Source organism: Natrix helvetica (genome assembly GCF_964273705.1).
Source record: "Natrix helvetica genome assembly, chromosome: Z".
NCBI lineage: Eukaryota > Metazoa > Chordata > Lepidosauria > Squamata > Natricidae > Natrix > Natrix helvetica.
The window spans coordinates 28,531,192-28,603,280 of NC_138554.1; the positions used below are offsets into that span (position 1 = coordinate 28,531,192).

The window sequence follows — 72,089 nt, forward strand, 5'->3', positions numbered from 1 at the left end:
CTTCGTTTGTTTGTTTATGTGCCCCAATTGCTAATCTACATCAATTGGTAATTTATTCATAACTTGCTAATATCACTGCAGACTATTGGATAGTAAGGGGGAAAGCATAAAGCATATAAAGTAATTCATAGTATGGAAAATGTGGATAGAGGGAAGTTTTGATCCTTTTCCCATAGAAAGTCATCCATTGAACTTGAATACAAGTAGTCCTCAACTTACAACAGTTCACTTAATGACTAAAGTTACATCAGAACTGAAAAAAGTGACTTACGGCTGTTCTTCACACTTATGATCATTGCAGCATCCCCATGGCCACATGATCAAAATTTGGATCTTTGGCAACTGCCTCATATTCTTGATGGTTGCAGTGTCCTGGGGTCACCTTTTGCAACCTTCTGCCAAGCAAAGTCAGTAGGAAAGTCAGATTGATTTAACAACCAGGTTACTGATTTAACTGCAGTGATTCACTTAACTGTATGTAGCAAGAAAGGTTGTAAAATGGGGCAAAACTCACTTAACAAATGTCTCACTTAACAATAGGAACTTTGGGCTCAATTAGGGTCGTAGATTGAGGACTACCTGTCTAGGGAGATTTCTTTACTTAATGTATATTTACATGGTAGAATTGAGTTTCAAATAACACTGATTTCGTTGTCGGGTGACATCTATGAAAAAAATTCAGATGCTCAGGCATGAAAATGTGCTGCTCAAACACTATACTTTTCCGCTCACACTGAAAAAAAATTAGAGGGAACATTGGCTGTTAGAGAACTGAAAAGCAGATATTTATTTGCATTTTAGATAATCTTTTCTCATTGCATTGCAATTAAAGAGAAGATGGAATCAAGGATATGAATTAAAATAATTTTTATATAAAACCTTTATATACCCACCCATCTTATAACCAACTCTGGGCAGCTCCCAAAGGAAAGTTAAATCAGAATATAAAGCAATATTAAAACTGTAAAAAAGATTACAATCTTTTAAAAGAACAAAAACTTGGCACCATGTCAAACTTCTGTTCTATAGTTATCTAAATGTATTGCAAAGTTCTCTCCCCCCCCCTCAGAATAGCCTGGTCTTCTAACTTTTACACAAGGGTAGAGGCACTGTATTCCTAAGGAAGCAGAATGTTCCATAGGTCAGAGGCTGCCATGGAAAAAATACATTTTCTCAAAAGCATAAGATGCCAATATTTAGGAGAAGGTATTAGGAGTGTTTCCACGATATGTGATTCTATGTGAATTGCTTAATGGCTCCCTAACTTTTCCCCAATATATCACTTAATATAAAAATCCAAATTAGACTGATTCTGATTTCCACAGTCAGACAGTCATAAAGATATAGAAAATATATCCAGGGAAAAGAAGAAACCGAATACTACCAGTTATGGGATAAATGGTATAGGTGGATGGAGGAAAGAAACAATGAAGGAAGACAACAAAGCCCAACAATAGTAGTTAAGGAAAATTAACACATATATATGTATCCAAGTGGTTTAAACTTACTAGAGGTAATCAGCCAATATAACAGACAGAGGAGTAAGATAAGAGGGTTAAGAATGGTGAAATACAAATGAAATTTAATAGAAGGGGAAACAATATAAGGTGAGCGATATCGTTAGCAATTGCTATTAGAAAGAACAGGAAGCTCCTGATTGTATTGTGTAAATGTGGTGTATGTCTAAGTTTTGCCATCTTCAAAAAAGGGAAAAAATTAGATCCAGGAAACTACAGACCTATCAGCCTAACCTCAATACCAGGAAAGATTCTGGAAAAAATAATCAAGCAACGAATTTGCGAACACCTAGAAGCAAACAAAGTAATAGCCAAAAGCCAACATGGATTTGTCAAAAACAGATCATGCCAGACTAATCTTATTGCATTCTTTGATAATGTGACAAAATTAGTGGACCAGAGGAATGCCGTTGATATAGTTTACTTGGACTTCAGTAAGGCTTTTGATAAGGTAGACCATAACCTACTACTAGATAAAGTAGAAGAATGTGGGTTAGACAGCATCACCACCAGATGGATTGGTAACTGGCTGACCAACCGCACTCAACGTGTAGTTCTCAATGGAACTGCATCTACATGGAGGGAAGTATGCAGTGGAGTACCCCAAGGCTCTGTTTTAGGCCCAGTACTCTTCAACATCTTCATCAATGATTTGGATGAGGGAATAAATGGGGAACTCATCAAATTTGCAGATGATACCAAGCTGGCAGGAATAGCCAACACTCCAGAAGATAGGCTTAAGATACAGAAGGATCTTGACAAACTTGAACATTGGGCACTATCTAATAAAATGAAATTCAATTGTGAAAAGAGTAAGGTTCTACATTTAGGCAACAAAAACGGAATGCACAGGTACAGTATAGGTGATACCTTACTCAGTAGTAGTAACTGTGAAAGGGATCTTGGAGTCCTAGTGGACAACCATTTAAATATGAGCCAGCAGTGTGCAGCAGCTGCCAAAAAAGCCAACACAGTTCTAGGCTGCATCAACAGAGGGATAGAATCAAGATCACGTGAAGTGTTAATACCACTTTATAATGCCTTGGTAAGGCCACACTTGGAATACTGCATTCAGTTCTGGTCGCCACGATGTAAAAAAGATGTGGAGACTCTAGAAAGAGTGCAGAGAAGAGCAACAAAGATGATTAGGGGACTGGAGACTAAAACATATGAAGAACGGTTGCAGGAACTGGGTATGTTTAGCTTAAGAGAAAGAAGGACTAGGGGAGACATGATAGCATTATTCCAATATCTCAGAGGTTGCCACAAAGAAGAGGGAGTCAAACTATTCTCCAAAGCACCTGAGGGTAGAACAAGAAGCAATGGGTGGAAACTAATCAAGGAGAGAAGCAAATTAGAACTGAGGAGAAATTTCCTGACAGTGAGAACAATTAATCAGTGGAACAGCTTGCCTCCAGAAGTTGTGAATGCCCCAACACTGGAAGTCTTTAAGAAGATGTTGGATAGCTATTTGTCTGAAACGGTATAGGGTTTCCTGCCTAGGCAGGGGGTTGGACTAGAAGACCTCCAAGGTCCCTTCCAACTCTACTATTGTATTGTATTGTATTGTATTGTGTATGTATATTTTACATGTTTGTAAATAAAATTTTAAAAAAATAAAAAAGATATAGAAAAATATTTATTTCCATGTGAGGAAAATAAACATTCTAATGTTATAAGTTAACTAACATAGGAAGAAACCCAACAAACATCAATGGCAAACCATGATGTAGCAATCAATAATTTTGACAGAGAAAATGAATAACTTAAAAAGTACAGCATTCTAATGGAAGTGTGATTTTTCCTCCCAATTCTATGACATGGGAAATCAGAATACAGGTCCAGGATTCCTATCACATAACACTCATAGTAATGAGGATATTACCTGCCAGAAATCATCATTAGGAATCTTCCTTGCTAGTCTACCCACCGCTAATCTCTCAGTATTTCCAGAGGAGGACAAAGCATGTAAAGCATGAGCTATGACAGAGATAGCATTATAGATGCTGTAACTGTAACTAGTCATGTCCATTTCAAAAATAGTCCCAGGAAGACTTTTCAGAACCTCTGTACCATTACAAGCATTCTCAGGCACATCACCCATAACAACATTTGGGAATACACAGTCAAAGGCTTCTTGCAAGAACTGTCTGATAAATCCATCTCCCTTTGCAGTAAAGGGGTTTTGTTTCCTAGCAAACGACCTGAACTCTGGTAGAGCACTGGAGTGCATCATGAAGGAAAGGGCACCATCAATTATTTTGATATCCCAAGCACGCTGAAAGGGATTAAACTGAATTCCATCTTTGCTGTCATTATCCAAATAACACCTTTTGGTTTACTCCTCACCTCTTCTATATTTTGAATATACTGCAGCCACAACAAATAGCTCATGGCATAGGAACACCATTGCATTAATTTTACCATGACATGATCATAGATTTTTGCTGCCCGCTGAAGCATCAAGTTTTGTAAAATCAGTAAATTTGGGGAGTTGTTGAATGAAAGAAACACAAATCCCATTTTTGGAAAAAAGTGGAGTCACTCCTACAAATTTTTCTCCCTGGTCATTGTCCATGATAAGTATCCCAATACATATCCAGTTAAAATGCAAGAACATAATAATACTAATAATACTAATAATGATACTAATAATACTAACAATAACAATAATAACAACAATTTTATCTTAAAACAGCTTGTAGATAATATTTTCAGGTGTTCAAAATAGTCATGTTTGACTGTTGAATTAATGATTCTTACACCAATCCTTCAAAACTGCCTCATCAAGATGGGAATTCCAGAAAATAATTTGTTGCCTGGTTGAAATAGGCATTCTATTCAGGTGATAGTTGTGGAAGGTTCGTTGAATGACATTTTAATGATAACACTGGCAATGGCAGTTTGACTTATTTACTACTTCATAGTGCCTTATAGCCCTCTCTAATTAGTTTGCAGAGTCAGCATATTTCCCCCAACAGTCTGGATTCTCATTTTACTAACTTCAGAAGGATGGAAGGCTGAGTCAACCTTGAGTCAGTCAGGATCAAAATTCTGGAATACTACTGATATGAATTTATCTAAAACCAATCAATAGACTTGTAGGTGATGCATAATTGCTGTTTCAGATTTTCAAATTATTGAAGGAGGATATATAATCCTTGTTTGACCACATGCATGATGTACCTTATAATTCCCATTTCATGCCCTGATAGACACAATGATTTGTATGTTGATGTAAAACTTCCAAAAGTTGTGTCCACAGTTGAAGATGAAGCAAAGTAATTACTTCAGGGATAGTTACAGACTGCTTGTATTTACAGACTTCACTGAAATCCATTTTCTTGCAAAATTTTGTGCTATGTAAACACATTGCTATGATAAAGAAAAGTTTAGTCACACAACTAATAACAGTCATCATAACCCACAGCCATTTATCAAAAACATTTCAAAAACAACCAATAGCTTACTACAATCTATTGCCATCTGTATAGTGCATGTGGCAACAAAATATATTCAAAGCATCAGAAACACACTCCAAAATCCTTTAGTTAGAGAAGACAAACATTCATTTATAAACATATATTTTAAGTATTGTCTATAAAATTAAATTAAAATTTAAGTATGGTCTATAAAGTATAAAATTTTGATTCAATTAAATTAAGTAGGACAAAGAAGTATAAGATTTATAGAACATACCCATGGATGTCAACTGGCAGTCAAAGGACACAATGAAATTTCCTTAATTTCACAACAGAGATGGTTTCAACCAGGAAATGGTGCACATTTTACATTATGACAGGTTTAAGAATGTAAGATAATTTCTAGAAAACTGGTACTGACTAATTAACCATCAGTAAACATGTAGAAATAAATTAAATGGTTTGTGAAATATGATGCATCCAGTTTAATGAATCATCTATTTATGGCATTGTTCATGCCATAAGAACATGACTGAGTTTTGAAGAAATGACTAAACCAGAAAATTTGCATACCATTTTTGTCTAATTGTTTAGCTGCCCAGTTGGAATCCACTTCATGAAGTTATTCTTAAGCAGCCTGCAATTTACAAATATTAAAACAAAACCAAATCAAGACCCAGAGACATTAAATCTAGCTTCTTATAATAATTTGCAGGAAATTAAATCGGGCAATATGAGCACAATGCTCAGCACATATAAAATTATATCTATTAACTCAAAAAAGTCAAATTTCAGGGGAATTATTTTTTAAAACCAAAACTATTTACTTGAATATGCTTTACAACTCAAAACAAAAATTGTATTCTAAAAGTATAATACTATAGGAAGCATCACATTTACATGCAAGGCTGTCCAACCTACCTGTGGAATCTTATACATATCCAAGAGAGTTGCCACATGGAGGGAGATTTCAGCATCCAGTCCTCCTATAACAGCTATGACTTTATTCTGATTGTTACATAAATAGTTGGGGACCAGTCTCTCAGTTGCTGATAGAAGCAGCATGGTGGCCTGATAGGTCCTTTGAGCATTGTCTTAGCTGTCATAAATGTAGAAGCCCAAGGTAAAAGTAAGTACGATTTGTGGGTTTTCATTGATTTCCTTTACTGTAAATGATAAAGCCAGAATGTGCTGATAATTCTTAGGAACGCCACTACAATGAGAGGTGCACTGCAGATCAGAAGGATATTCTAGCAATTCTTACATTCTAAGCAGTAGTTATAATATAAAATGTATGTATGTATGTATGTATGTATGTATGTATGTATGTATGTACTGTATGTACTGTATGTATGTATGTATGTATGTATGTATGTATGTATGTATGTCCGTATATGCTGGTCTTGTTGTATTCAGGTCTTTCCCGTGTAAGATGTGGAAACTAATCAAGGAGAGAAGCAACTTAGAACTGAGGAGAAATTTCCTGACAGTTAGAACAATTAATCAGTGGAACAGCTTGCCTCCAGAAGTTGTGAATGCCCCAACACTGGAATTCTTTAAGAAGATGTTGGATAACCATCTGTCTGAAATGGTATAGGATTTCCTGCCTAGGCAGGGGGTTGGACTAGAAGACCTCCAAGGTCCTTTCCAACTCTACTATTGTATTGTATTGTGAGATTGAGATTGTCTTGGCAACGTTTCGGCGAGTCTCACTCACCATCTTCAGGCTGGTGTTTTCGGCTTCGTGTTTGTGTGAGTAAAGAGTGGTTGGAGCTGCCGTCTTTCTATAAATCTTGGTGGGGGTGTGTGGAGTGCTGGCTTTGTTTCAGTAAGTGGATTGATTGGCTGTGTGGTTGTATCATGATTAGTAGATTGGTGCTGATTGGTGCTGGCTGTGTGTCCATTGTTGTTTTGTGTTGTAACAGCCTGGGTGGTGGGTGACTAGGGCTGGTTTCCGGATGTCTGGTAGGCGGGAGGTATCATCACGTTTATTCATGTTGTGGTGGTGTTTCTCTATTTCGATAGCTTCCATAATTATTCTCTTGTTGAAGTATTCAGTTTTGAAGATTAATTTGGTTCCTTCAAAATTAATGTCATATCCTGTAGTTTTAAGATGCTGGAAAAGGGAGGAAGTTTTTTCTTTTTTTCTTACTGCGTTCTTGTGTTCTGCAATGCGTGCATTTATTCTCCTGTTCGTTTGCCCTATGTTTGTTGCAGGGCATATTTTGCATGGTATTTCATAGGCTCCTTGGTTTTCAGTGTTGAAAGCTGTCTTGATATTTTGTTTGTGGAGAATTTTGCTGATTTTATCTGTGGTGCCTTTGATGTAAGGGAGGAGGACAATGCCGTTGTCCTGTTCTGTGTCTCAGTTCTTGGAGTTCTTAAAGAAACAAAACCTACAACCCAGCACCTACTCGTCAGCTTCGATGTCATATCCCTCTTCACCCAAGTACCTATAAAAGAAGCCTTGACAGCTATCTAGAACAAACACAACCCCCCTAAAGACATCCTGGACCTGACCAACCATTGCCTAACCAAGACATACTTCATCCATAATGGACAAAGTATAAACAGATAGAAGGAGCACCCATGGGATGACCCGTCTCACCCGTCATCGCAAATTTATACTTGGGACATTTTGAAACCAATGCCTTAGATAAATCTGAACACAAACACAAACTCTGGCTTAGATATGTTGATGACACTTTCATGATTTGGCCACACAGGAAAGAAAAACTGGACAACTTCCTCACACATCTCAACAGCCTACACCCCAAAATACAATTCACTATGGAAATAGAAGCAAACAACCAATTTCTCTTTCTGGACTTCCTAATCTACAAAAAACCCAATGGCTCCCTAGGACACCCCATCTACTGGAAAAAAAACCACATACCAACCGCTATTTAAATGTACAATCCCATCACTACCCTGCACTACTCTGTAGCCAAGACCCTCATCTCCAGAACCAAACGCCTAACTGACAAAGACCACCTGAAAACTGTATTACACACTCTCACAAACGTATTAATCTCCAACGGATTCCAAAGAAAAACAATTACTAACCTAATCCAAGGGGAGACCCCTCCCCCAAGAATGAGACACAGAACAGGACAACAGCATCACCCTCCTCCCTTACACTCGCCATCTTCTGGCTGGGTTTTGCACTTTAAGCCCAAAACCCAGCCTGAAGATGGTGAGTGAGACCTCGCCGAAACGTTGCCAGGGCAATCTCAATCTTACATGGGAAAAGACCTGAATACAACAAGACCAGCATACTTACACCCGTGAAAATCTACGAAATATATATTTGTTACTGCTGGGATGGCAGCTCCAATCATGCTTTAAGCCCAAAACACCAGCCTGAAGATGGTGAGTGAGACTTCGCTGAAACGTTGCCAAAACAATCTCAATCTTACACTGGAAAAGACCTGAATACAACAAGACCAGCACACACACACACACACACACACACATCTTTCTGACATGGTGAATTAATATGTATATATGGATAAATAATTCAATATTCACTGAATATTGAATCTCTGTCAGAACACAGAGTTTATGCAGAAAAAAGTGTAAATAATGTCAAACATAGAACACAAGGAGTGTCTGGAATCCACATATATAATGTGGCTTTCAAAAAGATAGACTGCCTTCTGGCATAGAGCCAGGCTGGCAGACACTCCTGTGTTCTTAGTTGGAGTAGAAGATCTTGCAGTGTGTTTGAAGGAGGACATTGTTTTATTAAATACAAGGAAACTCTTATTTAGGAGAATTATGTAGAAAAATGCAGAAGAACTCTAAATCAACTATTTCCCCACAGTATCACTCAAGCAACATAGTAAAGGTTGAGAATAATAGGTGAGCAAGTCCAGCTCTTTGGAGATATTCAGTTTTAGGAAATTTGCTTTAAACATTTTATTCTATTCCACACTACATGTTGCCTGATTGAGAAAATAATGCTGTTCTTAGCATCTCTTGAATTTCACCGCAATCAATCTGCTATTATTTTCTGATGGAAATTCTATAATTAATTATTTTGGCAATCATAAATGCAGGAAAATATAGACAAAACATAATTATTTTCTTACGCAATCTGTCCTGGCAATACTGGTGGGGGATGAATTTGAAAGGTGACTTTTTCAAAGACTGGACCAACTTGAGATGAAATTCCACCAACTGTTAGATCTCCTTGATGATGGTACTTGTGATATGGAGGATATGGATGAAAGATGCGGCACCTATGGGTTATGCACACCACATGGGGACTCAGCATTAGCATTAAGACCAGTAAAATTGTCCTCCCCATTACAAGGACAAATTTCAAAGAACCTGTCTTATTCCTTAGGATAAAGCCATATGTACTTCTACAATTAACAGATCCTGACTCTTTTAAGTCTAAATTTTGGAGTATCCAGGATCTGACCTGGGGTTCCTTACCCATCCATAAGCCTTTTTCTCTCCTGATCTAAATAGTATTAATATTTCAAAAGAAACAGAGGGAAGAAATTTCCCACATTTGTCTTTTTAGCTAATACTAAATAGGCAGTAAATGCCCGTCAATTTTGCAAAACAGTAGATTTAATAATAGTGATTTAGATGCACAAGCAAGAAGGTTGTTGTTGTTGTTGTTGTTGTTATTATTATTATTATTATTATTATTATTATTATTATTATTATTATTAGCAGATTTTTATTTTTTTCCCTTCTACAACACCTTACAGTCATTATATCAACATTATTATGTTATCATACCTGTATATGTATATAATATTTCGCTTCTATATTTATACACCTTTGTACAAAGTTCTATATATATTTATATATATTGTTTTTTTTGGCTTTATTAATTTTATTCTTGTTTTGCAGCCATTTGTACCAATTGTTCCAAATTTCGTAATATTCTGACTCTTCTTTATCTTTTAATTTCAGTGCTCATTTGTCCATCTCTGCACAATCCAAAGTTTTTTTTTTGTATCACTAATTCGTCCGAGGGGGTATTATTTTGTTTCCAGCATTGGGCAAATGCTATTCTAGCTGTGGTTAGCAGATGTGTTAATATGTACTTTAAAAAAGGTGATTATTAAATCAGAATTCATTTCTTTAGGAAAGTCCTGAAGAAAGTATCTTTTTCAGACTTGAACTATCATTTTCCCTACTATTCTGATAGGAACTAGGATATTTGGCAAGGAACCCTAATGGAGAATATTTCAGCAATTGAAAGACAGTCATATTTTGGGAAAAGACATTGGGCACAGTGATCAAGCCAAGAGATGTGCTTGAGATTTTAATCAGTTTGTAGCAGTATTCTGAAGCTAGTTTGCTAATGATGACTCTACCTTGGAATAGCAAGACTCCAACTTTAAATAAATGGGGGACCACCATACAATTTACTAAAGGATAAATAGGAAGCATTTCTGTTAAAACTAATAAAAGGTACAAAGTCATTGTAGGAAGTTATCACCCAGCCCTCTCCCAGAAAAATGAAATATCCTAGGAAATATTGAAAAGGCAGAATATTATATTTCCCTGGATGTGAAAAGGAAGAAACATGTTTTAAATTGAGAATAGCTCCCTGTAGCTTCCTGCCTCCACCCACTTTGTCAATGGGCCATTAAGAAGGCCAAGCCAGTCCCTTTACATAATAAAGAGTTCTCCCCTTCAGATCCAGGGGGTTGGGAATGAAGGCATGGTAATATAAGCCTTTACTCAACCACATGGCATCTGAGAACTCCGAGAATTCAACCAAACCTGGACTCAGCCTAGAGAGTTGCCCCTGCATGGGCCCATGTGAGTCTGACAACCAATCAGAATACATTTCTTACACAGGAACAGGAAACAGAGAGGTGGGACTGAACAAGTTATAAAAAGCCTATAAAGCCCCTCCATCGGCCCTTCTCTTCTTCTACACCAACATTGAAGCATGTGATCACCTTTTCTGTTCAGGACTCAAGCCATGTGGTCCTGTCCACCATTAAAACCATCTTTCCAAGCAGCCTCCATGTCTCCAGTGTCTTTTTCCCCCAGTTGGAGCCGAACCCAGAAGGACATTTCTTTCATCAATTGGCGACCCAGATGGGACTCCAATCTAGCCTAACCAATGGATATGGCCAGTAAGCCTCCCATGCCGGCACAGACCCCATTGAGTTGTGGGTGGATTTTATCTTGGCCTTAGCCATTTGGATCTAGGTTTTAAAGGGGTTTTGAGTTTGACCTCTTGGCAGGTTAGGTCCCATGGTAGGGGTTGTCCTGGACGAGGTTTTGTTCTGGGCTCCCTGTCTTCAGGAGGTCTGTCAGGGGGTTGGCAATCTTCGCAAAGGAGGGGATGAATTGCCTGTAGACATTTGCAAACCCCAGGAAGCTTTGTAGCTGTCTGCGGGTGCGAGGGGGATGCCATCTTAGGATGGCTTGCACTTTCGCTGGGTCCATCTCTATTCCCTCATTTGACACTCAGTAACCCAGGTAGTCTAACCGTGCATGGTGGAATTCACATTTTGATACCTTGATGTACAGGTTGGCTGCCAGAGGTTTCTCCAGTACTTGCCGGACCAGGGGTACCTGGTCATCCATGGTCTCCGTGTAGATAAGGATGTCATCTAGGTAGATGAGGACCCCCTTGTAGAGGTACTTGTGCAACACCTCATTTATTAACTGCGTGAATACCGCTGGGGCCCCTTGTAGTCCAAAAGGCATCACTTTGAATTTAAAGCTCCCTAGGGAGCAGTTGAATGCTGTTTTCCACTCATCTCCCTCTCTGATTCGTACTCGGTAGTATGCTTCTCTGAGGCCTACTTTAGTGAAGACTTTTCCCTTGGCCAGATGAGATAGCATATCTTTCATGAGGGGGAGGGAGTATAGGTTGTGTATGCATACCCCATTTATCCCTCGAAAGTCCACACACAGCCTCACAGTGCCATCTTTTTTTCTTTAAAGAGGACTGGTGCCATGACCCGTGGCTTGGCTGGCTCAATGAACCCCCTTGCTAGGTTTTTGTCTATGTATTTGCACATCTCTTGCATTTCCCGGGCATCATGGCATACAGTTTGGGCTTGGGAAGTTTTGCCCCGGAGATGATTTCAATGGCACAGTCTGTCTCCCGTTGGGGAGACAGAACATCGCACTTGGCCTCGCTGAATACTTCTGTGAGGTCCTGATATTCTATCGGAATCAGTTCTAGGGTTTTGTTGGATGTGGTTGCCAGTTGTTCTCATGGGCTTTCTTGGGGGGTTTCCTGCGTGGGTGGTGTTTCTGCTTGCTGGTGTGGGAGGGGTTGGGGGCCCCTTGATATCCTAAGTCTTTGGGTACTCCCTTGCCATCAGATGGTCAGTCCCCACTTGTCTAGCCAGGAAAGTCCCAGTATGACTGCAACTGTCATTTTGGGGGCTATTATGAATCAAATTACTTTCCAGTGATCCGCTAGTTCTAGCCTCACTGGTTAAGTTAGGTGGGTGGCATAGGCTCCTCCCATTAGGGACTCATCGTCCTGCTCGAACCGGATCCGGTGGGCCAGTCCTTTTGCTCTGATCCCCAGTTTCAGGACTGTGGTTAGGTTGATCAAGCACCTTGTGCAGCCTGAGCCTATTAGGGCTTGAAAATCCCCCCTGCTTTCCTGTTTTTGGGGCTGTGAGGCGTATTAGAAAAAGGAAAGGGTGATTTGATTCATTCACCATTGGGTCATTTTCTCCCTTGTCCTCGCTGTCATATGATTTGGATGACTGGTTGGTGCTGCCTGGGGTTCCATCACTTTTGCCTGAGGGGAAAGAGCCCTTTGCAGCCTGGAGGGCTTTCCCGGATGTGTTAGTCGGTTTGGACCCTCGTTCTGGTCGTGCCCTGGGCGGTGGGTCTGGCCTTGGTTCTGGGGTTGGGGTTGGGCATGCAGCTGCCATGTGGCCCATCCCCCCACATCTGTAGCATTTCAGCAGACTTCAAGGGTGGGCTGGTCTCAGAGCCTGCTGTGGTACTGTGGTTCCCTGCCGGCTGGTTGGTTTCAGGTCGGGTTGACCTCTCTTTTGTGTATCCGGTTGCTTTGTCATGTTGTTGGTGCGCAGCCCAATGTCGACTTTTGTTCCTATTCGGAACCACTCAGAGAGTTGATTTGGGATGTCACATTATGCAGTTACCTGGGCAATTTGCTTGTCTAGTCTTGTTCTGAAAAAATGCACCAGCAGCCGCTCTGGTAAAGGGAGTAGCCTTCCTATGATCCTCCTAAATTCATGGATGCGCTCTTTGATGGGGCAGCCCTCTGCTTTAGGTTGCTGAGTTCCTCTTCTGCATATGGGTCCTCCTCCTCCACCTCTTCAAACCTGGCTTATAGCAGTTGCAGGAAGTCATCTATGTCTTGCAGTTGGGGGGCTCTCCTCTTGTGGAGGGCTTCTAGCCATTCCCTTGCTTCTCCCTCTAGACCCTCTGCGATGACATTCACCATGGCCTTGGGGGATGGGTAGAGGTGCCCATAGCGTTTTAGGTGGATATCAGCTGAATCAAGGAATAGGGCTAGCTGGTCTGAGTCTCTGTCAAACTTTTCCCTGAATTGTGGTGGGTCATCCAGCCCTAATCCCCCAGCCTCCTGTCGGCCTTGGTATGCTTGCGCCTGATATGTCTGGTTATCTCTTTCACCCCTAGTTCGAAGAGAGAGGGGGGGGTGGCCTACTCTTGACAGCCTGCCTGCTGCATGGGAGAGGCACTGGTTGCCATTCTGGGCTCCTTCTCCTTCCATCAGGATAGGGAGGGGGGCTGTGCTCCAGTCTGCATCTCTTTCCTTCAACAACATCAGATGTCCCTCCACTCACTTTCTCCCTCCGTTGCTCTTTTGCACTGCCTCGGGATTCCATTTGGAGCTTTGGACTAGGGCAAGGGAATTTCCATCAGTACTTATCTTCTCTTGCTTCTGCTTCTTAGTTTTGCCGTATACCTCCAGCTGCAATCAGGCTTTCTTCCGATAATCCACCTTCTGCCATGGTTGCCTGATTTTCCCTCCAAGCACTCCAAATATTTGGGAGTGACTGGAGAGCCCAGGATTCAGGAAGCCCGGAAATCTTGATAGATGTTTAAAAGTGAGTTTCAGATATCTGTGAAGGTTCCAAGAGTTGCCCTAATTAATTTACGAGCCCCGAGACGAAATTCAAAGTAAAACCATTTGTTTATTAGGATTAACATCTTAGCATGGACTTCTGTGTATCTGAAACTAAATCACACTTAATAACGTCTGACCTTTACCCCTGTGCCTCCTCCCTTCTGGCTGAGGTCATCAATCACATTCTCCAACAGGACGTTATGGCAGGGTTCTGGACATGCACATTCACATCCAAGTACAGAAATATGAGACTTTTACTCTGGCCAAAAGTATGCATGGAATTTCCATCCCCTTATCAAGGTGATAGTATTCATGGAAACACTGAGATTTGTTTTCATCAGAAAGTAATTAATAATGGAACAGCAATGAATATGCTTCAGAATATATGCTGAAAAAGAGGATAAAATCTCCAGAACTGATAAGAAAGCGTAGGATGTATCATTATCTTTTAGTGAAACCTTAGAAAGTTTAGAAAATGCATGTGTGCATGGACACACACGTGTACATACAGACATACATACACCAGTAGTGGGTTCCGGATCCCATTGCAACCAGTATGGTGCAATGGTGCCCGACGTCCACCACATGAATACGTGCAGTGCGCGCATGCATCCTTACCTCCTGCGATGCTCCACAATGCTCCAGCTGCTTGGCAGAGCATCGCACAGCACCATATGCTCCAAGCACTGAAGAGCTCAAATACAGGTAAGGACGACAGGCTGGTGGGTGGGCCCTCCGGAGCACTGTACCGGAATAGTACCCAATGCTCCTGGCAGGCACTGGTACGCCCATACCTGGGCATACCGCCTGCAACCCACCACTGACATACACACGTAAACACAGTTAAATGATGGAGAGGGAGGGAACTAGATGCATGGAGTGTTGAGATTAAATTTTAATTCAACAACCACCTCCAGTGTGATCCTTCCCCATTAGGGCCCCTAGCCATCTGGCAGAGCCAGGTCTTTAGGCTCCTGCTCTGGGGGCAGGATGTTGCAAAGGGCAAGAGCTCTGGCAGAGAAGGGATTTCTTCTGGACCACACCTGTCAAAATTCCTTGACTGATGGAACCTGCAGCACACTCCTATGTTGGAACTGGTTGGACAAGCCAGTTCCAATTGGATGAGACAGTTTCTGGACTATGCCATGTAGAGCTTTAAAGTAATAACTAATACATTGAAACTAAAAATGTTGACAGGAGAAAAATAAGATGGATTATTAATCAATCTTCTTTCTCATTAATTGTTCCCTTTTATTCAACTCAGGCCGAAATACAATGATATAACATTTGGGGGAAAAGATGCAACCTAAAAGCCCAGCACCTGAAGCTAAAATGGAGAATATTTCCACAGCCACCATATATTTCCCCTTCGAACTCAAGTATGCTGGAACAAAAGTCAACCAAACACTGCAAAAGACCAACATGCTGAAGGTGATGAACTTGGCTTCATTAAAACTGTCAGGTAATTTCCTGGCAAGAAAAGCTATGATGAAGCTGATAAAAGCCAGGAAACCCATATAGCCAAGGACACAATAAAACATGGTCACAGAGCCTTCATTACACTGCAGGATAATTTCTTCAGTCGTTGAGGTCATATCAACATCTGGGAATGGAGGGTTCATTGACAACCAGAGAGTACAAATGCCTGCTTGAATCAGGGAGCAGGAAACAACAACAGAATTGGTTAATTTTTTCCCAACCCATTTTCTCATTCTGGATCCTGGTTTGGTGACCATAAAAGCCAGAACCACTGTGATGGTCTTTGCCAAGATTGAAGAAACAGCCACCGAGAAGACCACACCAAAAGTTGTTTGTCGGAGTAAGCAGGTAATTTTTCCTGGTTGGCCAATGAATAGCAGTGCTGAAAGGAAGCAGAGCAGGAGGGCAATGAGCAGAGTGTAGGTCAGATCCCGGTTGTTGGCTACTACAATGGGCGTCTTGTTGTGACTCAGAAATGTTCCAAGCACAAGAGCAGTAGTCATTGAAAAAGAAAGTGTAATACAGGCTAAACTGATCCCCAAAGGTTCTTCATAAGTTAAGACACTAATACTTTTGGGAATACAAAAAGTGTGTTTCTTGTTTGGATAGTATTTGTCTTTGCATCTGGAACATTCATTTCTATCTGAAAAAGAAGAAATAATGTAATATTATGATGTCATTCATATTCTGTATGGCACAATCATATTTTAGTATTAAAGCTATTTTGTATTTAATCTTTATATTTTTTATAAAATATGATTACCAATATTTCTGCTAAGTTTAATTGGCACACAATTTTTATTTGTTTTAATTAACATTATCTCACTCTCTTTTTCATCTATCATCTGCCAAAAGGAATTAAAGATCTATAGTCCTGGTGAAATCATGGGATAAAGGATTGAGAAAATTAGTACAAATAGAAGAGAATATTTGTAGTTCAAGGTTGAACTGTGTGTTCCTTGGTGTTCTCTGAATTTGGTTGTTTTCTTGCAGATATTTGATTACTAAACATCCTCAGTGGTAGAAGGGGGTTAGATTTGTTCTAAAATTAGTGAAGGGTACTGAATTTATGACAGATTATGTTTTGGTAATGTCAGGTAGATATTGGAGAAAAATGGATTTAATAGAAAAAGATTAAAAATAAAAGTAAAATTAGAACAACTGAAGAATGATTAATACAAATACTATATATCAAACTGAGAGGAGAGATGTTATTTTCCAAGACAATTAATGGGATGTGGAAGGAAGAAAACAATTCACAGAGCGTCACATAAATGTGTGACCTTACCCTTTGAAAATATGAGGAAGCATGTTTGAGAGAATGATAATTGAAAAAAAATTGTAGATGGAAATAAACTCATCCAAGAGATTGTGAAGAAAAACAGTTGAAAGGAAGTTACTGCAGATTGTATAGGTAAGGAATACAATGTCAACAAATGTGGTGAAGGGAGGATAAGGAAGAATTAACATTCAACAGAGAAAATGCAGATCTATCTTGATGGAAGTAAAACCTGATTTGGATAGCGGGAACTAGGTCTAATGGAAGAATGCCATTATTTTTCAGCTATATGGAAACAAAAGAAAAGTGAAAGAAAAATTACAGGATGTAATGGTGGGTGAGAATGAACTTGGGAGATGGAACCCATAGTTTGTACTTAAGATCAGATAAAGGTCAGCATAATTGGCAGGGCAATATGTTCAGAAGAGAATTCCCCTAATTTCTTTGGCTGTAAAGATAATAGAGGAAGAACTGTACTTTCAGGTTCATGAGATTCTGTTAATATAGCCTCACAATAAAATAAAATTAGTTTATTTGACATAAGATGTTCAAATTGTGATGTGTGCCTGGGATGGTATTTGGCAGAATTTTGATAACATGCCAGAAAAATGTTATTATTAAGAACATTTATGACATATGGAATTTTTTTTGGTCAGCCAATGTACTGCTCTTCAGACCTGGTCTTCAGCCAGTAACTGACCAATCTGTGAATGTATCCTGGATTCTAGATGCAGGAAGGAGAAGTAAGAGTAAATGCTTCATTAGAAGACCTGGAAAGCAATGACAGATGTACATGTGCTCTGATCCATTTGCCAGTATACTTATTTATTTAAAGCATTTTGACACTACCCATCTCTAGCCATGAGACATTTGGTGATATACACAAATAGAGGAAATGCCAAAGACAGCAAATCCATCCTCCACAAAAATTAAATAAAATAAAGTCATTAAAACCAGGTAAACAATAAATGGCAAACATGGCTAAGGGGCACCACAGCATCTAAAATGGGGACTGTTTATTCTGGCCCAAAGCCTGGAGAAAAGCTGGATGTTAACCAGTTCTTTAAGGCCTGTAGGTTCCGATGTCTGTACTATGTTGGGGGGAGAAGATTTCAAAGTTCCATGTCATATTTCCACCCAAGCTTTGTTCTTCTTCAAACTCCTGCTTGTCAGATTTGTTCACTGGAGACAAGAGAATACCTTACTTCCCATCATGCTCATTTTATGTTGTTTTTTCAACTCAGATAGAAGAGGGAAAAAAGTACTTTCAGTTGTTTCCATTTTAGCTTTATTTGTTGTCCTTGATATGCCCGACTGCTGTGGTGGTTTGCTCCCAATTTGGCTGGATCTGGCGAAACAGTAGTAGCGGTGGCAGGAGGCTCCGCCCACCTGCCTGGACACTTCGGCGCATGCAGAAGCACCCGAACTGGTAGTAAAAATATTGGCAACCCCCCTCTGCCCGATTGTCTTCCGTTGCTGGGGAGAAGTAGGGAATCATTATTCTCTGTAGATTTCATAGTGGAGAGGGAAAGTGACTCTAATGGGGATGGTAGTGATGACCGTCCAGGATAAACCAGATAGGAACTTAGATGAATTATTTCTACTTTATTCTAAATCTACATTGAGAGAATCTTGCAACCCGAGAAACTGAGGAGGATCTCTTCTGAGTGGCTTGTCCCACCCAGTATTCAGCTGCAGGCTATGCTGTCTCTTATCTGATCATTTCTTCACAATGTCACAATATATTTATTGCTAAATGTTCAGGTGGTGATGAACATCTCTTACCATTCTCAGTTGAAACCCTCCCTTCTGGACAGGGGATGCAATCATAACAGCAAAATGCCTCTCCTTCCTTCACTTTTTTGCTGAAACCAGGATAACAGCTCTCACTGCAGAGAGAGATGGGTATCACCTGGAAATTAAAGAGGAAATTTATACTCTGGAATCTCTTTAGTCTATTGTTCTCATTCAAAATGATGAAAGTCATGAGCATATCTGGTTAAGATATAGGAATAATAGTTTGGAAAAAAATGTTTCCATTGTAAAAGCAGTATAAAGCTCATTTAGATATACTTGTTTTAAGATTAAACAAGTGCAATCATGAATTCTGGAAAAAAAAACAATAACCCTGGACTGCTAAGATAAGTGTAGCATAGGCCCACAGTGGCCTGAAACAAATTATTGTTTCTTTATTATATTATATAATTGTACTGTATCATGAAGACATGATGCCCCACTTTAATCTAAAACTTGTTAATGGATCATCTTTACAAATAATGAAATATGATAATTGTGCTCTACAAATTAGTTATAGGGTGATACTGTTATGTAAGAATTTCCTTTTGTTCAATAATATGAATTGATGTATCAAATTCTGTTTGTTCAGAATAAAGGACAATAATTAAACCCTACCTGGTTAAACCAGCTATGCCATGTAATCAGCTCATCATTGATGGTTAACAGTTTATCTGGAGGAGCTGAATGGTCCACATTTCCAACTTTCACATGAAGAAATGACATGTTTTGGAAAGCAATCAAGTTGATAATATCAAATCCAGTTGCCACAATCCCATTCTGATCAAAAGTGACCAGCTCCCCAACAGTATTGTTAAAAGCTACATTTCTCAAAAAATAGTGGAACTAAATTGAAAAGAAAATGTAATAATTTGGGATTACCAGACAATCATAAAGGCATAGAAAAGCAGATATATTTCCAAATGATAGTCATGTAGGCTGTTAAATAAGCTTTCTGAAGTTATATGTTAAGTAGCATAGGTGGAGCCCCAACAGAAATCAATAGGCAATAGTCATATAGTAATCAATACTTAAAATAGATAAGAAATTAATAGATACACAGCATTCTAATTGAAGCATGCCTCCCCCCCCCCAAATTCTAGGGCATTGGAAATCAGTACAAATTCAAAGTTTGCATTAAGCTTACTGTAAAAGTATTTTGCCTAATAAGGATATTACCTTCCAGAAGTGTTGACTATGAATCTTTCTCCCTATCCTACCGACCATTGATCTCTCGGTATCTCTTGAAGATGACACTGCATGTAAAGCCTGAGCTATGGCATGAACCGCATTGTAGACACTGTAACTGTGGCCAGTCATGTCCATTTCAAAAAGAGTCCCAGGAAGGCTTTCCAAATCCTCTGTACCACTGCAAATATTCTCAGGCACATCACTCATAACAACATTTGGGAATACACAGTCAAAGGCTTTTTGCCAGAATTGTCTGATAAATCCATCTCCCTTTGCAGTGAAGGGGTTTTGTTTCCCAGCAAACGATCGGAACTCTGGTAGAGCAGTGGAGTGCATTGTGAGGAAAAGGGCACCATCAATTACTTTTATATCCCAAGCACGTTGAAAAGAGACTAAACTGAACTCTACCTGTGCTGTTATTATCCACACAATACCTTTTGGTTTACTTCTTACCTCTTCTATGTTTGGAATATACTGCAGCCATAACAAATAGCTCATAGCAAGGAATTCTCCATTGTACACCAATGCATTAACCTTACTACTCATGACATCATCATAGATTTTTACCCCCTCTTGAAGCATGCCCTCAAATCCACTGAAAACAGTAAATTTGGGGAATCGGTGAATGAAAGAAACACAAACCCCATTTCTGGGAAAAAGAGAAACCACTGTTTCTACAAATTTTTCTCCCTGGTCAGTGTCCATGATAAGTATCCCAATCCATGTCCAATTGAAATGCAGGAGCAGTGAGAGAATCCCTTTTTGCTGAAGTTCTTCTGGGGGAACCATCTGATAAAATGAAAGGCCCGGAGTTTTATCATTCATTATCGGAGGAAATCCATAAATGAGCTAGAGAGAAACAGGAAAAGAAGATCAGAGTAGCACCTAGAAAACATTTTCAAGTGTTCAAAACAATCAACATACAGAATATTGAATTAATAATTCTTATACCAACCCTTCAAAACTGTCTTAGTTGGCTCATTGAGATGGGAATTCCAGAAAGGAATTTTTTGCCTCATTGATATGGGAATTCCATTGAGATGGTAGTTCTGGAAAGCATAACTGCATGGAAGGGATTGAAAGTTTGTTGATTGTCATTAGTGATGCTCCAGATCTGAAGGAATTACTAATATGAATGTATCTAAAACCAAGCTGCAGATTTGTAAGTGATGGATAATTGCTGTTTCATATCTTTTAAATATCAAAAGAGGATATGCCATTCCTGTTAGTCTTCATGCATGGGTATACCTAGTAATTTTGACTACATGCACACAGGTAGACAAAGGGATTTATATCTTGATATCAAATTTCAAATGATTAAATTTCTACAGCTGAAGGTGAAATAAAACAGTTACATCAGCAATAGTCACAATTTACATTTGCAGATTTCACCTAAATTCATTTTCTTGCAAAACCTTTTTCTATATAAATTTTTTATAAAGAAATGTATAGCTGCACAACTAATCATAATCTTGCCATCATAACCAAGGGGGAAACATCTCTGCCATACACTAGCATTGCTGATGTTACCTGGTTTGTGTAATAAAATGTCTGTAAGAAAACAAGCAAGCTCAAATATGTCAAGGACATCATACATCAAAACATTTAGGACACAATTTGAAGCTTAGTATAACTTACTGCCATCTCAATAATGTGCAAGGCAACAAACTGATTCAAAGTTTATAAATTCAAAGTTCATAAACATAATCAAAGGCTCTTTAGGTTCAGAAGAAAAAGCTTTCATTTACAAAACATAGCTTAAGGATTTTTCTATGACAGTAAAAAAGTTTTGATTTGAGTTGAAGATGTAGGGCAAAGAAGTGTAAGATTTATAGAACACACCCAATGTCAAGGGGTAGTCAAAAGACATGATGAAACTTTCATAATTTCATAACAGAGATGGTTTTAACTGGTAAGTGGTACACATTTTAAATTATACCAGATTTAATAAACTAAGATAATTTTAGAAGATTGGCACTGACAAATTAGCCATGCTGTAGAAATCTACAAATAATTTAAAGCATTTGTAAAATACATTCAGATTAATGAGCCACCTAATTATGGCATGCAAGACAAGACCAAATTAGGACCCAGAAAGGAAGAAACCAAGCTTCTTTCAATAATTTGCAATACATTTAATAGTTGGCCAATGTGAGCTCAAGGCACAAAAACAATCGCATCAGTTTTTAATTGAAAAAGGTCAAATTTCAAGGGAGGCATTTTTCAACTCCTGAATCATTTACTAAAATATACCTAATGTTGCAAAACAAAACTGCATTGTGAAAGTAGGACTCTACAGGTAGGATGACATTTGCATGTAAGGTTGTCCAACCTACCTGTGGAATCTTAAAGATATCCAAGAGAGTTGCCACATAGAGTGAAATTTCAGCATCCAATCCTCCAATAACAGCTGTAACTTTATTCTGGAAGTTACATAGGTAGTTGGGGACCAGTCTCTCAGCTGTCGATAGAAGTAGCATGGTGGCTTGATAAGTTCTTTGAGCATTGTCATAGCTATCATAAATGTAGAAGCCCAGGGTGAGATTAGGTAAGATTTGTGGGTTTTCATTGATCTCCTTTACTGCAAATGCAAAAGCCAGGATGTGCTGGTAATTCTTAGGAACTCCGCTATAATGAGAGTTGCATTAAACATCAGAAGTATATTCTACTAGTTCTTTCATTGTAGTCAGTAGTTACAAAATAACATGCCAGCTCCATCAAGCATACCTTGCTGATTTGATAAATCAACACTCATTAGGATATACAAGCATATGTGAACAAAGAATTCCAGAATACAGACATTTCCCCAGGAAAATTGTGCAAATAATGTCAGGTATAAAACACAAGGGAATGTGGAATCCACATATGTGACTTTAAAAAAATGAAAAAAGGAAGACTGGCACAGAGCCAGAGTAGCAGATACTCTTGCATTGTTAATAGGAGTAGAAGATTTTGCAGTTTTTTTGAAAGAGTAATTTTATTAGATACAAAGCAAGTTAATTTATTTTATATAGGAGGACTGCATGGAAAAATGGAAAAGAGCACCAAATCAGACCAAGCTACCTGCCCCACAGTAGTGCTCAAGCAGATTAGCAATAACTGAGACTTAGAAGCATGGAAGCTCAGCTATTTGGAGATAATTCGGCTTTGGAAATTTGCTTTTAACATCTCATTATATTCTACACTATACTTTGCCCAGCTGAGAAGAGAACACTGTTCTTAGCATCTAATTTCAATCCAGTCAATTAACTATTGCTTTGTGCTAGAAATGCTATAATTAATTATTCTGGCAATCATACATGCAGGAATGTATAAGCAAATGTAAGTACAATACTTACAAAAACTCTCCAGGCAATACTGGTGGGGGGTGAACTTGAAAGGTGAGTTTTTCAGAGACTGGTCCAATTTGAGATGAAATTCCACCAACCATAAGGTCACCTGGATGATGATACTTGTGATATGGAGGATATGGATGAAAGATGCTGCATCTGTAAGTCATGCACACAACATGGGGACTCAGCACTAGCATTAAGATTAGTAAAAATGGTCTCCCCATTACAAGAGTAAGTCACAAAGAATCCCTTTATCCCTAGGATAAAGCCATTAGCTGTTCCAAAGTTAACACCTCCTGACTTGTTGTAACTGAATCTTGGTTTATGTAGGATAGATTTGGGGGTGCTAAACGATCCGTAAGCCTGTTTCTCTTACACTCTAAAAGGAGCTGATATTTTAAGAGAAAGAGGGAGAAGCAACATCCCATGTCAGTACTGTTTTAGTCTTTCTAATGGGCACTGAAATTCAGAAGGATTTGAGGAAACAACAGAATTAATAACAATAATTTAGATGTAGAAAGAAGAAAGTAATTATTAAGTGTGAATTCCTTAGGGAAGACCTGAAGAAATTATGTTTTTCAGAATTGAACTATTGTTTTCTTTCCTATTGTTATATGGACTACTAGGATATTGGACAAGATCAGGAATAGGGAATATCTGAATGACTGAAAGCAACACACATATTTTGAGGGATAATGATGATAATGGGCAATTGATGAAACCAAGATATGTGCTTTAGATTTTCATCAATTGTTTGAGGTGTTATTCTTGCTTACTATTCTAATTTGCTTATATGAGCCAATTTTGCATGGACACATTTTTTGTAAATTTTATGTACATTTTTTATAAATTTTATGTACATTTTTTGTAAATTTGTGTACATTTTGGCAGACTTTGATACATTTTGTGTACATTTTTGTACATTTTATGTAAATGGGGATCACCAAATGATTTATTGAAATATAAATAAGAAGCATTTCTGTTTAAACAAACATACAGTTTGAGACTACACTTCTTGCTCATAACAAATATCCCAAATACCTAGGGTTACTCTCAACAAGACATTGTCCTTTAAAGAACATTCCACCCAGAATGAACTGCCCACAGACTTTCAGGAAAATCTGCTGCTCTGAAAATGCTCAGGATCCATGAAGGTGAACTTTGCTAATAGGTGCTTTTCCACTAGGAAGATAAGTCACATCCCAAAATTCCCCAGTCAGAAGTGATATCCATGCCAAAGTTCATGAAACATAGGCCCAAGAAAAACCTGCATATTGTACGTGTGCTCTCATATGTGTAGGCCCTTAATAAGTTGGGTCTGTGAGTCCATTGTTGCATGGTAGCCGTAGAATCCTGGACCAATCCAATCCACTCACCAAGGGAAAGCTGAACTTTTGCAATTTAACAAAATGGTGCAATATCACCAGCAGCCAGCAAAGTGATTGGAAAGTATGGTAATGGGCTTCCGGGTTGTTCCACGGACGTTGTCGGCAGGCTTTTTCTGAGCTTGTCAGATCAATAGACTGTAGAGGTGTTTTTTTACGATCTTTAACGCCTTGGACACTCTTAAATTCTTGGAATTTATGAGGGAGAGATTCAGCTGTCGGGTTGAGCCTCTCGTGTAGCCCTCCAGAAGGATTTATAGCCTCTGGAGTGCGACGAGGAGTGCCCCCCTTTGCAGTTGTTGCATTCTCCTGTCTTTTGATATCCTCTGCTAATGTTTTTAGCAGAGCCAGATGCCGGGAACAGCCTTAACTTCTAACAACATCCCAAGAAGGAAGGAAGACTCTTGCAAGTATTTTAAGTTTTAAGTGGGGGAAAAATCTTTTTAAAAAGAACGCTACTGCTGAGTTTGAGAGGCGTGGGCTTAGAACAAAGGATTCAAAATGGCGTTGATTTATAGTTGAAAACCTAAAGAAAACGAAAGCTAATTGCTTGCTGACAGCTGGGGCAGTAAAGGTGGAACGGCTGAAATAACTATTAACAACTTCTAAGTCAGTTTACATAACCTGACCTACTTGGAAGAGTATTTTGTGAGAAAGCTGGGAAGAACTGTCCTCCTTTTTTTTCCTGTTAAATATGGCAACAGATCAAGGGGCGGTTTCCTCAACTGCTACAATGAATCTCCAGGACTTGAAGGATTTTATAGGCAAAGAACTTATAGAGATTAAACAAATGGTCCAGGACACTATAACAAGGTCCGATCAAATTGATAAAAATTTGCAAACTATTGCAATGGGATTATCAGAGGTGGTTCTTAAGGTGGACAGCAAGATTGAGCAATTAGCCGTGGACTTGGAAACCAAAATGAAAGAAACGGATTTGAAATTTGTGGGAATGGAAGGGAATATGCAAAGGATGGATAATGAGATTATTATGATACAATTTAGATCTATGGAGTTTGCTATCAGACTTAGGGGCATAAGAGAAAACCCCAGAGAGGATTTAAGAAAAGTTTGTGCAGACGCTTTGGCTACGTTATTAAAAATGAATGACCCCAGTATGATTTCAGCTAAGATCGACAAAATTTACAGAGTAAATTCACGCATAGCATCACAAAGGCAACTACCAAGAGATGTTGTGATATACTTTACTGAGAGATATTTCAGAAATGACATCTTGCAGAAGTCTTTTTACTCCGCCCTTCAAATAGATGGGCATATAATTGGTGTTTTTAAGGAGCTCCCGCCAGCGATGTTAAAGTTTAGAAGGGATTTTGGATTTTTGGTAGCTGGGCTGAAGAAGAGAGAGATACAATATATATATGTTCCAATTGGTGTTATATTTAGGTGTCAAGGGGTAAGATATCATTTGAATACAATAGATAAAGCTAGAGAGTTTTATTATGAAATACTCAAGGAAAGTGCAACCCCTCCACGTACATCCACACCAACATCAGCAGACTTGAATGTCTCAGAGCAGAAGCTGTTTGAAAAAGAATCAGACGAACAAAGAAAGCAGTTGCCAAAAGAGAAGGAGGTGCAGGGTGCTGTAGGTGGATTTCGAGTGGACCCCTCCGGATCTCTGTTGAGCTCCTTCTTGGAAGAAGGACTGTCTAAGACTCTCATTGAAATGCCGATACTTAAACCTGTGGAACAACGTGTTACTAGATCCACGACTAGACAGATGCTAGAATCTCACAAGCAGATGGACCCCCAAACACAATGTGCTAAGAAAGAAGTTAAGAAGCAAACTGGAGCCATGGGAAGAGCCGGGCCGAAGATTAGTCTTGTGGAGAGAGATCTTCAGCAAATGCTTTCAATGCTCCAGACTAGACCTAAAGATGCTTAAGCTATTATCTTGGAACGTGAATGGACTGAACTCTCCACAAAAAAGGAAAAAAATATTTTATTATTTGAAGCAATTTAATAATGATGTTGTTTGTCTTCAAGAGACCCATATTAGGCTACAAGACCAGAAGTACTTAGTGAATTCAAAATTGGGAACACTGTATGCTGCCTCTAATTTAGTAAAGAAAAATGGAGTGGTGATATATATAAACAAAAGATTCCCAACCAAGGTTATAGAGGCAGACGACAGTGGTAGATATATAGCAATTGAACTTGATACAGACTTTGGTGCTATCTTGGTTGTAGGAATTTATGCACCTAACCAACTACAAGAAAGTTTTTACAAGATGCTTCATTTAAAAATCTTAGATTGGAATTTTAAGAGTATTTTAATTATGGGAGACTGGAATGGAGTGATTTCGCCAAGGATAGATAAGAGAACAACGACCAAATTCATTACCAAACTACCAAAGGCTTTTTTTGACCTACAAGATGACTTGAAATTAAAAGATGTTTGGAGGATACAGCATCTAAATGAGATGGACTTTTCTTTTTACTCAGATAGACATAAATCCTTTTCAAGGATTGATTTCTTTTTGTTAACACCGGATCTACTTCCTAAAGCTAAGAAAACCAAAATATTCTCCAGGACACTTACTGATCATAGCCTGGTGTGATTACAAATTGAGTTAGGGAAGAGGCCAAGAAGGTCTTGGAGAGTAAATGAAAATTTATTTAGATACGAAAAAAATGTTGATGAACTTAAAAAACACATGAAGGAATTTTTCAGTTTTAACATGAATAAGGGTACTCCCATTGAAACAGTTTGGGATGCAAGTAAAGCTTATATGCATGGGGTCCTGATACATATGAATTTCAAACATAAACAAATTAGACAGAAAAGGAGAATGGAATTGGAAGATGAAATAAAAATTAAGGAACAGCTGCTTATAGCAAACCCGAAAGACGAGGTGCTCCAGATGGTGCTAAAGCTGTTGAAAGATCAATTTCAAATGCTTATAGCAGAACAAACAGCAACTAACTTACAATTTGCGAAACATAACACCTTTGCTAATGCTAATAAACCTGGTAGGTGGTTGGCTCATACTTTGAGAAGGAACACGAATGACAGAATTATTGATAGAATTGAGTATGGAGGGAAGACGGTATATCAACAAGATCTGATTAAAAAATCATTTGTGGACTATTATGCTAAGCTATATGTACAGGATAATATACAGAACAAGTCAGTAGATGTTTTTTTGGAAGGAAAAAGGGTTACTAAAATATCTGTGCTTCAAAAGGCAAATTTGGAATGTCTGATAACTGCTGATGAGATTACTTTAGCTATAAATCAACTTAAACTAGCTAAGGCTCCAGGGACTGATGGTTTGACTGCAATGTACTATAAAACTTTACAACTGGAAATGATTGAATATCTTACACAACTATTTTGTAACATACAGCAAGGAGGTAAAATACCCTCCTCATGGAAAGTGGTGTTTATCTCATTGATACCTAAAGATAAAGAGGGCCCTAAAAAAACAGAGGATTACAGGCCGATATCTCTTCTGAACACAGATTATAAAATATTTGCTAAGGTACTAGCCAACAGATTGATGCCGGTTATCCAAGAGATTATTCATCATGATCAAGCAGGATTTATTGAAGGCAGACATATGAAGGAGAATGTAAGGCAACTCATAGATTTAATTGATTATCTTGATAAGAATAAGCAGATCTCTGCAGTGCTGGTCTTCTTGGATGCAGAGAAGGCCTTTGATCGAGTGAATTGGAACTTTCTAACAAAGACTTTGGAAAAGATGGATATGGGACCACGACTTCGGCAGGCAATTGGAGCAATTTATCAGCAACAAAATGCACAACTTATTATTAATGGAAATTTGCCAACAACTTTCGAGATACAAAAAGGCACAAGACAAGGTTGTCCATTATCTCCATTGTTATTTATTTTAACTTTGGAAGTCTTGTTGAACGCAATCCGGGACTCAAAATCCTTAGATGGCATAAATGTCAGGCAACAGGAATACAGAACTAGAGCATTTGCTGACGATCTGGTTGTTACCCTTTCACATCCTTTGAAGTCAATAATCCAGATGAAAAATATCATAGTAGAATTTGGCATGGTGTCTGGGTTTAGACTAAATCAAATCAAAATGAAAATGATGGTTAAAAACATGACAGACTCAAAGAAAGAGACTTGTAAGTTTAGCAGGCTTTGAAATAGTCTCCAAAGTCAAATATTTAGGAATACAAATTGCAGAATCAAACACAAAACTTTTCTTAAATAATTATGAAGTGTTGTGGCAAAAGATCCAGAAAGATCTTGAAGTATGGAAAATGTTACAACTGTCTCTGCTTGGAAGGATCTCAGCAATTAAAATGAACATTCTACCTAGATTTATCTTTTTATTCCAGATGATACCGGTGCTTCAGTCAGATAAAACTTTGTTAAATTGGCTAGTAACATTAAATAAATTTGTTTGGAAGGAGAAAAAGCCGAGAGTGAAGATGAAGATTATGCAAGATACTCGCGAAAGAGGCGGCCTTAGACTCCCAAACCTTCGATTGTACTATGAAGCTGCGGTATTAACTCATGTAGCAGATTGGTTTGGGAAAACAAAAAGGGAATTGCTGAATATAGAAGGCCATGATCTTGTTCTGGGATGGCATGCATATCTTTTTTATGAAGATAGGGTGGACAAAGTGTTTAATAATCATGTTCTCTGAAATGCCCTGATGAGAGTATGGAAGAAGCACCGGCCCAATTGGGATTATAAAATACCGCTTTGGTTGGATCTTGCAGACACCATGGGGATTATGAATATTAAGTCACTCGGGGGTTGTTTATACAAAGATGTGCTTATCGCTGATGGGGACGAATGGAAGTTAAAAACTTTGGAACAACTGTTGGAAGAAGGAATTATTTTAAACTGGTTTCATTACATACAGCTGCAGAAGAGGTGGGAAGAAGATCGTAGGGTCGGTTTTATGGAAAAAGAAGTGGAACTGATCAAGCAGATAAAAGAGACTGGCCCAAAACAAGTTAAAAGAATATATAATGTACTGTTAGAAAGAGATTCAGAAAGTGAACTGGTTAAGGATTGTATGATTAAATGGGCTCAGAATTTTGGTGAAGTGGTTATGTTGGAAACGTGGGAAAAAATATGGGTTCAGAATGTTAAATTTACGCAGTCACAGAATTTAAGGGAGAACTTTTATAAAATGTTTTACAGATGGTATTTAGATCCTTAAAAAATATCATGCATGTACCCAAATATTCAACCAAAATGTTGGAGATGCGGGTGCCTAGATGCTATCTTTTTTCATGTATGGTGGACCTGCAACAGGGTTAAAGCTTTTTGGATAAAAATATGGTGGGTTATGCAAAATGTATTGAAGAAAAGAATACAATTTACTCCACAAATGTTTTTATTGGGTATAACTAAGGATTTTACTAAAGGGGAAACAAAATTGGTTTTGTATATGGTCACAGCAGCTAGGTTGTTGATTGCGCAACATTGGAAGAAAGATTTTTTACAGACAATTGGTCAATTGACTCAGAAGGTGGCGGGGTTCGCCGAAATGGCAAAAATCTCAGCTTTCTTAAAAGGTCAGAAGCAGGAGAATTATACACAAGAATGGGTAAAATGGATTGATTACATACAGAATAAATACCAGACTAGGAAGTACTATGTAGCCTTTAGGTAAGAATGTTTAGACTGATAGATGATCAGAGTAAATAATATATGGGATGCTTGGAATTGTTAGAGTGGTGTATAGCGGAAGTCAGGGGGGTGGGTTTGAGTGGGAGGTGGGGGAGGGTTAGGGGGGAGGGCGGGGCAATATATATGTATAAATAAACTAGAAGATGGGATTAATGAAATATTGTTATTTTAAGAGAAATTTATATTATGAGTTATATATGTTAAATTAGCTTAGAAGATGGGATTAATGTGCTATTGTTACTTTAAGAGAAACTTATATTGTGATTGTTGGGAGGAGAGGGGGTACAATATGTGAACGAGTAATTTACTTTAAGACGGGGGGAGGGGAGGGGGTAAAGTATTTGGTATAATATTTGAATGAGAATTTCTGCGGGGGGGGGGCGTTGGGGGGAGGGGAGGGGGTATAGTATTTGTATGTGATTTATACTGTATGGGGGGGTTAAAAGGGGGGAAATTTGTCGGTATAAAACTTTTTCAATAAAAAAAAAGGAAAGTATGGTAATGATATAGAAGTAGAAAAGTGATGCCCCTTTTGACTCAGCTGTACAATGAAAGTCTGTATCTTTTTGCCTGTGGACTAGCAGCACAGGTGATGCCAACTGACTGAATGTCTAACAGACCCTGGCAATATGGATGAGAGCGAAAGAATTACAAAAGAAATTCCTTAGTCCAGGGAGTAGGAAAGATGAGAAGGAGGCTGAGCCTACTTTTTGGCCCTTGCTTTTAGACAATGTTCTTAATATTATGAGTGTTCATCAGAGCAAAGGAAGTATGGAATTCCCCAGAGCAACTTGCAAAAGCTACCAAAGTGCATGACGTGGGATATCTTGCCTCAGTTGCAATGCTGGAGAGTGTCCTCCATATTTGTCAAATTGGAATGTAATCGCTTTTATAACTGCAAGCTATCTTTAACAAAATATAAGTGAGATTCCTTTAATCATTGAATAGGCAGCAACTAGCCTACCTCTGCCTAGAACACTACTAGAGCTGATGCCAAACTTTTGCATTTCTTTAGATGTGAGCCAAGAGACATGAATGTCTTTCCTTCAGAGCTCCTTTTGCTTGCTGATGGTGACTTTGACTCAATATATTGCTGATTTGTGACATATATGGGACATCCTCATTTGCAGAAGAGAGAATATCGCTTTAATGCTGGTCCCTTGTTGTATTAAACATTGTTTCCAGGCCATTTTCTTTGTATTTTGACAATTTCCTTAGGCCTAACCTATATGTACCTGCAATGAGCTTGACTTTCTAGCCTGAACAGAGCAATCATTGTAAGCTCCAGGATTCAGACTTCCTCATTTATTTCCCCAGTTTGGACTTGAAACAAAGAATAGCCATGAAGGACCTGGGAATCTCTAAAACTCATGAGTATGATAAGAGTTTCTCATCACACTCCAGTCCTTGCTATTCTTGTCTATATTTATTTTTCCTATTAGGAAACTGAAACAGAGACTCTCTCACTCATTCACTCACTTCCCCTCCACTGCAAATGTTCATTAAAAAAGGTAAAGTGCTATTTCAATGGAGTGTTGCAGTGGTGGGTTTCTATTTGTTTTACTACTGGTTTGCTCATGCAAACATGCATGCTGTGCATGTTAGTACATGTACGCTCACATGCAACACATGCGTAGAAGCTTACTGGTGGGTGGGTGGAGCCTCACACCACTGCCACTACTGGTTCCTGATCCAGGCCGAACCAGCAGCAACCTACCTCTGGAGTGTTGCCTTTTCCTATTCTATATGCCAATTTCAACAAAAACATATTTAGGTTAGGTTACATTTTGTATAGAATACATTTATTTATTGGTCCAATGTCTAAGGTTACCTACAAACAAGCAGCTTTTCAGTTGTTATTATTATTATTATTATTATTATTATTATTATTATTATTATTATTATTATTATTATTATTATTATTATTATTATTACTAATAATAATAATAATAATAATAATAATAATAATAATAATAATAATAATAATAATAATAATAAACATTTATTTCTTAGCCACACCCTCTCCCGAAGGACTCGGGGCGGCGTACAATAAAACATAGGAAATAAATATATAAACAAACATACATATAACAAAAACGTATACAAGACATATACATATACAAGGAGGAGGTGAGCTGATGAATAAAAAACAATTAAAAACACAATGTTTAAAAACCCCTAAATAATTTAATACAATTAAAATACCCCAAATAAAAAACCCGTCAGGAGCGATATAGTTGGATCAAAGTTGAGCCAGGCCAGCTACTTGAAATAGGTGGGTCTTGAGCTTTACACGAAAGGAGCGGAGGTCAGAGGTATTCCTAATATCCAGGGGGAGGTCATTCCACAGGGCTGGGCCCGCCACAGAGAAGGCTCTACTCCTAGGCGCCGCCCCCCGGCACTGCCTGGTGGACGGCACCTGGAGGAGACCCTCTCTGTGCGAGCGGATTGGTCGCAGGGATGTATGGGGCAGAATACGATCCCGCAAGTAACTAGGTCCTGAGCCATGGAGCGCTTTGAAGATCGTTATCAAAACCTTGAAACGCACCCGATAGACCACAGGAAGCCAGTGCAGCTCGCGCAGGAACGGTGTCACATGGGAGTACCTAGTACTCCCCATAATTACCCGCGCGGCTGCGTTCTGGACCAACTGTAGCCTCCGGGTGCATTTCAAGGGAAACCCCATGTAGAGAGCGTTACAGTAGTCCAAGCGAGACGTCACCAGCGCATGAGTGACCGTGCGTAAGGCGTCCTGGTCCAGTAGGGGGCGCAATTGGCGCACCAGGCGAACCTGGTGGAACGCCCCCCTTGCCACGGCTGTCACATGGTCATCCATGGACAGCCGGGCATCCAGGAGGACGCCCAAATTGCGCGCCCGCTCCACGGGGGCGAGTTGGATGCCCCCGATGGCCAATGATGGAATTAATTGGCTGAACTGGGGAGCTGGTACCCACAGCCACTCCGTCTTGGAGGGGTTGAGTTTGAGTCGGTTGCCATCCATCCAGACCCGTACGGCTTCCACACACCGGGACATCACTTCGACGGCCTCGTTGGGGTGGTTCGGGGTGGAAAAGTACAGCTGAGTATCATCAGCGTACAGATGATATCCCACCCCGAAACCACGGATGATCTCACCCAGCGGCTTCATATATGTGTTGAACAGGAGTGGCGAGAGGACCGACCCCTGTGGCACCCCACAAGTAAGGGGGCGTAGGGTCGACCTCTCCTCCCCTGCCAACACACGCTGCGTCCGGCCAGAAAGGTAGGAGCCGAACCACCGCAAAACGGTGCCCCGGACACCCAACCACTCCAGCCGGCGCAGCAGGATACCATGGTCGATGGTATCAAAAGCCGCCGAGAGGTCTAATAGGACCAGGATAGAGGAGCAACCTCTATCTCTGGCCCTCCAGAGATCATCCACCAACGCGACCAAGGCCGTCTCCGTGCTGTGACCGGGGCGGAAGCCGGACTGGCGTGGGTCTAGATAATCATTTTCCTCCAGATGTCGTGGAAACTGGTAAGCCACCACACTCTCTACAACCTTCGCCAAAAAGGGAAGGTTGGAGACAGGACGATAATTGGCCAGCTCCAGAGGGTCCAGGGAAGGCTTCTTGAGCAAGGGTCTCACCACCGCCTCTTTCAAGGCGGCCGGGAGAGACCCCTCGCTCAATGAAGCGTTCACTAGGCCCAGGAGCCAGTCTCGTGTAACCTCCCAGGATGCCAGTACAAACCAGGAGGGGCACGGGTCCAATAAACATGTGGTGGGTCGCAGTCGTCCACGCATTCTGTCCAAATCCTCGATGGCAACCAAGTCAAACTCCTCCCAGGTCGATTCCTCAAGACTCGCCACGGAGGTCTCCATTGAACCACTGACAGGGACCCAATCCTTCCGGATTTGAGCGATTTTATCCTGCAGATATTTCCCAAATTCCTCTGCTCTGCCCTATAAAGGGGCCTCCCGCGGCCTCTGAAACAAGAGGGAGCGGGACACCCGAAACAGGGCAGCAGGGCGGTTCTCTGCAGATGCAATGAGAGTGGCACAATATTGGCATTTGGCCACTCTCAATGCCACAAGGTACGTCCTTAAATGGGCTCGTGCCTGTGTTCGATCAAATTCGGAATGGGAGGATCTCCAACGACTCTCTAGGCGTCTCTTGCGGCATTTCATCACCCTTAGCTCCTCAGTAAACCAAGGGGCCAGGGTGGATCGTTGCCGCCGGAGAGGCCGCAAAGGCGCCACCCGGTTCAAGGCCCCAGTAGTCGCATTATTCCACGCGACCACCAGGTCCTCTACCCGGGGGCGGGTCAGGGTTACAGGTGGTGACCCAAGCTCCGTCTGGAACCTATCCGGTTCCATCAGGCGCCTGGGGCGGAACCATCTAATGCTTTCCGGTTCCGCCTCCCCGCAGCGGGAGGTAGCACCAGGGAAGTCAAGACGAAGGAGTGAGTGATCTGACCATGACAGGGGAGTGATGGTTAAATCCCCTCCTCCCAGATCACTCAACCACTGGCCAGAGACAAAAACAAGGTCCAGGGTGTGACCTCCCTCGTGTGTCAGGCCCTGAATCAATTGGGAATAATACTCCGCTTAACCTTGCTTGCAGCTCTAGAACTACATAGCATCTCTTGTCTGCCAATTCCCAACTTCAAGAATGAATTGACACACATATTGCAACCAAATGTATTGTGTCCATTGCCATGAACTAAGGACTTTAGAGTGACAGTACAAATAGCATCAAGTGCTATGGATTTTTAAGAAGACACCCTTTTGGAGAGTCAAAATGAAATTTCAATCAACATTCAATCAATAGAATTTATTAAATGAATGCTGAGGTTGCTGATATAAATGACAACCAAATAAGCTTTTGCTGTTCAATACCTACAATGAGTTTACAAGCTAATGTGGATGTCTTAAGCCAGTGGTCGGCAAGCCACGGCTCGCGAGCCAAATGCGGCTCTTTGCACATTTTAATGCGGCTCTTCTGTGCGCCAGGCGCCCGCTTCCCTCCCTCCTCTCGGGCTTTGGAGGGAAGCTTCTGCAAAAGCATGACAAGTCTCCCAGGCTGTAATTTGCCGAGCTGTACGCGCGCACCTGTTTTCCACGGTGTGGAGCAGCGGCGAGATTCTGGGCAGCGAGCGATGATTCTGGGGGGCATCAGTGGGGGGGCAAGGTCCCCCTCACGTTCCTCATCTTCCCGGATGGCCCCTGGAATCATCGCTCGCCGCGCAGAATCTCGCCGCTGCTCCACGCTGTGGAAAACAGGCGCGTGCGCACAGCTTGGCAAATTAAAGCCTGGGAGACTTGTTGCCACTCGCCTTTGCAGAAGCTTCCCTCCGAAGCGTTCCGAGGGAGGGCTGTAAACTTCCCTCCAAAGTCTTGGGAAGTTCTGAGGAGCCCCCCAAGGCAAAACGCCGCTGCCAGGTAGCTAAAAGTACGTCTCTGATTCATCTCTGGCAGTCTCTCTCTGATTCCCTCTCTCACTCCCTCTCTCTGTTCCTCTCTCTGTCTGTCTGTCTCACTCACACACACACACACACACACTGTGGTGACCACAGTGTGTGTGTGTGTGAGTGAGACAGACAGACAGAGAGAGGGAGTGAGGGAGGGAATCAGAGAGAGACTGACACACACACATACACACACACACAGAGAGTGGGGAGGGAGGGAGAGAAAGATAGACAGACAGAGAGAGACACACACACAGAGTGAGTGATTAAGTGAATGAGTGAGAGACAGACACTCCCACATACACAGAGTGACAGAGAGAGAGGAAGGGAGGGGAGAGAGACAGAGGGAGAGACAGAGACACACACACACACACACAGAGTGAGTGAGAGACAGACAGACACACACACACACACAGAGTGACAGAGATGGGGGAAGGAGGAGAGAGAGACAGAGATACAGAGAGAGAGACAGACAGATAGACACCCAGAGAAAATGACAGAGGGAGACAGAGAGGGAGGGAGGGAGAGAGAGACAAAGAGCCAGAGAGAGAGAGAGAGAAAGAAAAAGAAAAAAAGAAAGAAAGTGGGAGAGAGAGATGAAAGAAAGAAAGAAAAACAACATATCACCACAATTGAGCCCAAAATTTTGGTTGCTAAGCAAGAGCGGCTCTCGAAATAAATTTCAATCGTGGTTTTGGCGAGATTTGGCTCAGTTGAATAAAAAGGTTGCCCACCACTGTCTTAAGCAATTAACAATCTAAAGGTTAACAGAGAGTTCATTGGCTACAGTGGCTAATGTTCCAGATTGTGGCTACCATGCTTTCATGTAAAGCTTGTTCTCCTATTGAGAGCATGGGGAGGCAGGAGTGGAACTGTGTAGGTAAATGACTCTGTTCTGTTGGTACAGCTAGGTGATATACAGTTTAAGGTAAGAAATCCACCTGAATTTGTGTTTATTTCTGAAGGGTGAGCTCAGATGAGAGGAAAACACAACTAGATAAACTAATTCTATTTTATTATAAGACTACATTAACAGAACTTTGCAAGTCGGCAAATACAATTCTTCCACCATCATTTAAGGAAGGTCCCTTCCGAGCCTCTTGCTCTGCCCACTGTGCAACTATGAGCTATGCTGTCTCTTATTTGACCATCCTTAGGCAGCATGTCTTGGCCACATCTGTCTTTCCACATTCCAATAAAGTAGTAATTAAGTAACTAATAATAATTGGCAGCCTCTTTGAAACTGAGATCAAGATGTCAGGTCCTTCCAACTACTACATACAGAGGGAAGACACTGTTGTTGCTGAGAAATTATCCAGCTGTCTGGCTGTCACTGATACAGAGAGAATCTTGAATTGATTATACTATAGGCAATAGGCATGTTGCTGTACTTCATAGTTGATAGTTACAGAGTTAGTAAAAATGATGTGTTAGACTTTAGATCCAGAATTTAAACTATTTGCAACTCCTTTGCACGTCAGCAATTGGCTTCTGACAAATTCTAGAAAGGTGATACATAATTCTATACTAACAGTACAGTCACTGAAATTCCTTATCATCAGTAAATAATTAATAATGGAACAAAAAGTTATTGTTCTTCAGAAAAATATTGAAAACAAAATAAAGCATCAAAAACAGATAAAAACATTGGATGCATCATTCTTCTTTAAGTAAATATTAGAATATTTAGAAAATGCAGAAAAATTATATAAATCACTATCTGATAGGCACAGTTTATGAATATTTTAATTGTATAAGAATGAAACACTTATATTAAAATTTGAAAGAGAATAAAAGGGTGATTATATTAATCAGTCCTTTTTCCTCATTAGTTGCTCCCGGTTGTTTAGGTCAGGTCGAAACACAATGATATAACATTTGGGGAAAAAGATGCAACCCAAAAGCCCAGCACTAGAAGTCAAGATGGAAAAGATCTCCACAGCCACCATGTATTTCCCCTTGGAGCTCAGGTATGCTGGAACAAAGGACAACCAAACACTACAAAAGACCAACATGCTGAAGGTGATGAATTTGGCTTCATTGAAACTGTCAGGTAACTTCCTGGCAAGAAAAGCTGTAGTGAAGCTGACAAGAGCCAAGAAACCCATATAGCCAAGGACACAATAAAACATGGCCACAGAGCCTTCATTACATTGTAGGATAATTTCTTCAGTCACTGAGGTCATATCAACATCTGGAAATGGAGGAGTGAATGTCAACCACAGAGTACAAATGCCTGCTTGGATCAGGGAGCAGGAAACAATAATGCAATTAGTTAATTTTTTCCCCACCCATTTTCTCATCCTGGATCCTGGTTTGGTGGCCATAAAAGCCAGAACTACTGTGATGGTTTTTGCCAAAACAGAAGAAACAGCCACTGAGAAAACCACACCAAAAGTTGTTTGTCTTAGGAGACAGGTAAACTTTCCTGGTTTGCCAATGAATAGCAGCGCTGAGAGGAAGCAGAGCAGGAGGGCGATGAGGAGAGTGTAAGTCAGGTCCCGGTTGTTGGCAACCACAATGGGAGTGTCATGGTGCCTTATAAATGCTCCAAGCACAAGAACAGTAGTCAAAGATAAAGAATGTGCAAGACACGCTAAACTGATTCCCAATGGTTCTTTGTAGGTTAAGAAACTAATACGTTTGGGAATACAATAACTCTGTTTCTTGTTTGGATAGAAGTTGTCTTCACACCTTGAACATTCATTTCTGTCTGAAAAAGAAAAAATACGTGATTTTTTTCCCTCATACATATTCTGCATAATAATAAAGTTAATTTATAACTATAGTTATAATTATATAATCTTTATGTTCAGTAATCTATATAATATTAAGATGATCAAAATATCCTTTAAATGTAATTCTCATGCTAGTTTTGTAGTATTCTCATAAAATAGTGACTAATCATTCTGCTTCAGTGTCTGGGGGATAAGCCAGATCTTTTCCACTTTCTTGAAGGCCTCCAGTATCCAGTGTCTCATATACTGTAGGAAATGATTCCAAAGTTCCATCTGAAATTTTCTTTAACTGCCCCTTGCCTTGCCAGATTTTGATCATCAGGGAGAAGAGGTCACTTTATTTACTGCTATATCCTTCCTATAAGTTGCTTTTTCAGAGTCAGGTAGAACAGTTTCTTTTCTTTCAGACTTTCTGCTGTCCTTAAGGACATACATCTACCTCTCCCCTGTGCCGTGGCAATGTAGGGAATCATAAAATTCACAATGGAAATAGAGTGAGTCTAATGAGAGAAGTAGTATCGTAGAATGTCTAACAGACCCTGAGTACAAAAGGAGGAGGTGTGACAGTCCATTAAATAAGAGATTTCAGTTTATACCTAATTAGGCAAAGGTAAAGGTTCCCATTGCACATGCATGTTAGTCGTTCCCAACTCTAGGGGGCAGTGCACATTTCCATTTCAAAACCAAAGAGCCAGGGGTGTCTGAAGATGTCTCCATGGTCATGTGCCTGGCATGACTAAATGCCAAAGGTGCATGGAATGCTGTTACCTTCCCACCAAAGATGGTCCCTATTTTTCTATTGCAAATTTACATGTTTTTGAACTGCTAGGTTGGCAGAAGCTGGGACAAATAATGGGAGCTCACTCCAGTACATAGAGGTAGGATTTAAACCGCTGAACTGCCGACATTTCTGATGAACAAGCTCAGCATCTTAGCAGCTGAGCCACCTTTTACCTAATTACAGTAGTTATAAATTAATATGGAGAATCATGATGTTAGGCTTTCAAGATTTTATTCCTTTAATCTATTAATAATAATAATAATAATAATAATAATAATAATAATAATAATAATAATAATAATAATAATAATAATAATAATAATAATAATAATAATAATAATAATAATAATAATAATAATAATAATAATAATAATAAATTATTTGTTAGCCGCACCCTCTCCCGAAGGACTCGGGGCGGCGTACAATAAAAACACATAAAATATACAAATGAACAATACATATACAGAAAAAAATAAACACATACACGTACGTACACATATACATATACATGGAGGAGGTATCAAATATATAAAATAGAATTTAAAATTGACAATTTAAAACACCCTCAATTAAATTACAAGATTTAAAAAGCCCGTCAGGAGCGATAAGGTAAAACTATGGTTGAGCCAGGCCAGCTAATTGGAAGAGGTGGGTCTTGAGCTTTGCACGGAAGGAAGTTGATAAACATAAATCAGAAGTTCAAGTGGTTTTAGTCTTCTGATACTCTTGGCTTCTAAGGGTTTGACAGTATGTATACAAGAGGGTTTATCGTAACTTTGTTGATAAAAAAGAAGTACCATATTTTTGGAGTATAAAGAGGGTGAAAATCTGGGTGTGTTATACACTGAATACAGCATTTTTTTTTGCCAAAACCCCACCCCTTTGCAAAAATTGCTGTGCAGAGCCTTTAGGAGGCTTTCAGAGTGCTCCTGGGGGCTGGGGAGGGCAAAAATGTGTGAAAAATGGGCCATTTCTTTGCTTGTTTTTGGCCCCCCTCAGCCTCCAGGACCACTCTACAAGCCTCCTAAAGGCTATGCATGCCCCCCCCCTTTTTTTTTTTTACAACAAAAGGCTCGTTTTTGCAAAAAAGAGGCCATTTTTGGGAGGTCTTCAGAGTGCTTTTTTTTTAATTTGCCTCTTCAAAATCTTGGTGTGTCTTTTACTCTTATGCATCTTATACTCTGAAAAATACAGTACATAATAAAAACGGTTGAATAATGGATCACTTATAAAATTTTGGACTTAAAGTTTGGTTGCTAAATGTGAGAACAGCAGTGTATGATTGAAGTGAAGCATTGGTGAAAAGAATACATGTTTCATGAAAGGTCTAGCATAATCCAAGGATTATGGCTGTGTCTTATGTTTATTTATCTGTTTTTAAAATACAGTATATTAGGAATGTTTGTAGGGTTGTTTTGAGGATACAAATACTTTGCTTAGTTATTTTATAATAATTTCTAGAGAACATATATTTTAATTAATTGTATTCTATTGGTTTTATTAGCATTAGATTAATAATCAAGGTAATAGTGTAGTAAATTGCTTAGAGCATATCATATTTGATTTATTTTATGATTGCTAATATATAACTGCACACTTCTCTTTCTTGATACTAATTGCATTTACTGTTTTTTATTGCTCATTTTATTATTTAATGTTGCTGGTCATAAATAAATAAATTTAAATTTTAAATTACTTTCCATATCTACTGGACTTCTATTATTTTCACATTAATTATGTACCATATTTTCCGGAGTATAAAATGCACTGGAGTATAAGATGCACCAAGGTTTTGAAGAGGCAAATTAAAAAAAAAGTAGATAGATAGATAGAGGGAGAGAGACAGAGAGAGAAATACAGTAGTAGGTAGGGAGAGGAAGAGTAGGTAGGTAGATAGAGGGAGGGAAGGAGAGAGAGAGAGAGAGAAAGAGAGAAAGAGAGAAAGAAAGAAAGAAAGAAAGAAAGAAAGAAAGAAAGAAAGAGAGAGAGAGAGAGAGAGAGAGATAAATACAGTAGGTAGGTAGGGAGAGAGAGAGAGTAGGTAGGTATAGTAGGTAGATGTTTCCAGCTGTATTTATCCATGTGCTGGAGAAGGAAATCACTGACAATTTGCAGCACCTCTTTGTTTCTGCTGGCACAGCACTTGATCAATCTAATTCTCATCAATCAGTTAAAGAGCCTTCCAAAAGGACAAAAAAAAAGTTTTTGCACTCTGCAAACCTCCTCCGTTTTTTTCATGAAAACGGGCCCGTTTCTTTTTAAAAAAAGGCATGAATAGCCTGGGGGGGGGGGGCTTGCAGAGAGGTCCTGGGGGGTCCTCGAGGCCCCCGAAAATGATAAAAAACAGGCCATTTTTCATCAAAATAAATGTATGTCTAGCCTTATGGAGGCTTATAGAGTGCTGCTAGGGGCTGGGGGGGCAAAAACGGCCCTTTTTCGCTCATTTCTGCCCTCCCCAGCTCCCAGGAGCTCTCAGAAAGCCTCCATAAGGGTATGCATGGCCATTTTGGTGAAGGGGCGGGGCTTTGGGAGGCAAAAATGCTGTATTCGATGTATAAGACGCACCCAGATTTGAGGAAAAAAGGTGCATCTTGTACTCTGAAAAAAACGGTATGTCTATAATTATAGTCCAGGAGACCAGGGCTGTAGAAGATATGGAAAAATGATCTAAAATGGGTTCACAATTGCAGTGATGTTTCATAATGTGTAAATGAAAACCTAATTTAGTCATGATTATCATCATCCTTAATGATCATTTTTTTAATTGAATATTCATAAGAACTGAAATGATGAACCCACAGATTTAGAAAATATGTTGTGTGTAATACAGAGGCTGATGCCATGTTCAATTTTATCAAAATTTCTTTCTTTAGGAAATAAAATCAGGAGGTGATGAACATCTCTTACCATTCTCAATTGAAACCCTCCCATCTGGGCATGGCTGACAGTCATAACAGCAAAATGCCTCTCCTTCCTTCATCTTTTTGCTGGAACCAGGATAACAGCTCTCACTGCAGACAGAGATGGGCATTACCTGGAAATTAAAGAGGAAATGTATATGTCTGGAGGCTTTTTATTCCAATGTCCACATTTGAAATGATGAAAGCATGTCATGGGCATCATGGATAGGAGTAATCACTTGGAAAACATTTTTACATTGTACAAGCTCAATGATATATACTTACTTCTAGATTAAATAAGTGCAGCCGTGAGTTGGGCAAAGACAAAAAACCCTGGATTCCTACTCTATGGCAAAAATGGGCTGGGAATGAAATATTATTGTCTTATTATTACTTATTATGACATCAAGAAATATGAAGTTTCACAAATGAAAAACGAAAACTATTAAATCTTATTTAACAGATATTCACATATGATAATGAGACCTAGAAGCTGCTATTCTGAAAGCTTTATATAAGAATTTCCTTTTGTCCAATAATATGAATTTACATATCAAAGTAAAAAAAAACCATGTTTATTCAGAATCAAATACAATAATCAAATCCTACCTGGTTAAACCAGCTGTGCCATGTAATTATGTCATCATTGATGGTTAATATTTTATCTGGAGATGCTGAATGATCGACATTTCCAACTTTCATGTGAAGAAATGAATTATTTGGGAAAGCTATCAAGTTTAGAATATCAAATCCAGTTGCCACAATCCCATTCTGATCAAAGGATACTGGTTCCCCAGCACCATTGTTAAAAGCAACATTTCTCAAAAAATAGTGGAACTAAATTGAAAGGAAAAATGCAAATAAGAGTCTAGGTGGCATAGTGGTTAGAGTGCAGTACTGCAGGCTACTTCAGCTGACTGCTAGCTGCAGTTCGGCAGTTCAAATCTCACCGGCTCAAGGTAAAATGAGGACCCAGATTGTTGGGGGCAATAGGCTGACTCTGTAAACCGCCTAGAGAGAGCTATAAAAGCACTATGAAGTGGTATGTAAGTCTAAGTATTATTACTATTTAGAAAGACTAAATTACCTTACCAGTCTCCATGTTGATACTTTTCACAATATAATAGATTTAATTGTATTCCTTTCCCCCACCTCATTACATTGAAATTGAAGACAAAATAGAATTAAGGATATTAATTAAAAGAATCAACAGGAGAGCCCAAATTATTTTTTGTTCAAAAATGAGACAGACCTAAGTGTTATGATTAATGTCCCACTGACTTTCCCCTAATATTTTGCTTAACAGAAAAATTGTTTACCACATTAGAGTGATTCTGACTTCTAGATCAGAGAATTATGAAGACACATAGAAAAACAGATATAAGAATCACAGGAGTTGGAAAATAAGCTTTCTAAAATCTCATAGAATTATGAGATTATATAAAAGGAGAATAATTCCAAAATGATTCAGTATAAAATAGTCATATAGTAATCAACACTAAAGATGGAGGAAATAAATGAAGTTCAGCATGATGAAGGAAATATAATTTTATTTTTTTAATTGTAAAACATGGGAAAAAATAGTCAAAAGAGAATTTCAGGGTTCCCATCAATCATAGTATTTTTCCTAATGTGGATATTACCTTCCAGAAGTCTTGACTCTGAATCTTCCTTCCTACTCTACCCATCATTGATCTCTCAGTATTTCTAGAGGAGGACAGAGCATGTAAAGCATGAGCTATTGCATGAACAGCATTGTAGACGCTGTAGCTGTGGCCAGTCATCTCCATTTCAAAAAGAGTCCTAGGAAGGCTCTCCAAATTCTCTTTACCATTGCAAATATTCTCCTCTATATCACTCATAGTTGTATCTGGGAATACACAGTCAAAGGCTTCTTGCCAGAACTGTTTAATGAACGTATCTTTATTTGCGCTGAAGGGGTTTTGTTTCTTAGCAAACGATTTGAACTCTGGTAGAGCAGTGGAATGCATGGTGAAGGAAAGGGCACCATCAATTATTTTGAGATCCCAAGCACGTTGAAGAGGGATTAAACTGAACTCCATCTGTGCTGTCATAATCCAAACAATACCTTTTGGTTTACTTTTCACATCTTCTATATTTGGAAGATACTGAAGCCATAACAAATTTCCCATTGCAAAAGATTCTCCATTATACACCACTGCATTCGCCGTACTATTCATGATAACATCATAGATTTTGGCTGCCTGTTGAAGCAAACCATCAATTTTACTGAAATCAGTTAATTTGGGGAATCGGCAAACGAAAGGAACACAAACTCCATTTTTGGAAAAAAGAGGAATCATTGTTTCTATAAATTTTTCTCCCTGGTCATTGTCCATGATAAAAATCCCAATCCATGTCCAGTTAAAATGCAACAGCAGAGAGACAATCCCATTATACTGAAGTTCTTCTGGAGGAACCATCTGATAAAAGGAAAGGCCTGGAGTTTTATCATTCATTATTGGAGCAGAGCCATAAATGAACTAGAGAGAAACAGGACAAAGAGATAAGAGCAGCGCTTACAGATCATTTCCAATATCATTTTCAAAACAATCAACATATAGTATATTGAATTAATAATCCTCATACCAACCCTTTTAAAGAACTTCTCCTGCCTCATTGAGATGAAAATTCCCTGAATTTCTATTCCTGGAAATTGTATGTGTGGAAGGCATAACTGCATGGAAGGTGTTGGAAGCCTGTTGATTGCCCTTCAGTGATGATCCAGATCTGGAGGAATTACTGATCTGAATATATCTAAAACCAAGCAGTAGATTTGTAGGTGATGTATAATTGCTGTTCCACATTTTCAAAATCTCAAAAGAAGGTATATAATCCTTGTTTGTACACATGCACAGGTATTTCTGGTAGTTTTTTCTACATGCAGATGGACAAAGGGATTTGTATATTGATGTATATTTTTAAAAAAGTATACATTTCTATAGTTGATGGTGAATCAAAGCAGTTCAAGTTAGAGAAGGGTTTTTTTTGTAATATATTTTGCTATATAAGAATTAAAAAATCATAAGGAAATGTCTAACCACAGCCAATAAGAATACAGTAACTACAATCCACAGAGGGAAAAAAGCTCTGTCATACATTTTAAACATTTAAGAAGCCATCAAATATTTACTAAAACCTCCGGGCATCTCTGTAGCCCACAAAATAACAGTATATTTTCAAAGCCTCCTAGACATTCCCAAAGATTCTTTAGCTGAGAAGACAAAGCATCTTTTCACAGCATGTAATGTAAGGACTAGCCTACGACTAGTATGTAATAAAGATTTGATCTGATTGATTTGACTTGACCATGTTTGACAAAGTATAATGTTTATAGAACATATTTATGATTGTATAGGGTTTCCTGCCTAGGCAGGGGGTTGGACTAGAAGACCTCCAAGGTCCCTTCCAACTCTACTATTGTATTGTATTATTGTATTGTCAGCTGGCAGTCAAAAGACATGAAATTCTTTTAATTTCACAACAGAGATAGCTTCATCTGGGAAGTAGTATACATTTTATATTATGCCAAGTGTAAGAAAGCAAAAAAACAAGAAAGCTTCTAGAAGAAATTAGTGATAAATAAACATGAGAAATAAACTCTACTTATATATCATTCAAAAACAACAATGGAACGTTAAAAGCAGAAAATCAGCTTTAAGAATATCTTCTCTTCTCTTGTTCCTATTAATCAACATCCAGGTAAACAATAAAGATGAGCAAAGACAATCAATACTAAAAACTGATCTGTCAAACTGCTATATATAAATATCCATTAACTCTTCCTTCATATCAATACACTGATTGTTGTCTCTGCAAGTTAATGTATGTGCATGCTTGAATTCCTGAAATGAGGATGATGGCTCTTGCTGCACATAGGAACATGCATCATTCAGAAATTAGAGGAAAATGTCTTTTCAAAAGTGTTTTTAAAAACTCTTTGGTCCAGGAACCACATTTGAAAGGATGAGAGCATATCATAGGATTTAGGAATTTAGGAATAAGAATAATAGTTTAGAAAATGCTTTCACATTGTAACATCTTAGCTAAATATAATAGATTGTAGATTGTTTGTTTGTTTGTTTTATTGGATTTATATGCCACCCTTCTCCCAAAGGACTCAGATTAAACAATGCAATAATCAGTTGAGAAAATACAAAAATGTCTGAACTGAATCATGGCAGATCTGTTATCCTCCTTAATTATCGCATAATGGATATTTGGGATTGGGAATCATATCCACCAACAAAAACTTTGACATTTTTCGGGATATTTTGTAGTTAATTGGAGACAATAATTATTCATTAGTATGCAATTAAATTTTACAGACAATGAAAACATCGATAGTTTTCCAAACCATTTGTCTTTGACCATATTAGTTACAAAAATATTAATGAACATGACAAAAATATTTCTAAACGCAGAGCTTGGTTCATCTTGTTTGAAAGAAATTTCTCTTTAAATTATCACTGAATACATTGCATGTTATATTAATCACTTGAATGTTGGTCCCTGTGGTAACAATAGATCTTAATTTATTAGAGATTAATTTCTGAGATTTATTTTGATTGAATCTTATTTAAACTTAAAGCCTTGACACTAAAACCAGGCTAACAAGATTGTTATACTGTTTGTGAAATATGGGGCATCAAAATAAATAAGTCAACTGTTTATGGTATGGTTCACCCACTTTGCTAAGAAAATGGCAGATACTGAATCACAAAAAAATTGCATATCATTGTAGTCTAAATATCCATGAGGTTATTTAGAAACAGAAAAGCCAACTTTTTCTCCAATATTTAGAAATAAATGAAATAATTGAACAATATAAGCCCAAACCTAGAACAAAAACAAATCTGTTTTTAAGTCAAATTTTCCAACTTCTCAACTATTTACTTGAAAATACCTAATGCTGCAAAACAAAATTCCATTGTGAAAGTAGATCACTATAAGTAGCATGACATTTACATGCAAGGTTGTTCAGCCTACCTGTGGAATCTTATACATATCCAAGAGAGTTGCCACATGAAGAGAGATTTCAGCATCCAGTCCTCCAATAACAGCTATGACTTTATTATGGATGTTACATAGGTAGTTGGGGACCAGTCTCTCAGTTGCTGCTAGAAGTAACATGGTGGCCTGATAGGTCATTTGAGCATTGTCAAGGCTATCATAAATATGGAAGCCCAGGGTGAGATTGGGTAAGATTTGTGGGTTTTCATTGATCTCCTTTATTGCGTAAGCCAAAGCCAGGATGTGTTGGTAATTCTTTGGAATGCCACTACAATTAGAGTAGTATTGCACATCAGAAGGATATTGTGTTCTTATATTTTCATCAGTACTTATACTATAGCAGGCAAAACCCATCAAGTAATTCTGTCTTTCTGATATGGTATATTAACAGCAATCAGGATATAGAATTAATATATGTACAAGTGTACATTGAAAAAGAAGCAAACATTTATTGACTTCAGATCATTTATTCAGATATTTCTGCAGAAAAATTATGCAAATGATTTCAGAGAAAAACATAGGGAATGTCTGGAATCCACATATATAATGTCACTTTGTAAAAAATAATAATACACCCAGTCCCCTTGCAGACACTTTTGTATCATTGGTTGAAGATCTTGTAGTGTGTTTGAAGCAGTTATTTGGTACAAGACTAATTGATGTACATATTTTAAGAGGATTATACAGAAAAATGCAAAGAGCCTCAAATCATCCTCTCACAAGCTGTCTGTCCCACAATATTGCCCAGAAGGTGTACCAATGACTGAGGATTATATGTGTGGAAGCTCACCTATTTGGAGGTATTCCGTTCTGGAAGTTTGCTGATTATATTCCATACTTTATTTTGTCTGGTAGAGGAAAGAATGCTGTTCTGAGGATCTCCTTAACTTCAACTAAGTCAATTAATTATTTTGTGATGGCAATGCTATATAGTCTATTGTTTCAGCAAATACAAATGCTGTAAAATAGAAACAAATAACAATAACATTCCTTACATAAACTGTCCAGGCAATACTGATGAGGGACGATCTTCAAAGGTAATGTCTTCAGAAACTGGACCAACTTGAGATGAAATTCCACCTACCATAAAGTCTCCTGGATGATGGTACTTGTGATATGGACTATATGGATGAAAGATGCTGCACCTATAAGTCAGGCACACCACATGGGCACTCAACACTAGCATTAAGATCAATAAAATTTCCATCCTCATTACAATGGCAAAATTCAAAAAATCCCTCTTATTCCTAGAACAAAGCCATTAACATTTCTGCAACTTACACATCTTGACTCTTTAAGCCTGAATCTCGATCTATCTAGGATCAAACCCGGGGATCCAGAAGCCAGCCGTGTTTCTCTTGATCTCTAAATAGTATCGTTATTTTAAGAGAAAGAAAGAGAAGCAACGTTTTACATCAGTCTTTTTTTGTTGATGTTGGGCACTGAATTTCCATGGGAGTTTGATAGATAGTAGTTTAGATGCACAAACAAGAAGGTAATTTTTAAGTCAGTGTTCAGTTCCTTAGGGAAGACCTGAAGAAATCATGTTTTTTTAGAGCTCAATTATTGTTTTCACTTGAATTCTTAAAAGAACTAGGACATTTGGCAAGGATGAGTGATGAGGAATTTTTGAATGATTTTATAACTCAGATTTTAAGCCACTAAAATTTTTAAAAAACAAAAGAAATTCCCACCTACTTCAATATTTCTTGTTTTTAAAATGAGAAATGGTTCATCTATTGTTTCTTTTAAAATATCAGGTATCTGCATTAGTATAAATGCAATATACAGGTAGTTTCCAAATATAATAGTTCATCTAATGTCCATTCAAAGTTACAAAGGTACTGAAACATGTGACATGGCCATTTTTTGCCCTTATGACTTTTGCAGCATTCCCATGGTCATGTGACTAAAATTCTTGGCAATATACTCACATTTATGATGGTTGCAGTGTCCATGAATCATATTATCATCTTTGCCAACCTTATGACAAGCAAAATCAATGGGGAAGCCAGATTCACTTAACAACCATGTTACTAGCCCAACAACTGCAATAATTCACTTAACAAATATGGCAAGAAAGGTTGTAAAATGCAGCAAAATTCATTTAACGTTTTGCTTAGCAAAAGTCGAGGACTACTTATATAGAAAAAATATTTAAAAAGCTACTCAAAGATATATATTAGCATTTAAATACAAAGTCAGGTGCTTTACATGTGAAAAATTATCATATATAAGAAGTACATCAGATTATAATTTATTGCTATTAAAATAAATCATAAAATCCACCATGTTTGATCAAACTGTGGTTCCTGTTTCTGAAATCTTCAATTCTTTAACTTTCTCTGTAACTTTTTTCTGATGTGGCAATTGTGGAGGCTTTGCTAATTCCCAGTTTAGCTATTCTATTATCTAAGTTTTCCAGAGTTGCACAATTATTATTTTGGCTGTGATAATTAAATAAATAATCTTTTTTTATTTTTAAGCTTAAGAAAGATAGTAAAAGCCATATCTCTGTAGCGATTTCAAGTATTCATAGGAATGTGCATATATAGCATTAATAACCCTTATATGAATCCTGTAATGCCCATAAACAGAAACAAAAGAGCAGACTAAGACAAGCATTGGCCAGGAGTTCTGTTACGCCCTAAATTCCTTAAACAAGATGTGTAAGATGTTTTTTCCTTTATAGACAAAGCTAATTAAAATTATGTTTGAGATGTTAATAAATTTTCCATGTTTTTTATTTCTACCTAAAACCTATGAGATAATGCTGCTTTGAACAGAATCTTTGAATTTAATCTGAGAAGTCAGAAGGAGGATGGAACTGAATCCCTTTTAAAATATCTTGGAGATTTGAAAGAATTGCAGATTCAGGTGGAATTTGTGGCTTTGAAGAGAATGTTCCTGCATACATCAGAAACCAGAAAGAAATGTCTCTGCTGCTTAAAGTTTACTTGTTTTTTGGAGTCTATTTAGGCAGGTTTATTTCAAAGAGCTGTCTGTTTCTCTCTTTCTTATCTGATAATTTTGCTTCTGATATTTTCATATCACTCTCATCTTTTTTTAAACCATGTATCTTTGTTCACAGTTCTTTTCATTGCCCTTTTATTTTCTGTTCTCCCATTACAAGTAAAACCCTAATTTGGTTGTGATATTGTCTATTAATGATTTGTCTTAGCCTAGTTAAGTAAAAAGTTTAGAATGCAGTACAAAATCAGGGGGAAGGAAGAAATTAAAAGTAGAATTTTGTATGTCGATAGATAAAGGATAATCCTATCTGCAAAATCTTATAAATGTCCAAAATAGTTGGTACATGAAAAGAGATTTTAGAATCTAGTCCATCAATAACAGCTACTATGTGATTGTGGGTATTGCATTGGTAGTTAAAAATCAATTTCTCCATTGATGATAAAAGTAATATGGTGGCTTGAAAAGTCCTCTAGTCATTGTCAAAGCTGTGATAGATGTGGAAATCCAAGGTAAGATTAGGTAAGATTTTTGGATTTTCATTTATCTCTTTTACTGCCAAAGCCAGGATGTGCTGGTATTTCTTAGATGCTAGACGACAACAAATGTGACATTCTGTATTAAACAAAATTCCACATTTAACTGCTCTTGTTTTAATCAGGAATAATAGAAGTAAGTAAATTCAGCAGGCTAGCTATACTAGACATGCCCATATTTCTTTAAATTGATAGCCAATCTTATAGTACATTTGGCATGCATACATGTCCATGTGACAATGGGATGCTACAACCAGTTATAAATGCAAGCTGGTTGCCAAATGCCTACGGTAAAATGAAATCACATAATCTAGGGTCAACGTGGAACTTCAAGGAGAGGTTACAGCAGGGGTGAAATCTACTTACCTTCGCTACCAGTTCGTAAATGTTCTTAGGACCTTCTATGCATGCACAGAGTGTCAAAAATGGACATGATGACATCTGGGCAGGTGAGCAGAGCCTGCTATTGAGTGTACCTGCAAAGATAAGTAGAACAGCGAGGGGAAAATCTGCTGTGCCACATGATTTAGATTAGCTAGAAAGCAGGAAATCCTGCTTTCTAGATAATATAAATCATGCATCACAGCAGATCATCAGAAATACCAGTTCACCTGAACTGGTAGCATTTTTTTACTATGATTTCGGACGAACCAATAGCTTTTTTTACTACAGGTTCATGCAACTGGTCAGAACTGGTAACATTTCATCCCTGGGCTATAGATAGCTTTTTTGAAGTCCGTGGTAAATTTGAATAGTCATTAAGTGAGGTCTACCTCACTTAATACCATGTTGGACCCAGAATGGAGAATAAAAACAAAGTTCCAGTTTACACTACAGGATATTTCTATCGGTTTTGTTGTTTTGTTGTTGTTTTAAATGTGCTTTGGGAAAAGATTCTGGAAAAAAAAGGACTAGTTTCAAGAAATGATCAGAAGAGATGAGATGCATGCAATTTCATTTCATTTTGTCAGAATTGGATAACTTTCCATAAATATTCAACATTGAATACAGAGAAAGAAGTCTAAATTAATAACATTGAAAAAAGAGGGAAAGGCTTATTTTTGTCTTATTATTTGTTCTCTGGTGTTTAGGTCCGGCCTGAATGCAATGATATAACATTTGGGGGAGAAGATGCAACCCAAAAGCCCAGCACCAGAGGCTAAGATGGAAAAGATCTCCACAGCCACCACGTATTTCCCTTTGGAACTCAGATATGCTGGGACAAAGGACAACCAAACACTGCAAAAGACCAACATGCTGAAGGTGATGAATTTGGCTTCATTGAAATGTCAGGTAATTTCCTGGCAAAAAAAGCTGTGATGAAGCTGACAAGAGCCAAGAAACCCACATATCCAAGGACACAATAAAACATGATCACAGAGCCTTCATTGCATTGCAGGATAATCACTTCAGTCACTGAGAATATATCAACATCTGGGAATGGGAGAGCCATTGCTAGCCACAAAATACAGATGCTTCCTTGGATCAGAGAACAAGAAGCAACAACAGGATTGGTTAACTTTTTTCCCACCCACTTCCTCATTCTGGATCCTGGTTTAGTGATCATAAAAGCAAGAACAACCATGATAGTTTTTGCCAAGACAGAAGAAACAGCCACTGAAAAGATGATGTCAAAAGTTGTTTTTCGGAGAAGACAGACCACTTTCCCTGGTTTACCAATGAATAGCAATGCTGAAATGAAGCAGAGCAGGAGGGAGATAAGGAGTACGTAGATCAGGCTCTGGTTGTTAGCTTTGACAATGGGAGTGTTATGGTTTGCGAATGTCTGGTGGGCTTCTCATGAGGGGTCGAATCAGGAAAGACGCACGAGGCTGCTTTCTCGGGATGAGAGCCCAGATCTGACTCAGTGACTCTCTTTTATTGGTTATAAAAATGGGTGGATACAAAAGACAGACAAAGAAACAGATGAGGAAAAATACAATTCCATATATGGTAAAATTTTACATGTAACTATATCATTGGTTACACGGTCTGAGATATCGTGGCCTGGGATGATGTTTTTCTTTAAAACTCCTTACTTCCTTGTTCGTGTTTCAGCTGACGTGTCAGCCTGCACGTACTCAAGATGGCGCTAGTTTGGTCAAACATTCCAACAATGGTTCCTCATAAATGTTCCCAATATAAGGATTGTAGTTAACGAAAAGGTAAGTGCAAGAGATGCTAAACTGATCCCTAAAGGTTCTTGATAAGACAAGAAACTTATAACCTTGGGAATACAGAAATCCTTTTTCTTGTTTGGATAGTATTTGTCTTGGCATCTCAAACATTCATTTTTATCTGAAATAGAAGAAGTTGTGTAACATTAGTATTTCATACATATCATAAATCTGACCAGTATGTGATCATATTATTGCCTATACTATTAGGCAGCTACTTTGATTAATGGATATATAGGAAGGCCTGAAGATGTCAAGTAGTCATGCTTTGTCTGGTACTCAATATAACTTTATAACTTTTGCAGATTGTATTTAATATTAAGATTAGAACATTGGTATATGAGAAACAAAAGGTGTGATAAAGATAACTGCTTTAGTAAATTTAATTATTTTGTCACTTTAAAATTATTAACAGTATTTGGATTTTTGAAGTTACAACAGCCCCCCCCAAAAAGGGAGTACTTATGATCCAGTTTCAAAGTTGAATCTGATACAGTGTCCCTGCAGTTATTCATCCTTATGACCAACTGCAGACATGCTGCAGTGTGTCTCCCTGATGGTTTAGCTCTCCATCCTGCCCTGCTAGATCCCCGCAGATGCTGGTCTTGTTTCGTCACCCCACTGGGTTTCACACACTTCCTTCCACCTTGGTCGTCAATCACTCAATTACCTTTTGAAGATTTCACAGATTTCAAGAGGCAAGAATATGGAAAGAGAACAGGTTGGTTTGTTAATGCGCCACACAGCACAATCTCACAGGTGACCATCTTTTTTTTCTGAGTATAGCCACAAATTGCTTCAACCCAGCAACCCATGCAACATGGCAATGAAGCAGTTTGTGGCTGTGCAGCATGATTGCAGAAGCACAAGCTTGGAAAATGACAGCTGCTTATGGGACCCAAGCAATGGAGCAGTTTGTTTTCCTTAGTAACACTAGTATTAGAGAACCGAGGTGGTGCAGTGGTTAGAGTGCAGTACTGCAGGCTACTTAGGCTGACAGTTCAAATCTCACTGGCTCAAGGTTGACTCAGCCTTCCATCCTTCCAAGGTGGGTGAAATGAGGACCCAGATTGTTGTGGGCAATAGGCTGACTCTGTAAACGCACTATGAAGTGGTATATAAGTCTAAGTGCTATTTCTATGGCTATTAACTTTGTCAGAATTAGCAAGGAAAAGCAAACCATACTGTGTCTGCTTTCCCTTGTTAATGCGAACATTAGCATTTCTGTGTTAACTTGTGCCTCTATTAGGCTCCCTTTGGTTTTCCCCATTTTTGAACCTCCCCTCCATATTCCACTTAGTAATCCATACATGTGTTTTTAACAATTGTATTGACAGCAGGGATGGGGGTTCTTAATTGAGGCAGTTCACTTAATGGCTATCTCAATTACGGATATAATGGGCAAGCTCCATTTTGGTCATAACTCAAGGACTACATATATTATACAATATCTATCTATCTGCCCACCAAGATTGGAAGGCAAGTTATATTGCAGATTCCATCTATTAAGGAAGTACATCTTGTACCATATAAATCTGTTTAATAAATCAATTAATAAAACATTTCTTAGCATGTTAAAAGATGTCTCATCATATTATCTTACATTTCTAAAAACTATTTATTTATGTTTAGCAACTTTATAATTTTGAGATTCAAATTTAATACAGAAAAAGTGAATCATAATGTAAAGTCAACCTATAGGACATAATATTATAGCAGTTCCCAATGGATAGCTTCATATATAAATGATGATTTCATTTGACTATTTATCAGGAAGCTCTTTTATTAAATAAACTATGAACTAACTTTTCCAGTCAAATAAAATCAATAATTATGTTCTGAGCTTGTCATTTTGTAATCTGTTTGTAATTTGATTCCTAGATGCCCTTTGATCTAAGGGATCTTCTGCACCCTTCAATATTACTTTAGTGATGTTAAAGACTCCAGATGAGAAAAGTTGGAGAAAACTGATCAAAAAAGTTTTTAGAGATAAGTTAGCAATAATATTTCATAGATGCTTTGATGGCAGCTGTTAGATCTATAAGAAAACTTGGCAACTTCTACATATGTATATACATACAAAACATACCATACATACAAAATTAGATAATCTTTATTGTTGATGCATTGAGACAGTTCAACATTCTGGTGAATAGAAGTTTTTAATCCTCACATCTAAAAATGTTTTTTTAAATCTACTTGTTAACATTACATTAATTTTTTTATTGCCTGAATTTATTTTGAATAAGCAAGGAGATGATTACTATTCTCAGTTGAAATTCTCCCTTCTGGGCAGGGGAGGCAGCAAAATAGCTCTCCTTCCTTCACTTTTTTGCTGAAACCAGGATAGCAACTATCACTGCAAACAGAGATGGGTATCACCTGGAAATTAAAGTGGAATGTGTTGCATTATAGAATGATAAAAGAAAGGCTGCAATTTGATGCTTATATAAGTTCAAAAGACCAGCTCAAAATGGTTTACTTGATATGCTAGAAATTGTTGTTACAGATGGATAAATTGCTCTATTTCAGTAGCTGTATCACTTCTGCATATCTTCACTCGGCACTCTAAGGTGAAAAGATGCCTTGAAATTGTAACTTGTGAATTATTTTCTCCCAAATTTTAACTTCTAAATGTATTTTGTATAATTTGATATTCTACATTTCAATTTAAATTGGGATTTTAATTCATTATATGTATTAATAAAAAAGACAGAAGCCACTGGATGGAGCAAATAAATTTATGCCCAAACTTCTCTCTAGAAATTAAATCAAATGTGCTTTTATATTAAGAAATACAGCACATTCAGGGGTGGGTTCCTACCAGCTGAACACACACACTTCGCAATTTAGCAAAAAATTGAACTTCCACATTGCAAACAAGAAAGGAGCAAGGAATACAGCTGAGGGGAGGTAATTCAGTCTGCTGCCACTGATTAGCTGGGCTTTGAAATAAGAAATAAAGATCAGTATAACCCTTTATTGGACAGGCGGACAAGCCCACTTTTAAATTTGGCCCAATGGGTGATAATATCAATAGCAAAATGTCTACCCTGGCAATTAGGGTAGACATTTGTAACTCAGAAGGGCAGTTATTATATAAATTTATATACTGAAATTAATTCACCTAATTTTTCAAAAGATTGTTGAACATGAGGAATTTCCACTTCATAATAGAGACACATAATTTAAAATAATGATAATTAGATCTGATTATTAGGCTAATAATTAGATCCTACCTGGTTAAACCAACTATGCCATGCAATGATCTCTTCATTAATCGTTAAAAGTTTATTTGGAGAATCTAAGTGATTAATTTTCCCAACTTTCACATGAAGAAAAGATTTGTTTGGAAAAGCAATCCAGTTGATGATATCAAATCCAGCTGCTACTATTCCATTCTGATCAAAAGAAACCAGATCTCCAGCACTGTTGTTAAAAGAAACACCCCTCAGAAAATAATGGAGCTATAGCAAAAAATTAAAGACCAATTTTGAGAACATTTTCCTCATCATGATGGTAGCAGTAGTCTGTCTGTCTGTCTGTCTCTTTCTCTCTCTCTCATTTATAAGACTTAGTGGGAGAAGTCAGATTGGTGTGCATTAGGGAAGAAAAAGAATTACACTACCAACAGCAAGATTAGCAAAGATGTATGAAACTTTATCAGCTAAATGTTGGAAGTGCAATCAGATACAAGGCACATACTATCATATGTGGTGGACATGCTTAAAGGTGAATAAATATTGAACTAAAATACATATTTGGCTAGAAAAAATTATAAGACAACATATAGATTTGAAACCAAAGATATTCTTGTTTGGAATATTACCAGAACAGTATGACAAATATATTTTCCTTTGTCATACTGTTCTGGTAATATTAATATTATATGTAATAATATGTAATAATAGCATGTGGTAATATTAATTTTACATGTATTGATATTACCATTAATACATGTAAAATTAAATATATTTTGCCTTTGAATTTTACATGTATTAATGACAGCAAGAATTGTATAATAATGGAAAAATGAAAATGAAGGAAAAATGAAAAGATGAAAGACAAAAAAGATAAGTACAAAAAGTGGAAGGGGGGGAGGGGGACATAACTAAGGCAGAATATCAGCAAATAACCCAAGCATGTAAAGACGAAGTGAGGAAAGCTAAGGCTCACAATGAAGAAAGGCTTGCCACAAAAATAAAAAATAACAAAAAAAGCTTTTTCCAACATGTTAAAAACAAGAAAAGAGTTAAGGAATCAATTGGTCCATTGCTGGGAGAAAGTGGCAAGAAGGTAACAAGCAACAGGGAGAAAGCAGAACCATTTAACTCATATTTTGCATCTGTCTTTAAACAAATGGATAAAACAGTCCAACCTATCAAAAATAGCACCACAAAAATCAGATTAGGAACACAAGTTGAAATAGGGAAGAAAATGGTAAGTGAGCACCTATCTATCCTAGACAAGTTCAAATCATCAGGACCGGATGGATTATACCCCAGAGTTCTGAAGTAACTGGCAGACGAGATCTCAGAACCACTAAACTATATCTTTCAGGGATCCTGGAACACAGGGAAATTACCAGAGGACTGGAAAAGAGCTGATGTGGTTCCCATCTTCAAAAAAGGGAAAAAAAACAGATCCAGGAAACTACAGACCTATCAGCCTGACCTCAATACCAGGAAAGATTCTGGAAAAGATAATCAAGCAACGAATTAGCGAACACCTAGAAGCAAACAAAGTAATAGCGAAAAGCCAACATGGATTTGTCAAATACAGATCATGCCAGACTAATCTTATTGCATTCTTTGACAAAGTGACAAAATTAGTGGACCAGGGGAATGCCATCTGTTATGTATTCCAAAGGGAGAGGCGTCACAGGCTAGGAGCAAAGGCAGACGCTCGTCGTACTGGGTTAGGACGGGGGGTGATGTCAAAGCCCTTTTGACAGCCGCGAGGGCATGCGCTTCGCGGCTAGTCCAGATCCATGGTGCTGAAGCGTCTAATAGACGGTGAAGTGGTTCTGCTAGGGATGCCTTGTGAGGGATAAAGGAGGAGTAGAAGTTGAGGAGACCTAAAAAGGCCTGCAACTCAACCTTGTTCGTGGGGGTAGGTGCTGAAAGGATGGCGTCGACTTTAGTAGGAGAGGGATGAATTCCCCTATGGTCAATAAGGAAACCAAGGAATTCCACGGCAGGAACCCCTAGTTTGCATTTAGCAGCTTTCAGGTGCAGGCCTGTGGAGCGGAATTTTAGGAGGACAGCTCGGAGGGTCTTTAGTAGAGTGTGGGCGTCCTTAGCTGCAATTAGTACATCGTCAAAATAAGGGGTAACCCCAGGAATTCCATGGAGCAGCCGCTCCATGAGCCCCTGGAAAATTCCTGGAGCTACACTAACTCCAAACTGGAGGCGCCGGCATTTAAATGCCCCGCGGTGCGTGACTATGGTCTGGGCAAGCGCAGTAGCTTCATCGACAGGAAGCTGTTGATAAGCTTGAGCCAGATCTAATTTTGCGAAGATTTTTCCGCGTCCTAAAGTGTGCAGGACGTGCTGGACAACTGGCACTGGGTGGGGGTGGGCTTGTAAGGCCTTGTTCAGTGTGGTTTTAAAATCTGCGCAGATCCTTATTGATCCATCTGATTTTAAGGGAACGACTATTGGTGTTTCCCAAGGGGAGTAATCTACAGGTTCTAGGACCCCTTGAGCTATTAATTTGTCTAGCTCCGCGTCCACTTTCGCCTTTAAGGTGAAAGGCAGCCTTCTGGCCTTTAGGCGAATAGGCGCTATTTTGGGGTCTAAATTTAGGGAAATAGGTGAACCCTTATAACAACCCAGAGAGGGGGAAAAAACGTCCTGAAATTCATATAGAAGGGATGAGAAGGTATCAGGAGTGAGAGTAGCATATTTAGTGGAGTGAATACCCGCTATGGTGAGCCCCAGAGCCCTGAACCAATCAAGCCCTAGTAAAGAGGCTAGGGGGTCGCGTACAACTAGAAGAGGTAAGCGGCCAGAAAACGAGCCGTAAGTCACATTAAAGGTAGCGCAGCCTAAAAGCTTAATTGGATTGCCCTGATAATCTCGTAAGCGGCAATTTGCAGGGCTGAGTTGCTTAAGGCGGAATTGTGGCAAAAGCGTAGATAGTGTTTGCCATGAGATTATAGAACGGGCTGAGCCGGTGTCCAGTTCCATGGAGCACTGACGTCCCTCGATGCGGATGGAGAGGTGTAGCTTACCACGGCCTTCCGTGGTAGCAGAAGCTGAGTCAACGACCCATTCCGGAGAGTACTCTTCTATGTCTCCTAAAGACAGGTAGTTGAGGCGACGGTTTGGTGGTGCCTGGGCTTGAGAGCGAGCGGCAGGGCTTTGCGGCGCATGCTGGTTGTCATGGACATTGGAGCGGCATACTGATGCCAAATGGCCCTTTTTTCCACACTTGCGGCAGACTGCTGCACGGAAACGGCAGTTGGAACGTGAATGCTTGCCGCCGCAACTGAGGCAGGCACGGCCATCCTTGTAGTTCAGCGACTGCATACGGTCGATAGCATAGTCAATTTGTGATTGAATTGATGGATTAGCTTGTTGGTAATTCACCTGAGGTGTTGGCGTTGGCAGTCCTGTGGGCAGGGGCCGAGGTAAGCGGCGACAGTCCGGGATGGATTGAGCGGCCATCTCTGAGGCGCGAGCTTCATCAACGGCTATTTTTAAGGTTAAGTCTGACCGAGAAAGAATTCGGCGGTGCAGGTTTACATCTTTGAGCCCATAAATAAATTGTTCTAAGAGGGCTTCATCTAAGTCAGCAAATTCGCAAGGAATAGCTGCTGCACGGAGCGCAGCGACGTAGTGGCTGATGGACTGTCCTTCTTGCTGTATGCAATGGCGAAAATCTTGTCGCCGAGCAAAGCGAGATGGAGCAGGCTCGTAATGTGTCTTAAGCTTTGCCATCAGGGTGTCCCACGGCACTGTGTGGACGGGAGTTGGAGCCGAGAGAGCGCGAGCAGTCGCGAACATCTCTGGCCCACAGTAGTTTAGGAATATGCCTCTTTTCCTTTCTTGTGAGAGGCTCGTCAGGTCGTGGGCAAGCAAGAAGCACTCAAATCGCTCGACAAATGCCTCCCAGGTTTCTGCTTCCACACGGAAAGGTGAAAACATTGAAGAAGTTGTCATTTTGGCTAGATGGATGGTTGTGAGTTAGTTTCGCCAACCGTCGTCGCCAGTTTTAAGTTCTGTGGTAATAACGGCACAGCAACAGCAACGGTCAACTCTTTATTAACTTTTGTATAACAGAACAGATAACTAGCCGGCTGACAGCTATTTATACCAACAGCTGTCAGACCGGCAACCAATGGAAGCTCTAGTCTTGTCCCGCGGAGGAGATTGCTTGAATAGGCCAATCAGGGGTGAGCTGTAGGATGAGTTACTGAGCGCCACCTGCTGGTGGACGCTCCCAGGACATAACACCCCTTTTCCCTTGTTCGCGCAAGCGTACTCGCTCAAATACGCCGGTCGTCTGCGCGTGTGCTGAGATCTCCTCAATTGAGGCGCTGGCCGCCGTTGCGGGAGTAAAACGCTATCACCATTACCTCTACGGCCGCCCATTCACCATCCTCACGGACCACAAGCCTTTATTAGGCATTCTCTCAGGAGATCGCCCCACACCTCCAATCATTTCGCCCCGCATGTCACGTTGGGCTGAATTCCTCTCAGCCTATAATTACACGCTTATTCACAAACCAGGCATCCACATGGGGCATGCAGACGCTTTAAGCCGCTGCCCTTTGCCATTGCCTGTCTCTGACCCAGCACCAACTGAAGCGATCTGCCTCCTGGACGAGCTCCACCTCCCGGTGTCCGCTTCGGACATAGCATCGTCATCCAAATCCGATCCTATCTTATCTAGGGTCATACCTTTTGTAAGAAGCGGATGGCCCTCCACTCTTGTAGATCAACCACTTCTACCCTTCTATCGGCGCCGCACCGAATTATCTACTATCCAAGGATGTTTGCTATGGGGCCATAGGGTAATCATTCCTGCCGCTTTGCACCATGCGGTGCTGACCCGCCTCCATGAGGGCCACCCAGGCATTGTCCGTATGAAATGCCTGGGCCGAAGTTACGTCTGGTGGCCCTCCATGGATGCGGACATCACCGCGTGGGTGCAGCGTTGCACCCCATGTCAACAAGTCCGCGCGGCGCCTTCCGCCGCTCCATCCAGGGAATGGGAACAACCCAGGGCCCCATGGAGTCGCCTCCATGTGGATTTCTTGGGTCCCATAGACGGCACCACTTTCTTTTTAGTTATAGACGCATGGTCAAAATGGGTTGAAATTTTCCCCATGCACTCAACCACCGCATCCGCAACAATACGCATTCTGGACAAATTATTTACAACACACGGATTGCCCGACGTTTTAGTGTCGGACAATGGACCACAATTTACCTCCCAAGAGTTCCAATATTATTTGGCCAGCCTAGGCATCCGTCACGCCCCTACAGCTCCATTCCACCCGGCGGCAAATGGTTTGGCAGAACGCGCTGTGCGCTCTGCCAAAGAATCCCTGTCCCGCATGTCGGCGTTGCCAATGCATTGCCGCGTGGCCACCTTTCTACGCTGTCAACACACCACCCCATGTCCACTTACAGGGAAAGCTCCTTCCGAACTACTTATGGGGCGCAAACTCCGTACAACTTTAGACCGGCTGCACCCTTCTTATTCTATTCCCTCTTTTCCTTCTTCCCCACCCCCTAGGACCTTTCTAGTGGGGGAGGGAGTGTACGCAAGAAACTTTGCAGGGGACCCGAAGTGGGTGCCGGGGGTTATTTCTGAGTTAACAGGACCCTGTTCCTACAGGGTCCTCCTTGACGATGGACGAGAATGGAGGAGGCATTTAGACCAGTTAAGGCGGCGCGTCCAGAGTAAAGCACCGGCCGAGCCGCATGTCCCAGCTCAGAATATTCCAGGCCCAGGAGACAACGCCTACTGGCCCGACCAGAGCAACCCAACTAATTCCGGCGCCGTTTCAACCGTACCACTCTCGCCGGACTCCGTACCTGCAAGTTTTGGAGGGACTCTAGGACTTCGGCCTGCTAGGACACTCCCCGGGAACGCTCCTCCTGTAACAGCGGCCACACCTCAATTGAGGAGATCTCAGCGCACGCGCAGACGACCGGCGTATTTGAGCGAGTACGCTTGCGCGAACAAGGGAAAAGGGGTGTTATGTCCTGGGAGCGTCCACCAGCAGGTGGCGCTCAGTAACTCATCCTACAGCTCACCCCTGATTGGCCTATTCAAGCAATCTCCTCCGCGGGACAAGACTAGAGCTTCCATTGGTTGCCGGTCTGACAGCTGTTGGTATAAATAGCTGTCAGCCGGCTAGTTATCTGTTCTGTTATACAAAAGTTAATAAAGAGTTGACTGTTGCTGTTGCTGTGCCGTTATTACCACAGAACTTAAAACCATCGATATAGTTTACTTGGACTTCAGTAAGGCATTTGAGAAAGTAGACCATAACCTACTACTAGATAAAGTAGAAGAATGTGGGTTGGACAGCATCACCACCAGATGGATTCGTAACGGGCTGACCAACCGCACTTAATGTGTAGTCCTCAATGGAACTGCATCTTCATGTAGGGAGGTATGCAGTGGAGTACCCCAAGGCTCTGTTTTGAGCCCAGTACTCTTCAACATCTTCATCAATGATTTGGATGAGGGAATAAATGGGGAACTTATCAAATTTGCAGATGACACCAAGCTGGCAGGAATTGCCAACAATCCAGAAGATAGGCTTAAGATACAGAAGGATCTTGACAAACTTGAACATTGGGCACCATCTAATAAAATGAAATTCAATGGTGAAAAGAGTAAGGTTCTACATTTAGGCAACAAAAATGGAATGCACGGGTACAGTATAGGTGGTACCTTTCTCGGTAGTAGTAACTGTGAAAGGGATCTTGGAGTCCTAGTGGACAACCATTTAAATATGAGCCAGCAGTGTGCAGCAGCTGCCAAAAAAGCCAACACAGTTCTAGGCTGCATCAACAGAGGGATAGAATCAAGTTCATGTGAAGTGTTAATACCACTTTATAATGTCTTGTAAGGCCACACTTGAATACTGCACTCAGTTTTGGTCACCACGATGTAGAAAAGATGTGGAGACTCTAGAAAGAGTGCAGAGAAGAGCAACAAGATGATTAGGGGACTGGAGACTAAAACATATGAAGACCGATTGCAGGAACTGGGTATGTCTAGTTTAATAGAAAGAAGGACTAAGGGAGACATGATAGCAGTATTCCAATATCTCAGAGGTTGCCACAAAGAAGAGGGAGTCAAACTATTCTCCAAACTTTTGAGGGTAGAATTTCTTATATACTCCATTTCTACATAAATCCTATGGGTTATTTGAACTATTCATTTAAACTGAGTTTTGAATCACTGAAGTGATTTAATGTATAAAATCTGGTTGGAGTGATTTGAAGAGATTCCAAATGTGGATTTTTTGTGTGTATGTGGGTGTGGGGAGTTTGGGAGCGGGGGGTGTATTTCTTAAATTTCCTGACTTGCATCTTAGATGTTTTATAGATTAGAACACATGAATAAGTGATTGTCCACTATATATAATTTACTTTTTTGTAAAAGTATATATCTTCCAAGGAAAATATTATCTGTTGACCATCCCCTAACCCTGCTTCTTGACACAGATAACCTATTAAATCTTGTGCTTCTTTTCTGACAATTAAAAATTCAAAACACAAAAGGTAAAAGTAATTCCAGTGGTGTAATCTCCTGTTCATACCCTGTAGAGAAACCCCACGTAGAGAATTCAGCCCTTTTTGGAAGATAATAAATGTCACAAGTGAAATAAAATAATACTTCATAAAAAAAGCTAAAATCTTAACTCTCTTCTTAATTATAATATGAACACATATAACATTAAAAATACAGTACAGTTCAGATCATGGAACAGTGAAGCTGCAAAGGAATTAGACAAAAATAACAACACCCTTACAAATGTCTATTCCATGAAAAGATATTGGAATGGTTTTTAAAAAACATTCTTATAGGACAGTTTTTCAACTTCATGAACAAGTCTCAGGTTTGAATAAAAAGTTGAAATTATGATGAAATTGAACAAATAATTTAAACTTCCCCAACCCAAGATGTCCATTCCTCTAATTCCTTTCCCAGACTTTTTGTTGGTGTGTGTATGTGATGGTGGTGGATGGTGGATAGGTAGGAGGGACTCTAAATAATATTCAAAAGCCCAATTCTTCCCCAAACTCAGTTTATAGCTATACTTATTTTCCAATAGTATAAGAGATGCAACATATCTCTTATTCATGCTGCAAATTTAAATTTATACTAGCAATCAGTAAATCTTGAACTTTGAATTGAATCTGACATATTTACATTATAGCACTAAGTAAAATTAGCTCTTTATTTTATAGTTAGTCAGAAACCTGACACCTTAATTAAAGCAGACTCACAAAATATGGGGCTGAATCTGCCCTGAATTCAACAGGGCTATATATTATTTATTTATCAGACTCCCAATCAATAGATTTGCCCTGAGAAGATAATAATTATGATAGACTTAAAAACTGAATACGGTTGTCAAATGCAATACATTATCTTTGATGCAACCATTTCTTCTTTAATTAATTAGAAGTAAAATGAAATAGTTTTACTATAACACATACGATATATAAACAACAATAAAAGTTATCCACTACCTGAAAGTCCATAACACCATTCTTTGGATGTCTTCAAAGGTATAAATTCCACTTACATAATGCATTGTAAATGGATGGAGGATTGAAACTAAATTGTGATATTTACGAGAATGTGACTCCTGGAATTGCAGGGATAAATCCCTTTTTCCATCCCAGGACTTTGTAGTGCAGTGTAGGACTGGAATGTAATACAACAATCAAAATAATTTAAAAAAAATAAAAATTGTATTAACTTAGCATACCAGATAAATAAATCTTACCTGTGGTTTCTTATAAGTATCTAAAATAGTTGCCACATGAACAGAAATGTGCGCATCCAATCCAATAACAGCTACTATGTCATTCTGGATGTTACATACATAGTTGGGGACCAATTCCTCCATTGATGATAGAAGTCGTAAGGTGGCCTGGTAGGTTTTCTGGGCATTATCATAACTATCATAGATGCAGACACCTAAGGTGAGAATGGGTAAGATCTGTGGGCTTTCATTGGTCTCCTTCACTGCAAATGCCATAGCCAGGATGTGCTGGTAATTCTTAGGAATTAAGCTACAATGAGAGTTGCATTCCATATCAGAAGGCCATTCCGCATTGAACAGCTTTTTTGTTTTAATCAGGAATTCAGCAGGCTGACTGAATCATTTCTCTGACATTGTAAACTCATAGCCAACTGCATATACTGTTAACATGCATGGAGATGATTTATATTATTGCAAAAAACTTGTATACTATATTTTGATTTTTTAAAGAATTAAAATATGCTTATGTCAAATTTTCCACCATGCACATTAGGGAAGAAATATGTAAACGTTAGGTACTTCAAGAGGTTTTTCTTTTAAGTCATGATATCCAATTCCAAACTATATTGAGGTTTTACATTGAAAATAATCTTAGAATTTTTTGTAGTGTTTTTATATACATTTGTCCAAATAATTTTTACTTGCAAATATTTGCAAATTTCCCCAATGTACATAATTTTGAAAATAATATGTAAATTCGCATTCATGTTTACCTTAGTGTTCAGACAAATACAGATATCCCTAATACAAATGTCTGGATTATTCTTGGTTTACAAAATGATAGAAATGAGATTATATATGGTGAGTTCATTTATTTTGTAAAATAATACAGTAGCTTTGTATTTCTGTAGAATTGAAAGCAATTTTAACAAGTGTGACTTAGATAAAAGCTATACAAATATATTTTATTTGTATAGAACAGTGGAGATTTCTAACATTTGAAGAATGAAGCAGATAAATGTATTGACTATTGTTTGAAAGAACAGGGAAGTTACAATGTTTCAATGTTACATTGTAATAAAGGAATTATCACAAAATCTGCAAAATAAAAGCATAACAGACCAAACATGATCAAGATCATGCATAAAGAGTAAGGAAGGTTGTCAAGGATGAAACTGGCTTAATGAAGAGAATTGGCAGGAAAAAAAGAACACTGAAAGGAAGACAGTGAAAGCAAAATAGAAAGAAGCTAGTCTTCAAACTAGCTTTCTCCATTCTGGATTCCCTGCAGAAATGGGTCCAATTCCCTGGGTTTCTCAGCTGGTTAGATATTTCAAAAATTATGACTGTCAAAGGCTATATGTTGGAGTGGGTGTGGGCAGTTTCCTGAATTTGAGGAATGCTGCTTTAAAATTCTGAATATCTACCATAATGCATTCTTCCTCAGATGATCCTTCCTCAGCATCTTATTATCACGCAAGCAAAGTATTGTATTGATATGATATCACTCATTTTGCTTAGACAAGTGACCAAAATGATTAAAAAATGAAGCAATTATCCAGTTTCTTTCACAAACTCTCCTGGCAATACTGGTGAAGGGGTTTCAGTGAAAAGGACTTCTTTTGGTAGGATGCCAGTTTGAGAAGCAATGCCACCAACAATGATATCTCCTAGTTGTTGGTATTTATGATATGAAGAATATGGATAGGTGATGCTGCACCTATGAGATTTGCAGACTATCCGAGGAAGCAGCACTAGCAGCAATATCAGTAAAATGATATCTATGCTCCGATATCAAAGATCTCTCTCACTTCTACAGCACATCTATTAGCATTTCTGCGATTAATAGTATCTGGTCTTGAATGGTGGGTGCTAAAGTCTTGGACTTTGGAAATGGTATGGGAAAATAACACTCTTCATCAGTCTTCATTATAAGGTTCACTGAAATCCACAGGGATTTGGAAAATAAGCAGAATTAAAAACAGTCATTAAGATGAATAATGCCAAACTAAAGTTTAATTCCTTAGGGAACTGCTGGAGAAGCAATGTTTTCCTGAGTTGAACTTTTTTTTTTCTCAAATAGAAAATGACATTTGGGCTTATATTTGTAATGATGAATGAAGGTCACATTCATAATTTGGGATCAGCTTTACGGTGATAATGAGGCAACTGATCATATAAAGGATGGTTGGGATTTGCATGGAGTAGACATTCTCAAAACATTTAGTGTGGTCAGATATGAACATAACATGAATAAAAGCTAAAACTCTCACTGCCATGACATTAACTGGGTGAAATGGGGTATCACAATGCAACAATTTTTGAAACCAAGATACCTCAAATGGCCTAACGTTCAGAATGTGTCCAAATTATGTGCCCATTATTCCCAAGGGAATGAAATTTGGGGATGCTGTGGTTAATACATTGCTACTGACTGCTGCTGAGTTGTTGCTACAGTTATGCGTTTTTCTATTTTAAATATTTTGTGACAGTTTCTCAGCCAGTCTTGCAATCCTTCACTCCTTCCTCCACCCAGCAACAACCACTTATCTGTCTGCTGGGGGAAAAAGGGGGAAGGAAGGATGGGGGAAAGGGGAAGTAAGTAAGTAAGTTTGAAAGAAAGGTGTGTGAAAGAAAGTGAGGAAAGAATGAAGGAAAGAAAAAAGAGAGGGAGGAAGGAAATGGCAACCCACTCCAGTATCTTTGCCATGAAAACCAAAAGGCAAAAAGGCCTGGAGGAATGTTGTCCATGGGGTCGTGATGGGTCGGACACGACTTTGCAACTAACAACAATAATCACATTAGGGGAAACAATCTAATCTTTTATATGTAGTTGTTGGAGTCTGTAATGGTGCTGCTGGTGTAGATATAGGCAAAGTAATATGTGTGAGTCTCACTTCCTTGATCTTGCCTTCCTGCACATTTGGGACCAAAATAACCTCCATCACCTTTGCTTAGTGTTGTTTATTTTTGAGGGAGGTGTGTTCTCTTCCAAACACAGCATCAGACAGCAAACCACTTTTGCTACAAGCCAGTTTGTTGCGCTGGTTAGGGAACCAAGCTAAATACTAGGGAGTGGTGAGTTCCCTTGGCATAAAGTTAGGTTTAGGTTTAGGTTTATTAAATTTATAGACCGCCCCCTCTCCCCGCAGGGACTCGGGGCTAGCTTGGGCAAAATGTTTCTCTCAGGCACAGGAAGAAGGAATTGGCAAGCCACTTCCCAAAAAGGCTGCTAAGAATACTGTAGGGGACCATCATCAAATGTAAAAATGGATTTAAAAGAGGTTAAAGAGGGTTTTCCTCTGTTGTTGTTGTGTTGCACCACTGACTGCTAGTCAAGGGTTCACAGGCAGCTGTGATCAAATTCCACACCCATTGGTAGCTTTCTTCTCATTTCTCCCACCACCACCAGTTTGCATTCTTTTTCCCTTTGAAATAAGGGAATGCCCTATGATCTACATCTGATGTTTTAGTTACAATGATTGCTGAGAGTTTGCTCTTATTAGCTATAACTAGAAAGAAATACTGTATTTTTTGGAGTATAAGATGCTCCGAAATATAAGATCCACCTAGCTTTTGGGGAGAAAAAATAAGAGGGTGGGGGAGTCTGCCTCTGCCTCCCAGCAATTTGCCTCCTTGTAGCAAATAGCAAACCGTACAGACAATATACACTGTTTGTGGTGTTACATTTCAGACTATGCTTGTACAGATGCCGTTAAAATTGATGTGACTTTCTGGAAGTATACCTTATTCTCTTCTATTTAAAAGAAGATACATTAGCATTGGGCCCCTTTAGATCAAGCATTTATTTTAAAAAGCTTCTTCATTTTGTTAAGTTGTATAGAATAATAATAAAGCAGTCTTTAAAAAATAAGTCTAATAATTTGAACATTCTATAGACATTTATAGCTATTGACTTACCTTCTTGCAGCAAACAGCCTGCTTCAGTTTAGCCTGATTAGAAGAAAAAATAAATCTGCCTCTGCCTCCCAGCAATTTGCCTTGTTGCATCAAACAGCAAATTTCACTTTCCATTTCAGCAAGCTCTCCCAGTGATCAGCTGTTTCCGGCTGCAGGGATTGCTGTATCCTATTGCCGCCTCTGCAAGCCCCATTTTCCCATTTACTATAAGGTGGTAAATTGCTGGGAGGCAGAGGCCAAATGGTAGGGAATGGTGGGTGGGCGGGGCTATATTCGGTGTATAAGACGTACCCAAATTTTCATCTTTTAGTGGGGGAAAATGTGCGTCTGATACTCTAAGAAATATGGTAAATTAAAATAACAATGTGCTTTAAGAAAAGGGTACTGGACAAAAATAAAATTGAACAAGCATAGTTTGCAGAATAATTATCTGTTTCTTAAAAAATGATTCAGTTTTTTAAAATAAAAAATGAGAGGTTTTGGAGAATAGAGAAAATTTATATAAATCAGAAGCTAAAAGAGACATTTTTGTAAATAATTTACGGTGTCTAGAAAGAAATCTAGATTTAAAATGTTGAGAAAGGAGATAGACACTTATTTTTATCAGTCTTTTCTTCTTATTAGCTGTTCCCTGTTATTCAGTTCAGCCCTGAACACAATGATATAACATTTTGGGGAAAAGATGCAACCTAGAAGCCCAGCACCAGATGCTAAAATGGAAAAAATCTCTACAGCCACTAGGTATTTCCCCTTGGAGCTCAGGTATGCTGGGATAAAGGACAACCAAACACTGCAGAAGACCAACATGCTGAAGGTGATGAACTTGGCTTCATTGAAACTGTCAGGTAACTTTCTGGCAAGAAAAGCTGTGGTGAAGCTGATAAGAGCCAGGAAACCCATATAGCCAAGGACACAATAAAACATGGTCACAGAGCCTTCATTACATTGCAGTACAATTTCTTCAGTCACTGAGACCATATCAACATCTTGGAATGGGGGCGCCATTGACAGCCACAAAATACAGATGCTTGCTTGGACGAGGGAGCAGGAAACAACAATGGAATTAGTTAACTTTTTCCCCACCCATTTTCTCATGCTAGATCCTGGCTTGGTGGCCATGAAAGCAAGAACCACTGTGATGGTTTTGGCTAAAATAGAAGAAACCGCCACTGAGAAAACCATTCCAAAAGTTGTTTGTCGGAGAACACAGGTCAATTTTCCAGGCTGGCCGATGAATAGTAGTACTGAAAGGAAGCAGAGCAGGAGGGAGATGAGGAGAGTGTATGTCAAGTCCCGGTTGTTAGCTTTGACTATGGGAGTGTTGTGATTCCTCATAAATATACTTAGCACAAGAACTGTGGCCAAAGAAAAGGAAAGTGCAAAAGAGGCTAAACTGATCCCTAAAGGTTCTTCATAAGACAAGAAACTAATTATTTTGGGTATACAGAAGTCCCTTTTCTTGTTGGGATAGGTTTTCTCTTTGCATTTGGAACATTCACTTCTGTCTGAAAGAAAAAGATACGAATGTTAATTTAGCATGCAAATCATAAATTCATCAGTATGCTATTATTGTAATTCTAATAGAAACTTAAACTTTTAAGATTTTGATATGGAGAGCCTCAGAAATCACAGGAGCCACCTTCATTTAGCTGATATAAAAATAGATTTTATTATGAATTAATAAATAGTAGATTTTCTGTAAGTAAATAAATAAGAGATAGAAAATATGAAATCAAAGGCTTGCTAAATCTATAATAATATTGTAATTCCTATTATGTCCCTTTGCTTTATAAAAGTAAAAATATTTTATTTTAAAACAATTTTAGCCTATATATTCTGACTAATGACCATTAAAATTAATATTTTTTATTTTTCCTTTTGAGTTGCCTCAATAAACAATGCTATCTTATTCCTTGTTGGTTCCAATATGAATCTTCTTTATTCCTCTTCATTTGGATCCATGTAATTGTGGAATGGGTTAGTTTAAGGTATAAAGGTAAAGGTAAAGATTCCCCTCGCACATATGTGCTAGTCAATCCCAAATCTAGGGTGCCGTCCACTAAGCAATGCCAACGGGTGGCGCCTAGGAGTAGAGCCTTCTCTGTGATGGGCCCAACCCTCTGGAATGACCTCCCCCCCGATATCAGAACCACCACCGACTTCCACTCCTTCCGACAAAAACTGAAGACTCACCTGTTCCGTTTAGCCGGCCTGGCCCATTCATAGTTCATTCTACCTCCTGGCAGATATTTTAATTGGGTATTTTTGAGGTTATTTAAATATTGTTTTTAACTGCTTTGCTTTTTGTACAGTTTCTTATTGCCTCCTCTTTTATGTTTGTATTTATGTTTGTATTTTCTATCTATTGATGTGTTTTATCTGACTGTACACCGCCCCGAGTCCCTTTGGGGAGAGGGGGCGGTATAAAAGTCTAAATAAAAGTAAAGTAAAGGTGCTCATCTCCGTCTCAAAGCTGAAGAGCCAGCGCTGTCCAAAAACATCTCTGTAGTCATGTGGCTGGCATGAGTTAATGCCAAGGGCACACAGAACACTGTTACCTTCCCACTTTTTCTACTTGCATTTTTACATGCTTTCAAACTGCCAGGTTGGCAGAAGCTGGGATAAGTAATGAGAGCTCACTCCATTATGTGGTGCTAGGGATTCGAACTGCTGACCTTTCTGATCAACAAGCTCAGCATCTTAGCCACTGCGTCCCTCAATTTAAGGTATATGGTGAATTACATCTATTAGTTTACTTCATAAAATTTGTAAAATCTATCTATATCTATCTGTCTATCTATCTATCTATCTATCTATCTATCTATCTATCTATCTATCTATCTATCTATCTATCACCTATCATCTATCTATCTATCTATCTATCTATCTATCTATCTATCTATCTATCTATCTATAAATATATATTTATATCTATATCTATCTATCTATCTATCTATCTATCTATCTATCTATCTCTATCTCTATCTCTATCTATCATCTATCTATCTATCTATCTATCTATCTATCTATCTCTATCTCTATCTCTATCTCTATCTCTATCTATCTATCATCTATCATCTATCATCTATCTATCTATCTATCTATCTATCTATCTATCTATCTATCTATCTATCTATCATCTATCTAATATTTAGATAGCACTAGAAAAAGCACTTAGACTTATATGCAGCTTCACAGTGCTTTATAGCACTCTCTAAGCAATTTACAGAGTCCCAACAATCTGGACCCTCATTTTACCGACCTTGGAAGGATGGAAGGCTGAGTCAACCTTGAGCAAAGGAATTGAACTCCAAGCAAAGTGAGCAGAGTTAGTAGTCTGCAGTACTCATTCTAACCACTGAGCCACCATGCCTCATATGAACCATTACTCAGATGAAAATAGAAACAACAACAACAGAGGGAAAAAAACCCTCTTTAACCTCCTTTAAATCCATTTTAACATTTAATGATGGTCCCCTACAGTATT

The 72,089-nt window shown here is 39.0% G+C and overlaps 1 protein-coding gene across 1 annotated transcript; it reads right to left on the bottom strand.

Moving 5' to 3' along the window:
* Positions 1-37,388: 37,388 nt before the first annotated feature.
* On the bottom strand, positions 37,389-38,330 carry LOC309381741 (vomeronasal type-2 receptor 26-like; the record flags this gene model as incomplete). The annotated part of the gene is made up of 1 exon (XM_081933027.1): positions 37,389-38,330. The coding sequence occupies one exon, from the start codon at positions 38,328-38,330 to the stop codon at positions 37,389-37,391; it is 942 nt and encodes a 313-aa protein (XP_081789153.1).
* Between the last annotated feature and the right edge of the window lie 33,759 nt (positions 38,331-72,089).